The sequence below is a fragment of the Pyrus communis genome, chromosome 1, assembly GCF_041283825.1.
Source record: "Pyrus communis isolate YQ-2024b chromosome 1, ASM4128382v1, whole genome shotgun sequence".
Classification (NCBI taxonomy): Eukaryota; Viridiplantae; Streptophyta; class Magnoliopsida; order Rosales; family Rosaceae; genus Pyrus; species Pyrus communis.
Genome location: NC_142565.1, coordinates 19,936,947 through 20,008,491, shown reverse-complemented (window position 1 = coordinate 20,008,491; position 71,545 = coordinate 19,936,947). Strand labels below are relative to the sequence as shown.

At 36.6% G+C, this 71,545-nt stretch overlaps 4 protein-coding genes and 2 long non-coding RNA genes across 9 annotated transcripts; 1 reads left to right on the top strand and 5 right to left on the bottom strand.

The window, feature by feature from the left end:
- Positions 1-35,015: 35,015 nt before the first annotated feature.
- Positions 35,016-48,400, bottom strand: LOC137711966 (replication protein A 70 kDa DNA-binding subunit B). Its single transcript, XM_088699682.1, has 12 exons — positions 46,986-48,400; positions 43,577-43,632; positions 38,033-38,180; positions 37,365-37,638; positions 37,169-37,268; positions 36,947-37,071; positions 36,793-36,874; positions 36,576-36,708; positions 36,065-36,222; positions 35,492-35,944; positions 35,230-35,382; positions 35,016-35,150 (listed from the first exon to the last, which is right to left on the bottom strand). Exons 3-12 carry the CDS (start codon positions 38,174-38,176, stop codon positions 35,120-35,122), a joined length of 1,653 nt encoding a protein of 550 aa, XP_088555808.1. The 5' UTR covers positions 38,177-38,180; positions 43,577-43,632; positions 46,986-48,400; the 3' UTR covers positions 35,016-35,119.
- LOC148699330 (uncharacterized) lies at positions 35,056-35,523 on the top strand. The gene is made up of 2 exons (XR_015966347.1): positions 35,056-35,176; positions 35,294-35,523. It is a non-coding gene; the product is annotated as an uncharacterized LOC148699330 (long non-coding RNA).
- LOC137712415 (uncharacterized) lies at positions 38,176-43,193 on the bottom strand. Its single transcript, XM_088697155.1, has 7 exons — positions 42,854-43,193; positions 41,297-42,066; positions 41,128-41,186; positions 39,717-40,645; positions 39,341-39,424; positions 38,320-39,201; positions 38,176-38,180 (listed from the first exon to the last, which is right to left on the bottom strand). Exons 1-7 carry the CDS (start codon positions 43,191-43,193, stop codon positions 38,176-38,178), a joined length of 3,069 nt encoding a protein of 1,022 aa, XP_088553281.1.
- A 367-nt stretch (positions 48,401-48,767) lies between the features above and the next one.
- LOC148699329 (uncharacterized) lies at positions 48,768-51,634 on the bottom strand. Of its 3 annotated transcripts, none has more exons than XR_015966336.1 (7): positions 51,483-51,634; positions 50,753-50,900; positions 50,588-50,656; positions 50,054-50,122; positions 49,853-49,925; positions 49,671-49,767; positions 48,768-49,513 (listed from the first exon to the last, which is right to left on the bottom strand). It is a non-coding gene; the product is annotated as an uncharacterized LOC148699329 (long non-coding RNA). The 3 variants fall into 3 exon arrangements; XR_015966337.1 differs by having other exon boundaries at positions 50,054-50,111; XR_015966335.1 differs by having other exon boundaries at positions 50,054-50,119; positions 51,483-51,633.
- A 5,063-nt stretch (positions 51,635-56,697) lies between these two features.
- On the bottom strand, positions 56,698-59,357 carry LOC137721424 (uncharacterized). The gene is made up of 3 exons (XM_068460515.2): positions 58,964-59,357; positions 57,160-57,298; positions 56,698-57,058 (listed from the first exon to the last, which is right to left on the bottom strand). The coding sequence occupies exons 1-3, from the start codon at positions 59,327-59,329 to the stop codon at positions 56,874-56,876; spliced, it is 690 nt and encodes a 229-aa protein (XP_068316616.1). The 5' UTR covers positions 59,330-59,357; the 3' UTR covers positions 56,698-56,873.
- A 2,208-nt stretch (positions 59,358-61,565) lies between these two features.
- Positions 61,566-66,661, bottom strand: LOC137721132 (ras-related protein RABC1). 2 transcript variants are annotated; one of them, XM_068460245.2, is made up of 6 exons: positions 66,294-66,661; positions 66,135-66,203; positions 65,136-65,201; positions 62,851-62,972; positions 62,181-62,309; positions 61,566-61,938 (listed from the first exon to the last, which is right to left on the bottom strand). In XM_068460245.2, the coding sequence occupies exons 1-6, from the start codon at positions 66,436-66,438 to the stop codon at positions 61,828-61,830; spliced, it is 642 nt and encodes a 213-aa protein (XP_068316346.2). In that variant the 5' UTR covers positions 66,439-66,661; the 3' UTR covers positions 61,566-61,827. The 2 variants fall into 2 exon arrangements, with proteins under 2 accessions (XP_068316346.2, XP_088555784.1); XM_088699658.1 differs by having other exon boundaries at positions 61,566-61,629; positions 66,294-66,626.
- Positions 66,662-71,545: the final 4,884 nt, after the last annotated feature.

Sequence of the window (71,545 nt, the reverse complement as noted above, 5' to 3'; positions counted from 1 at the left end):
ACCAATTGTTGGAACCAAATTTGTGAGTGGATATGCTCAAATCTGTGTACCTGTAAATGAACAAACAATTGTAGGTAAGCCAAAGGCCAAGAGTGTGCTAGTTAAAGGCTCTCTAATGCTTCAGTTAGTAAGCAATATTAAGACTCAAACAGTAGGCAATGGAATAAGTGTGCAGAATTGCATTACCAGAGATGAACCTTAGAATGATTTATTTATACAGTTGAGGAAGGGACCTTATAGGTTACGATAGTAGAATCCTTATTAAACCAAGGGAATCCTAGAGGATATCTAGGAAGTAGATATTAAAAAATCTTAGGAGTGTGATTACTTACGTCGCACACTAAACCTTAGATTGTAAGGACTCCAAGATTATAGGTAACCCGCTGATTCCTTAATGGATTAGGTTTCCGTATCTTGCAGAACAAGCATGGTCATGATAGGAGCATATTTATGCGACTTAGTTAGCTTATTTTCTTGCATTTAGTAAGTTAGTTTCTATTTATTATAGTGATTTAAGATACTTTCGTGTCTTTGTAGGTTTCAATGGAAAAAGTGGAAAGAAAGTGCATTTTGGTGCATTGTAGAGCAATTTTGGGCTGGAATGGATAGCTTGCATATGGAGCAAGGTGGATGGACAAATTTGAAGTTCAAGAGGGGCTAAGAATGTGCTTAATATCTAGAGAAGCAAACTTGGAAGCTTGGAAGATAAGGAATCAACTAAGAAGAAGGAAACATTATCCAAATTACCTTATCTTATCCAAACCTTATCCAACCTTATCTTATCTTATCCTAACCTAATCTTATTCCACCTTAATTCCAGTTGCAAAGAGGACTTAATTTCATATTAATACACCTAAATATCAGGTTCTAAAAGCCTTATCATCTGCCCTAAATCTATGCTGCAACCCCTTTCTAGAAATCCTAATTTTTGCCTCACCTAACCCTAACCATTTCCCCCTAGGATTGTGTTATCCTTTTCCTTCTCAACTTGTGTCATGCCCTATCCTTGTCCTCCAAGGTTTTGTGTCGTGAAACCCTAGCATATAAATACATATTCCTACCGCATAATTCAAACAACACACATGAGAGAAATTCAAAGAAATACAAAGATTGTGCCGCAGGTTTCTAAGAGTTTTAAGAGACTTGTGCTGTGCAAGGAAGGAAGGAGAGGAGGAGTGCCGTGCCTGCCACCATCCAAGGGAGTGCCACTGCCTACTTTGGAGTGTTAGAGCGTTTCTAGGTTCTTTCTATCCTTAGTTTTAGTTCGATGTTTATTTTAATTTGGTTTTCAATTATGATGAACATGAGGAACTAATTTCTTTTTAGTTAGAGGCGAATTCAAAGCCATAAACATATATGTGATATGAATTGATTTCCTCCAGTTATTGTTTCGTAAAACATGAATGCGATTTACTTATCTGTTTGATTGATAACTTATTCTTGTGTGTTGATTAAGGATGCATACTTAGTTTGCATGCATGAATTTAATGCTAAAATATAAGAGAATTTCACCTAATCATTATGAACTTATATTTATAAGTAGTAGAAGTCACTAATCATGATTGTGTTAAGCAGATCCATGGCAGGAGTATCATGCAGTTCATAGTTACGAATGCCTTGTCAATGCTTATAATTTTCATAGAACTTAATGATCTTTGATATGTATCTCTATCATGCAGTTCATATAAGGAACTTGATAGGAATAATTTGATTGTGTAGCTGAGTCCAATTCAATGAATTTAGGAAAATTTGAAAGTTAATTTGTGCTTCTCACGATTAATTTGGGGTATTGTCATTCATGGTTTAAAGGAATAATAACTGGAAATCGATTTGTATGCATATGTTTCATGTGTGGAGAAGGACCCTCTAGCTAGCCTTTCACCCATTCATTCACCTAAATTCGTACCACCCTTTTACTTTGTTTCTGCAAGTTTGTTTGTTTTAAGTTTAAAATTTGTCCAAATACCCCCTTAGATCTTATTTGTGTTAATTTAGTTTAAATTCGTCAGAATCTATCACCATTTAGTATTTTGAGTCTTTTTAGTTTAATTTTCGTCCAAATCACTTTCTAATACCTGTTTTGAGTCAATTTGACCTAGTTTGTGTGTTTTGAGTCATTTTAGTTTGTTTTAAGTCATTAGAGTCTAGTTTTCTGTTCTTGAGTCTAGTTGAGTGTTTTAGAGTTTAAATTTTTTGTAGATTAGCATCCTTTCTAATCCCTGGCCTAGAACTGATGAGAGCATATTTATGCGACTTAGTTAGCTTGTTTTCTTGCATTTACATAGCTAATTTCTACTTGTTAGAGTGTTTTAAGCTATTTTCATGTGTTTTTAGGTTCAATTGACAAAGTTGGCAAGAAAGTGCAATTTGGAGCATTTTAAAGCAGTTTTGGGCTTGGAATGGATTGCAGATGCATGGAGCAAGATGTATGGACGAATTTGAAGATCAAGAGAGGCTAGGAATGTGATTAACATCTGGAAGAATTAAATCAAAGACTTGGAAGATAAGGAATCAGCTACAAAAAAGGAATATTATCCAAATCACCTTATCTTATCCAAACCTTATCTTATCTTATCCTATCCTAATCTTTTCCTACCTTAATTCTAGCTTCAAAGAGGACTCATTTTCACATTAAATCACCTAAATATCATGTTCTAGAAGCCCTATTTTCGTGCCCTAAGTTTATGCTACATGTAACCCTTCTATAAGTTCAAGAATCTACCACAAGGACCATTCCTTGTCCTCCTTGGAATCTGATTGAAAGTGTCCTTGTTCTTTGGTGATTTGGAGTCCTAATTCCTCATTTCCAGCCCAAATTCGTGCCTTCTCTTCACCCTATAAATACATGATGCCACAACACTCATAAACCACCACCCTCTACCACAATTTCACACCACACCATCCACCACACCTCAAGAGCCTAAATTCACAAAAATCCCCCTTGTGTGCCGCAAGGAAGGAAGGAGGAGCCACCTGGAGTGTTTCTAGGTGTATTCTATCTTTGTTTTTAATGTTTAAGTTTAATTATCTTTGTTTTGCGAACATGAGGAGCTAAACTTGTTTTAGCTAGAGGAGACTTTGAAACCATGATTATATTTGCAATATGAATTGATTACTTTCAGTTGTGATTTCATAAATCGTGAATACAATTTACTTAACTGTTTGATTAAGAACTTATTCTTGTCTGTTGATTAAGAAGGCCCGCTTAGTTTGCATGCATGAATTTGATGCTAAAATATAAGGGAGTTTCACCTAATCGTTATGAACTTATATTTATAAGTAGTGGAGATTGCTAGTCACAATCGTGTTAAGTAAATTCCTGGCAAGAGTATCATGCTGTTCATAGTTACGAATGCCTTGTCAATGCTTATGTTTTTCACAAAGCTTAATGATCTTTAATTGTATCTCTATTATGCTGTTCATGTAGGGAGCTATTGAAGAATAATTTGGTTGCCGATGCGTATTCCATCCAATTCAATGACTTAAGGAAAATTTGAGGGTTAATTAGTGTTGTTCACGGTTAATCTAGGGTGTTGAGGTTCATGGTTTATTGGAAAAGCAATTGGAAATCAATTTGTATGCAAGTGTGTCATGTGTGGAGAAGGACCCTCTAGCCAGCTTATCACCCATATTTTTCCCTAATTTCGTCAAAAGTTATTTAAGTCTTTAAATCTGTTTATTTTTACCTTAATTTCGTCCAAAATCCAATCCCCCTTTACTTGGTTGTGTCTTTTAGTTAGAATTTGTCCAAACTTGTGTTTTTAAGTGTTTTGAGTCAAGTTAAAAGTAATTTTCGTCCAAATCACCCTTTAGAGTCTATTTCGAGTCAATTTAACTTAGTTTGTGTGTTTTGAGTCTTTTTAGTTTGTTTTGAGTCATATAAGTCTAGTTAAGTGTTTTTAAGTTTTGTTTTGTGTTTTTAAGTCAGTTTAGAGTAGATTAGCATCCTTTCTAATCCCCGGCCTAAAACGATCCCTAGTTTCATATACTAGAATCATAGGGTTTTAATTTGAGTGTTAAAATATTTCATATCAAGAACGATCCCTACTTACACATACCACAATTATAGGGTTTAATTTGTGTGCTATCTTTTATCACATCAGGTCAATCTCAGCAAAGTCGCTGGATTTCACCCACTGATTTTGGAATAAGATCATAGTGGCATCCCTGCTCCATTTAGTCACCTCCGCAATGGAGGTTGTTGAGTATATGTCTAGACTTCTAATGTATTTGTATTCCTATCTAACTTACTCTAACCCTGGAAAAGCATGGTCCCACATATAGGAAAACTGGTTGATTTCATAGTGCATCAAGTTTTTGTATCTTGCAGAACAAGCATACCATCTCAACAAAGGACTTTGCCCACTGCTTCAGAACAGGATGATGGTAGTATCGCTGATCAGTCTATGCAACTTCGTTACGAAAATTGTTGAGTCCATGATAAGACTTTTGAGGTAGTCATATTCCGACCACCTTACGTCAACTCTAGAAAATCATGCTCCTACAATTACTTTATTATCTGATATGCGTCAAGGAAGGATCTTTAAGGAGTCACCTTGGGGGTCTACTGATAACTCATATATATCATATATTTATACCATCCATTCCTAGTCTCTTTGTGATATTTTTTTAGTTAAATTGGTTGCGTTTTACTCTCTTTTGTTTTAATGTGCAGTTAATTGTATTTTAGAGCCATTTGAGGATAAGGCAAAATGGTGCTGAAAGTGGAGAATTGAATAAGGATCTGATGTAGAGAGAGATTCAAAGTGTACAATTGCATATGGTGATGAATATGGCCCTTTAAGAGACCAATAACAACAAAAAAGTTTTAAATAAATGGTCCATTACTGGGATGTCTTGGCATTCTATAACAACCTTTTTAATCTTATAAAACTGAGAGTTTCAGCTACTTTTATAGAAAACCTCCCCTTGGGGACGCCCATAGCTCTCTCTCCTCTTTCTTTGGCTTTTCTTCTAGAAACAAAATCATTTCTCCATTCACGATCCGTAGCCACCAAAGAAACCACGCAGCCGTGCTGTTCTTCTATGAACTTTAATTTCACTCATGTTGTTCTTGATATTTATATATTCTATAATCAAGTTGTGTAATTAAGTTCATAGCTAGGGATTTCGATGTAACCTTGCAAACCTACTCTATGTTATTAAGTTAAAGTATTCAAATTACCAATCTGTGTTCTTGTTTCATTCACTGATTTTATAGTATAATTTGTTTGTTAATCTTAATGTTTGACCACCATTAGGGCTGCTTATGAATTATTTGATCAAGGTTATAGTACACATCCTGCTTAATCTTGGTGGACATGTGAATGATTGAAGAAACTGCTATGCAAATATCCTGCCATGTGATTTCTTTGGTTCTTTGAAGTTTTCTTGTTATTAATGGATTCTTAATTAGTAATCTAAGTTGAACATCACAACTAGGTTTCAAATTAGGAGTACTTGATCACAACCACATATCAAATGGATGATCATAAATAAGTAAAACGAAGCCCAGTTGCAGATTGGAGAGTTGAATACGTTTTGACTTAATTTTCATTGAATTGGCTTATAATGGTGAAATCAATATTCCTAGTTCCATTCCCATCATTTTTGAATCAATCTGTCATTCATCTTTATCTTGTCTTGCATTTTAAGTTACTTTAGCTTTCAGAACAAAAATCTAAATTCAATTTTCATTTGCATTTTCTTTAGGGTTCACATAAAGCTAGTAATTGTAGACGTCTAATTAGTCCCTATGGTTTGACACCCTTACTTGTGCCCTGATACTATCCTTATATTTGCACTTGAAAGGAACACGACATTTACAAGGGTTGGTTTTTAAAGGCTTAGCACTGCAACCCTTCTTGAATATCGACCTGGTCACACTTTTATCGAGCCCATTTTGTAAAACTCTAATTCAAATGCAAAGGAAATGCCTATTATGCATAGAAGTGATATGATTGTTTGGGCTTTTACCCAAATATTTTTTTTTTTTTTTTGCACTCTTTTGGATAATGTATGAAAAGGAGTTTAAAACATAACCGCATTTTAAATAAAATTTATTTCGAAAATAATTAGAAAGTATGATCTTGACTCTTAGAATTTAGTGGTAATTATGAGCGACTTAACGGATTCTTCAATCTCAACCTATGAGAAAAGTGAAATATTTTCTAATGGATTTTTGAAATAAATGGTATAAGATGTGTAAACAATAATACCAAAAACTACTTCACCTTTGTAGAAAATGGCTACCAAAAATGTTGTTGCTGATTTGACCAAAGGTGAAAAGTCGGTTAGAACCAGCTATGATATTTGGCATAAGAAGATCCAATATCTTCTCAATGAACAAGAGCACCTAAAGCCCTTAGATGTTGTGATGGTTGAACTTGACATTGAGAGAGATGGAACCACTACAGCTTAGCATAAAGCTAGAGTAAGGTCTTATGAATCTTGGTTTAAGAAAGATTAAAGTGCTCATTTTACTATGTTTTACTATGTTAAGCAGAATGCATGATGATCTAATTGGTGAGGATGAAGCATACTTGACTGCAAAGAAGATGTGAAACTAGTTGAAATTTTCTTTTGGTGGCACCTCAACCACTACGTTGCAAAGTTTAGTTTTGAAGTTTGAGGTGTATAGGATGTGGTTTCCAAGCACTCTATATCTGAATATCTGAGAAAGATGTCCAGCATGATACGAGATTTGAAAGCTGTTGGAAGTGTCATCACCAATGAGCAGCAATTTCAAGCTGTGATTAGGTTCATCTAGACTCATACGGTGCCCTCCAACAGACAATGACACAGAATGATCAAATTAAGAACTTTCATTGTATATTACGTCATGTTGAACTAGAAGGTGAGCGCCAAGATACTACCCAAGCTACGAACTTTTTGACTCAAGGTGAGTCTAAAAAGAGGGAACCGGTTCAAGGGGAAAAGCAAAACCAAGATTAAGAGAGAGAAAATGAAGCTTGCTCCTCAATCTGATAAGAGGAAGGCATGCAGAGGTACACATGGCAAGAAAGATGTATGCAAGTCAACTTGCTTTAACTGTAAGAAGAAGAGACACTTTGCTCATAATTGTACTAAGCCAAATAAAATTGTCAACCCTTACCCTCAGTCATTGTTTATTATGTTCGTATATACATGTTGCTCACAAGTATAATGACTAGACTGTAGGCACGGGAACAACCAGACATGTGATGAGAGAGAAAGTAGGGTTCGAAAATTATCAATGTTTTCCAACTAAGTCACATTGGGTGTACGTGGGTAAAGGAAGTCATACAGAAGCTGTAGGAGTTGGTTTTTATTGACTTCAATTCACATTGGGTTTGAATTATTTTGGCATAATACCTTGCACACACTTGGGATGCAATTTAATTTACCTTTTAAATTAAGGATATTGTTTTAACTTAAGCTGACATGCCCTACCCTGATATTCCTGAACACCAGGGTAGGCACGTGTTGGCTGACACCAAAAGGTGACTGATAGGAGCCTATTTATGCGACTTTGTTAGCTTGTTTCTTTGCATTTAGTAAGTTAGTTTCTATTTATTATAGTGATTTAAGCTATTTTTGTGTGTTTGTAGGTTTAAATGGAAAAAGAGGCAAGAAAGTGCATTTTGGTGCATTTTAGAGCAGTTTTGGGTTTGCAATGGATAGCACATGCATGGAGCAAGGTGGATGGACAAATTTGAAGATCAAGAAAGGCTAGGAATGTGCTTAATATCTGGAGAAACAAATTTGGAAGCATTGAAGATAAGAAATCAGCTACAAAGAAAGAACATTATCCAAACAACCTTATCTTATCCAAACCTTATCCAACCTTATCTTATCTTATCCTAACCTAATCTTATTCCACCTTAATTCCAGCTACAAAGAGGACTTAATCTCAGATTAATACACATAAAAACCTAGTTCTAGAAGGCCTATCTCTTTTCCTAAAAAGGTGCTGCAACATCCCTTCCAAAAACTCTAGAATCTGCCACAGGTTGCATCCTTGTTGGAGTGGGTTGTGTAATCCTTTTTCTACATGAATTTGTATCATATCAATCCCTCTCCAATCATGACATTGCTGCCGCATCCCTGCCCTATAAATACCCCATCATTCACAATAATTCACACCACCCTCTACCATCAAATCACCACACCATCCACCACACCTCAAGAGCTTAAATTCAGAAAATCCCCATTGTGCCGCAGCAACGAAGGAAGGAGGAGCCACTTGGAGTCGTGCTTGCCATTCAAGACGTTGGATTGTTGGAGCGTTTCAAGGTGTATTCTATTCTTTGTTTTCAATGTTTAAATTTAATTATCTTTGTTTTGTGAACATGAGAAACTAAATTTGTTTTGGCTAAAGGAGACTTTGAAACCATGATTATATTTGCAATATGAATTGATTACTTCCAATTGTGATTTCATAAATTATGAATGCAATTTACTTAATTGTTTGATTACGAACTTATTCTTGTGTGTTGATTAAGAGGGCCTGCTTAGTTTGCATGCATGAATTTGATGCTAGAATATAAGGGAATTTCACATAATCGTTGTGAACTTATATTCATAAGTAGTGGAGGTTGCTAGTCATAATCATGTTAAGTAGATTCCTGGCAGGAGTATCATGCTATTCATAGTTACGAATGCCTTGTCAATACTTATGATTTTCACAAAGCTTAATGATCTTTGATTGTATCTCTATTATGTTGTTCATGTAGGGAACTATTGAAGAATAATTTGGTTGCCGATGCGTATTCCATCCAATTCAAGGACTTAAGGAAAATCTGAGGGTTAATTAGTGTTGTTCACAGTTAATCTGGGGTGTTGAGGTTTATGCTTTGTTGGAAAAGCAACTGGAATTCGATTTGTATGCAAGTGTGTCATGTGTGGAGAAGGACCCTCTAGCTAGCTTATCACCCATCCATTCACCCCAATTTCGTGCAACTTAGTTTAGAGTCTTTAATTTACTTGTTTTTACTTTAAATTCATCCAAAATCCAATCCCCATTTACTTTGTTGTGTCAAATTAGTTAGAATATGTCCAAACTTGTGTTTATAAGTGTTTTGAGTCAAGTTAAAAGTAATTTTCGCCCAAATCATCCTTTAGTATCTAGTTTAAGTCTATTTGATTATTTAGTGTTGTTTTGAATCTTTTTAGTTTGTTTTGAGTCATAAGAGTCTAGTTTTCTGTTATTGAGTCTAGTTTAGTGGTTTAGAGTTTAAATTGAGTAGATTAGCATCCCTTTTAATCCCCGGCCTAAGACGATCCCTACTTTCATATACTACAATCATAGGGTTTTAATTTGAGCGTTAGAATATTTCACATCAAATTTTGGCGTCGTTGCCTGGGATTAGTAAAATTGCTTATCCCTCTGTTTGTTTGTTTATTTTTCTTTTGATCTTTGATTTAGTTTTATTTGTTTGATTTCAGGTACTAGAGAAGAAAGACATGGCAATTGTTAATCTTCAAGCTCAAATGGCGAATCTTACTTCTCAGTTGTCACAGTATGCCTAAGGGTCCACAATGCAAAGTGTCCCCACATTTGGTGCTTCTTATAAGCAAGAATATCAAGCAAATCAACGTCCACAAAGAGGTTGGGAGAATGTCAATACCTGGGGTTATCAAGATCATTATCAATCAGGGAACAATTTGTTTTCCAATATGTACAATTCAGATTGGAGTGATCATTCAAACTCTATGTGGTGGGAATCTCAACAAGTTCAACACGAAGGATATTGGCAGCCATATGAGGAGTTCTATTCAAGACTTGCGCAGCCACTACAACCTCATATACAATATGCCCAACAAAACTCAGGTTCGTCAATAGATTGTGCTCAAATTCTTGATGAATTAATTTCTTTGGTGCAGGGCTCACAAAATCAAGCCAAGGAGGCTTAACATGGAGGAATTCGACAACCACCCCCGGGATATATCAAAGGCCATTCCCACAAACTTAACCTCAATCACAAACTGCCCAACCAAACTCAGGTTCGCTATTTGATAATGATCAAGTTATTCAATTACTAACTTCTGTATCGCAGGAATTATAAAATCAAAATAATAGAATAGCGAACCAAGACAAGGAGATGAGTGACATGAAGAAGCAAATAAGGCAGATCTCAGAGTTCCTTGGGCAGTTTAGAGAACAAGGCAAACTTCCTAGTTCAACTGTTGTGAATCCAAAGTGAGGCATTGATGAACCCAAGACGTCCAAACCAAGCCAAAACATGGATGAACAACTGCTGCTCGAAGAAGAAGAGGATAACAAGGCCACGACAAGGGAAGAACCACCTTTGCCGTAGCCTATCCTAACCCCAACACCCTTGCAGCAGGCCCATATGCCCTCTATGCCATCCATTACAACCAAGGTAAGCCTAAATTCAATTCGTCTTGACTCCGTTCCACCAAATGTCCCTATTCCTTGCAGGATCATGCAATCTAAGGAAGAAGAGGGTAAGAAAGGCATCTTTGAAACCTTTCCAAAGAATCAAGAGCAAGAAGTGGCTGGGGAGTGTCTAGAATTCATCAAAGAATATATACTTGAGACAACAATTCACAAAGAAGTTGGATTTTATAACACGGGACAAGTCATAACTCTCAAAACACCAAATCTGGTTGAATTTTCTAGTCCTACAACTTTCAAAAGGGTGTTTATTCTTGAGTTCATGTCAAAGCACACAAGTAAGCCACCTCCCCGAATTTCAGTTTTGTTTTATACCAATATGTTGTTAATGATTCAGGCACCCACTCTAGAATTTAAACCATTACCGGATCATTTCAAGTATCACCTCCCATTCAAAGATCAATTCCATTCCATGGAACCTAGGGGAGCTTAAAAGGAGGTATCCTCTGGCTAGAAGACGTTAAAGCAACCGCTTCTTGGGAGGCAACCCATGTATTCAAATAAAGAAGACCTAGGAATCTCCGGCTCCTACAACCAGATTTGCTTTCTTTTACCCTACTCTTTATTGTTTTTACTTTGCCATAATTGTCATGTTTGTTGGTAGTGTGTTTGATTGTTTGTTTGTGAGTTTATGTTTAAAACATTGAGGACAATGTTTGGTTTAAGTGTGGCGAGGTAAACAAATGATTTTGCATTGAATTTCGTTAGATTTTATCACCTATCACATCTAAAGTTGTTACTCACTGTTTTTAAGTATTTCTAGTGTGTTTTTAGGTGTTTCAATGTGTCCTATAACAGAAAATCCAAAAATTTGAAAAAAAAAAATCGAAAAAGAGTGTTTGAAAAACCCAAAAGGAGTTGTTTTTAGAATCGTTTTTGTTTTTGTGTGTTGTGTCTTAGGATACCTTCCAACACAATGATGAGGATTTGGTTTTTAATTGCATGACTGTTAAAGAAAGTTACAAACATGGATGGAAGTTTGATTTACTCTTTGGTTTATGCTTAGTTGTAGTGGTCGTTTACGAATTCACATGTAATCACAAAAAAAGGAAAAAAATCAGTTTTTGTAATATGCTTGAAGGAAGGAACTCAAACTAATGCTACAACCCTGAGATACTTAAGCCTAAACTTTTTTCGGAGATTTATTAATCGGTGAATTATTGTTTTCTAAAGTCATTGCATGATCTCATTGTTTCTTTGCTTGGTTGCTACTTAGAATTCGTTTCATCACTATAGTTCCAAATACTAGAACTCATGCCCATTTCATTCAAAGCATAAAAATTGAGTGCATAACATATAACAAGATGAAGTTATTTAGTTAAAACCATAGCCAAAAAGCCTTACCCTTTGCATATGTATTGTAGGTTTAACCCCTTTGAGCCTTATTTAGCCTATTTTCTTTGTTAACAACATTATCCTTACCTAGCCTAGAATAGGATTATCCATACCCTTGTTCTTAAAGTATAGTGGAGCATGACTTAGAGGGAACCCCTTTTGATCTACAATTTGCAGAAAAACAAGTATGGGGGAAGGATTTTCGATGGAAATTTATGAGGATCTACGTTTAGTGTGCCAAAGAAAAAAGAAAAGGGCACGAAAAAAAAAAGAAAAAAAAGTGAAAAAGAAAGAAAAAAGAAGAAAAAGTTGAAGAAAAGAAAGAAAAAGAGTTGAAAATAAGTGAGAATGAACTCACAAGTATTGGTTGTTGAAGAAAGGGTCCAAAAGTTTGATTTTGGCCCTAAGTGATGTGTGAATCTTCCTTTCATGTTTAAAGTTGGTTTCTGCATTCAAAAGTGAATTCTAAGTGTTTATTTCATTACTTTACTTACTATTGCTTTAAGAACTTTTGTTTATCCTTACCTTTCTTTGTTAGCCAATACCTTAGCCCCGTTACAACCCTTAGACTTCGATCTTTATTGTTATGTGTTTCAATATGTGGATTTTAAAATTGGTATGAGCATATGGTATTCCTAGTTCTCATGTCTAAGTAGTGGCATTCCGTTCATGAGATCATATACATGTTAATAATTCCAGAAATCGCCTTCTTTGATTATCCATATGTTGGTGTTAGTCTACATGTTTACCTCAATCTTCTCACATATACTTACTGTAGGGAGTGTAGTCAGAAAATCTGTGTGAAAATAGAGAGTATGTCTGGTAAGGAATTGAGGGATTCTCTAACGCATGTTACTACATTCAAAATGTTGTTTTAATTGATTAAATGCGAGCTAGTGAGTGGTGACTACGGTTAAGTATATACTCAAGGGTAAGGATGGCTAAAATCTATGTGAGTAGTGATTTTTAACATTTCATGTTTGTAGGTTTAAATGGCAAAAGAGGCAAGAAAGTGCATTTTGGTGCATTTTAGAGCAATTTTGGGCTTGGAATGGATAGCACATGCATGGATCACGGTGGATGGACTAATTTGAAGGCCTATCTCTTAATACACTGCAAAGAGAACTTAATTTCAGATTAATACACATAAAAACGTAGTTCTAGAAGGCCTATCTCTTCTCCTAAAAAGGTGCCGCAACATCCCTTCCAGAAACTCTAGAATCTGTCGCAGGTTGCATCCTTGTTGGAGTGGGTTGTGTAATCCTTTTTCTACATGAATTTGTATCATATCAATCCCTCTCCAATCATGATATTGGTGCCACATCCCTGCCCTATAAATACCCCATCATTCACCATAATTCACACCACCCTCTACCATCAGATCACCACACAATCCACCACACTTCAAGAGCTTAAATTCAGAAAATCCCCATTGTGCCGTAGCAACGAAGGAAGGAGGAGCCACCTGGAACCGTGCTCGCCATTGAAGACGTTGGATTGTTGGAGCGTTTCTAGGTATATTCTATTCTTTGTTTTCAATGTTTAAATTTAATTATCTTTGTTTAGTGAACATGAGGAACTAAATTCGTTTTGGCTAGAGGAGACTTTGAAACCATGATTATATTTGCAATATGAATTGATTACTTCCAGTTATGATTTCATAAATTGTGAATGCAATTTACTTAACTGTTTGATTAAGAACTTATTCTTGTGTGTTGATTAAGAGGGCCCGCTTAGTTTGCATGCATGAATTTGATGCTAGAATATAAGGGCGTTTCACATAATCGTTATGAACTTATATTCATAAGTATTGGAGGTTGCTAGCCACAATCGTGTTCAGTAGATTCATGGTAGGAGTATCATGTTGTTCATAGTTACGAATGCCTTGTCATTGCTTATGATTTTCACAAGGCTTAATGATCTCTGATTGTATCTCTATTATGATGTTCATGTGGGGAACTATTGAAGAACAATTTGGTTGCCGATGCATATTCCATCCAATTCAATGACTTAAGGAAAATCTGAGGGTTAATTAGTTCTATTCACGGTTAATCTAGGGTGTTGAGGTTCATGCTTTGTTGGAAAAGCAAATGGAAATCGATTTGTATGCAAGTGTGTAATGTGTGGAGAAGGACCTTGTAGCTAGCTTATCACCCATCCATTCACCCCAATTTTGTGCAACTTAGTTTAGAGTCTTTAATTTACTTGTTTTTACTTTAAATTCGTCCAAAATCCAATCCCCCTTTACTTTGTTGTGTCAAATTAGTTAGAATCTGTCCAAATTTGTGTTTTTAAGTGTTTTGAGTCAAGTTAAAAGTAATTTTCGCCCAAATCATCCTTTAGTGTCTAGTTTGAGTGTATTTGATTATTTTGTGCTGTTTTGAGTCTTTTTAGTTTGTTTTAAGTCATCAGAGTGTAGTTTTTTGTTATTGAGTCTAGTTTAGTGATTTAGAGTTTAAATTGAGTAGATTAGCATCCCTTCTAATCCTCGGCCTAAAAAAATCTCTACTTTCATATACTACAATCATAGGGTTTTAATTTGAGTGTTAGAATATTTCACATCAGTGGTGAAGCTATATTAGAATGCATGAGAACAAGAAATATAAATAAAAGTTATGAATTAAAATACAATGATTATGCAAATAAGGAATGTGTTCAGAGTATACAATCTAACTAGAACACTAAAGGAAAGAATATAAAATTGAAAGAATAGAGAAATAGGTCCTACATTGAGAGGACTCGAAGATGCCGATGTGGAAGTGCCTTTAAGCTGAGATTGTACGCCTCAATTCTAATTCCTGAGGGGCGCAAAATAAACATGAGTGGACCAAGTTAATATATACATAATACTGAAACAGTTAATCAACATACTAACCCCCAAAGTTTGTGAAAACTCAATAGTAATACGTATTCCAAAAACCCTAGCATGCTATAAAACTTCTTATGAAACATATATCGTAAAATATGCTAAATAGTGGTATCATGTAATAGTATCTCACCGCCAAAGCCTCCAACCTACGCCTGGTTGAAGCCAATATATGTATCATCGCCCGTAGGCAGAACAGTGACCACTAATTATGCACAAAAAACATTGAATATATATATTCTTTCCAACATAAGTATATATATCTCAAAGACATCTTCATAGCATATAGTCATCCATCACATATACTATAAAGAAGTGTAAAAACATGTTCCTAAGCAGTATATACTCATCCATCATATATACTACAAAGAACATAAGTTCGACAAAATATGGTATTCCAGAATATTCTCCGTAAGCATGATAAACATCAAGTGTAAATCTAATTTACTTATAAAACGTTTCATAAAACGTAACCATTAAATCATGCTTTTCATGTATGCATTTCTACTATTAAAACATGCATATTAGAAGGGGTCCACTCACAGATACGTCGCCGCCAAAGAGCCACGCAAACTAGTAAAGACGGAAACACGACAAATAATTGCCCCTAAGCACATAAAAGGTCCAATTAATAGAACTCTATTCAAACGATTGAATTTGGGAAAATAGACGTCAAAAATGGATTCAAGACGTTAAATTACCCTAACAAGGGTCCCGGGTAAATTTCAAAAATGTCAACAAAAGTCAACACAAGAATATTCCTTGGAACATTCCAACCAGGTCAAACAGGCCGAGTCAAATAGATCCTGGTCTAGGGTTTGGGTTAGACTGAGTTGGGTTCCTAGGCTGGGCATAGGGTTTCTATTTTTGGGATGCATGCTTATGGCTTGGCCTGAGTTCAAAAAGGCCTAAGGCCTGAGTCAAAACGGCCCAAGGGCTTGGGTTTGAAGGGTCTTGGACTTGGGTTCAAAGTGGGTTGGGCTCACCAATTGGGCTAGATTTAGGGTCACAGGACCCAAAGGAAGAATAAGACCAAAGGTTAAGGTTTTTAGCTGAGAAAACTCCTAAGCTCCGACGAAGCTTAAAACTTAACCAAAACATGCAAACCAACATACCAAAATGAAGCCCGTGAAGCAAGGAAGAGATCTATACCAATTTCGAGGCAAGTGGTGGCCGAAGTAGGTTAGAAAACGCCTGCAAAGGCTAAGTTCTTGCTAGAAAATATGGGGGAAGCTTCCCGAGTTGTTTGTTTAGTACAAACCTTCACCAAAGCTCTTAAAATGATTGCTAACTAGGTTTTGATCAATCTAAGGAAGATTAGATAGAGTCCTGAAGCTTACCAAGTGATAAGAGCATATTTATGCTACTTAGTTATGTTGTTTCCTTGCATTTAGTTAGCTAATTACTACTTATTATAGTGTTTTAAACTATTTTCGTGTGTCTGTAGGTCCTAATGGCAAGGTAGGCAAGAAAGTGCATTTTGGAGCCATTTGGAGCAGTTTTGGGCATGGATTGGATAGTTTAACTATGGAGCAAGGTGGATGGACGAAATTGAAGTCAAGAGAGGCTAGGAATATGCTACAAATCTGGAGAAACAAGTTCAAATACAAAGAAGATAAGGAAAGAGCAAGAAATAAGGAACATTATCCAACCTTATCTTATCCTATCCTAACCAACCTTATCCTTTCCTAAATCTAGCATTATCCTATCTTATCTTATCCAAATCAGTTTGTGCCTTAATTCTAGCTATTTAGAAGGGATTAGTTATACATTTAAATACATAACTCAGATTCTACAGTCCTTATCCCTTGTGTGCCGCATATATGTCATTCCTTGGTGGATTGGGAGTTGTAATCCCTCTCCTACATCCTTGCCGCATGTGTGGTGATTTAGAGTCAGAAATATGTTTTAAAACATCCTTTCTAGAAGCCTATACCTGATCCTAATTGAATGTCGTGGGCTCTTAAACCTTTTCCCTCTTGGTTTTTGCTAAACCCTAGTCCTTTTCCCATTGGATTGTGCAATCCTTGTCCTTCATAAATGATAGGAGCATATTCATGCGACTTAATTAGCTTATTCTCGTGCATTTATGTTGTGTTTCCTTAGTTATTTTAGTGTTTAAAGTCATTTTTGTGTATTTTCAGATTATAAGGCCAAAGTGTGCAAGAAGATGCAAATTGGAGCCTTTTGGAGCAAAAGAGGAATGAATGAGTTGAAGACTTGAAGAAATGATGAATTCTTACTCCAACGATGAATTCCTACCAAAACGGGGATTCCTACTTAAACAAGGATTCCTACTTGAAGTAGGAAAGTTAACCCTAAGTTTCCCATTTTGGTAACCTTTCCTAATCTTAAACGTCCGTATTTTCTAGCCACTTTGAAGGCCTTGTAGGCACTTTAGGACACAAAACGAAGGCCCTAGGGCCCTTAAAACCCTTTGCCGTGCCCAATCCCTTTCTTTCCTTCCCTTGCCGTGCAAGGGGGGGTATTTAGGTCCAATGTCATTCACTTAAACCCTAGTTCCCTCTCCTAACCTAACCCTAGCCGCACCTTGCAGCCATCCCTTTTTAATTTCTGATTTTATTTCCTAATTCTAGAAGCTTTTAACTTAATTTTAATTAACCAAAATAAATTAGGGTTGGAATTTCAGAAAACCCTAGGTATTACACACTTAGCCGTACCCTAGGGCTGCTCTCTTGATTCACTTTCCATATTTTTTCAGCCACACACCTATAAGCCACACCAACCCTTCCATTTTTCTTCTAAAATCCATAACTCCCATCCAAAAAACCCTAAGCCTTCTAATTCTAATCTCAGCTGTACCCTTTAATTGACCCTAGAGCCTATTCTCTCAATTATTCTATTCAGCCATTCACTCAAAAACCCTAAGCTCTAAGCCGCAACCATTCTCTCCCATTCTCTCCCTTCAATCCGCAGCCACCATCACCCAAATTCTTCTCTGCCGTGCCTTCCCCCTCCATTCCAGCCACTCCCCACCATTGCCGCAGCACTACCAACCCTTCCAGCCACCTTCCACACCTCCATACACCTTCCTACCACCTTGCCGCACCACCACACTTCCCTAAACCCATTCCCACACCAGAAAATCATCCAAAAATCACCCACACCATCTCTGCCGCAGCAAGGAGAAGAAGAAAGAGGAGTTTAGACACGCAGAAATTCAAGTGGATTTGTTGGGCGTTCTAGGTGTAATCAATCTTTTAATCTTTATGTTTAAATTCAATTTTAGTTCTCTTTCTGTGAACATGAGGGGCTAAATCCCTAGTTAGCTAGGGGGTGATTCGAAACCATGTTTATGCTTGCAATATGAATTGATTACTTTTGGTTGGAATTTCATGAATTGTGGATTCAATTTGTTTAACTACTTGATTGATAACTTATTTGTGTATGTTTATTGAGAGTGCACGCTTAATTTTCATGCATGAATATGACGCTAGAATATAAGTGAATTTCACCTAATAGTTATGAACTTATATTCACAAGTAGTGGAGGTTGCTTATAAACAATCGCGTTAAATGAATTCTTGGCACTAGTTTCATGCTCATCATAGTAACGAATGCCTCGTCAACACTTATAGTTTTCATGATGCTTAATGATCTTTGATTGTATCTTTATTGTGCTTTTCACGTAAAGGACTTTTGGAGAATGTTTTGAATTGCGTATGCGCTGTCCCATCCAATTTGTTAACTTAAGGAGAACTTGAAGGTTAATTTAAGCGGACCTAATTAACCCGGGGTGTTGAGTTTCATAATTTATCGAAAGACCAACTGAAAATCATCTTGTATGCAAGTGTGACATGTGTGGAGAAGAACCTTCTAGCTCGCATTCCATCCATATTTTCATTCAATTCATCTTTACAATCTGCCCTTAATTACAATCTGTGCATTTTATTTAATTTCGTCAAAAACTAAATCCCCCTTTACTTTAGTGTCCAATTTAGTTAGAAAGTGTCTTATTTTGTATTTCTAAGTGTTTTGATTCAATTTATTACCCAAATTCGTCCAAATTAGTCAAAGTGCTCAAAACTGCCCAGAAAGTGTTTTAAGGCAGTTTTGAGTGTTTTGGTGCTGTTTTGAGTCTTTTGGTTTGTTTTAGTGTTTTTATTGTTTAGTTTTGCATTCTTTGAGTCTAGTTTAGTGTTTTACGTTTTTGAGTCAGTTTCCAAGTGATTTAGCAATCCCTCCTAATCCCCGGTTTAGAACGATCCCTACTTGCATCTTTACTACAATTGTCAAAAGAGGGTTTTAATTTGTGTGCTTATTTAGTTCCCATCAAATTTTTGGCGCCGTTGCCGGGGATTGGCAACTTTGCTAATCCCTTGGATTGTTTACTTTCTGTTTATTTAGTTATTTTGTTAAAGATTCTGACCTTGTGTTCTTTTTCTTGTTTTAGGTACTAGTGTATGACTCGGAGTTCTCAACCGATTCGTGAGCATATCTTGGACTTTGACAGTGATTTTGAGAGGACTTTAAGATGGAAGAGGACGCAATATGAACCAAATCCACAAAGCCCGGAACCTGACCTCGAGGAACAAGTCCTAGAAGAGGAGGAGGAACCCACGACAAGGATCTTTAAAGAACCACAAGTCATGGCCGTGGATACTCGGACACTCAAGGAGCTTTCGGCCTCGGGATTGGATAATGTCGCACCCTTGTGTATCCAATATCCCCCACCTGCCCAAGGGAAACCGATGAGTTCGAGTTGAAGTCAAGCTTGCTTCACCATATTCCGAAATACCATGGGTTGTCCATGGAGGATCCGAACAAGCATCTGAAGGAATTCGAGGTGGTGTGTTCAAGCATGACTCCCGTCAACGTCGATGGAAGTATTCTGAAGATGAAGACTTTTCCATTCTCTTTAACAGACAAAGCCAAAGATTGGTTGTACGAGTTAGCTCCCGGAACCGTCACATCATGGGAGAGCATGAAGAGGGCATATCTAGAGAAGTTTTTCCCAACTTCTCGAATCATCCTTTTACGAAAAAGGATAAGTGGAATCCAACAAGAAGAAGGTGAGTCCTTTCCTACGTATTATGAACGTTTTAACTCATTTGTTGCTTCTTGTCCACAACATCAGATGAAGGAGGAGTTGCTTCTACAATACTTCTACGAAGGGCTCCTACCTATCGAACGTCAAATGCTCGATGCCTCGGCGGGTGGAGCATTGGTGGACAAGACACCCATGGCGGCCAAGGTCTTGATTGCTAACCGAGCGTTGAACGCTCAACAATACGAAGGAGTAGGCCAAAGAGGACCCCCACGGCAGCAAGTACATGAGGTAAGTTCCACACCCGACATTCATTCACAATTAGCTAATCTTACTTCCATTGTGTCTCAGATGGCCGAAGGAATGAGGGTGCAAGGACCAATTGTGTGCGGAGTGTGTTCTATCCAAGGACATGCTTCTGAGAAGTGCCCACAACTCATTGAAAATGGTGGATGGGAAAGCGCAAATGCAATTGGGTTTCAAGGCCAAAACCAACCGAGGAACGATCCATATTCCAACACCTATAATCCAGGTTGGAGAGACCACCCGAATTTCAAGTGGATGGAGCCCCAACAACCACCACAACAAGGAGGCTTTAGGCAACAACCCCCGGGCTTCTGCAACAAGCCATACGCACCCACACAAGCACCTCCACAATCTGCCCCAAATGCTTCAGGTACGTCCCTAGACAATGATACACTTCTTAAGTTACTAACTAACTTGTCTCAGGGGCAAGAAAATCAAGCCAAAGCCATGCAAAACCAAGACAAGAAGGTGGAGCAATTGGAGAAACAAATTGGGCAGATTGCAGATTTTGTAGGGAAGTTTCGTGAGCAAGGCCAACTTTCTAGTTCTACCATTCCAAACCCCAAGGGAGGCTTCGAAAGTGCAAAGGCCATACTCTTGAGAAGTGGAAAAGAAGTCGGGGCAGGTCCTACACCATCACCATTAGGTCTTAACGAGGACGAAAAACTGAGAATTGAAGAAGAAGAAATAGGCCAACCCACGGCAAAGGTGGAAACACCTTTGCCGCAAGCTTGTATTGATCCAAAAGTGTCCAATTCGGCCAAAAAGGGTAAGAATGTGTCAAATTCGGTTCCTACTAATGTTTTTCCTTTGAATGTGCCTTTTCCTAGTAGGTTCATGCAAACGAAGAAAGAAGAAGCCGAGAAGGACATCCTTGAGACATTTCGGAAAGTTCAAGTGAATATACCCCTTTTGGATGCAATTAAGCAAGTCCCGAGGTACGCCAAGTTTCTCAAGGAGCTTTGCACCACAAGGAAGAGGATGTCGACCAAAGAAGTGGTAAAGGTAGGTGAAAATGTCTCCGCCATCTTGCAACGCAAACTACCCCCCAAATGCAAAGATCCGGGTAGTTTTACCATTCCTTGTGTGATAGGTAATACTCGTTTTGAATCTGCCATGTTAGACTTAGGTGCCCCTATAAATGTCATGCCATATTCAATTTATGCATCTATGAACCTAGGAGCATTGAAAAATGATGGTGTAATCATACAATTGGCCGATAGATCTAATGCCTATCCAAAGGGAGTTTTGGAAGATGTGTTAGTGCAGGTAAATCATTTAATCTTTCCGGTGGACTTCTATGTGCTCAAGATGGATGAATCTGACCATGCCCCTTCGTTGCCAATCCTCCTTGGATGGCCATTCATGAAGACGGCTCGGACAAAGATTGACGTGTTTAATGGAACGTTGTCCATGGAATTTGATGGGGAAGTTGTTCATTTTAGTCTTTCTGATTCTATTAAGTATCCTAGTAAGGATCATTCATGTTTCTCCATTGATATAATTGACTCTTTGGCCCAGGGATATCTTGAAGATTTGAACGCCGATGCACTTGGAAATGTCATTACACGAAGCATGGAACTCAAAACCAAAGGAGGAGAACCTTTGCTCACCCACGGCACACATGACCTATTCCATGCCGTGCCTCCTAGTGAGGAATGCCTTGAGTTGGTTGCTGCCCTTGAGTCATTGCCTAGGCACGAGGGTAAGTTTTCTAACTTTGAGTCAATTCCCATTTCGACTAATAAGTTGCTTCCATCCATAGTTCAGGCACCTCTCCTTGATCTCAAACCATTACCAAGCCATTTGAAGTACATTTTCTTGGGGGAAGGGGAGACCTTACCGACCATTATTTCTTCATCACTCACGGCACAAGAAGAAGAGAAACTAGTGCGTGTCTTGAAGGAGTTCAAATCTGCCCTAGGTTGGACTTTGGCCGATATCAAAGGTATTAGTCCCGTTACATGTATGCATCACATATTTCTTGAGGAGGGGGCCAAACCAACTAGAGAGGCTCAACGCCGTCTCAACCCTCCGATGATGGAAGTAGTGAAGAAGGAGATAATCAAACTCCTTGATTGTGGAGTGATTTACCCCATCTCCGATAGCCGTTGGGTTTCACCTATCCAATGTGTTCCCAAGAAATCTGGAGTGACGGTGGTAGAGAATGCGGAGAATAAGCTTGTGCCCACTCGAATCCAAACCGGTTGGCGTGTATGCACTGATTATAGGAAGATAAACGCCACCACGAGGAAGGACCACTTTCCATTGCCATTCCTAGATCAAATGCTTGAGAGGTTAGCGGGTCATTCATTTTATTGTTTTCTTGATGGATATTCTGGTTATAATCAAATTGTTATTGCCCCGAATGATCAAGAAAATACCACTTTTACATGCCCCTTTGGTACATTTGCTTATCGTCGTATGTCATTTGGTTTATGTAATGCACCTGCCACATTTCAAAGATGCATGATGAGCATATTTTCATATTATGTTGAGAAAATTATTGAGGTTTTTATGGATGATTTCAGCGTTTTTGGTAATTCATTTGATGGTTGTTTGAATAATCTTAGTTTGATTTTAAAACGATGCATTGAAACTAACCTTGTGTTAAATTGGGAGAAATGCCACTTTATGGTTAAACAAGGTATTGTTTTAGGTCATATCATATCTGAAAAAGGAATTGAAGTAGATAAGTCTAAAATAGATCTTATATGCTACTTACCCTCTCCTACTTCGGTGAGAGAGGTTCGTTCTTTTCTTGGTCATGCAGGATTCTAGCGAAGATTTATCAAGGACTTTTCCAAGATTGCACAACCATTATGCTGTCTCCTTCAAAAGGAAGTCTCTTTCGAGTACAATGATGCGTGCTCCACGGCATTCAAGCACTTAAAGGAGGCTCTCACTTCGGCTCCCATTATCACACCTCCGGATTGGAGCCTTCCATTCGAGTTCATGTGCGATGCTTCGGACTATGCAATTGGTCATGTGTTGGGGCAGCGAAAGAACAAACAACCTTATGTTATTTATTATGCATCTAGGACACTAAATGATGCTCAATTAAATTACTCAACCACTGAAAAAGAATTACTTGCTGTGGTATTTGCATTAGATAAGTTCCGATCCTACTTACTTGGTACTAAAGTTATTATTTTTACTGATCATGCAGCTCTCAAGTATTTGCTCACGAAAAAGGAGGCCAAGCCTAGACTAATTCGATGGATGTTGCTTCTACAAGAGTTTGACATTGAGATTCGGGATAAGAAGGGCGTGGAGAACGTGGTGGCTGACCACCTAAGTCGAATGGTGCATGAGGAAGCATTGCCAATTTCTGAAACCTTCCCCGATGAACAATTAATGTCTATCCAGGTAAGTGAGCCTTGGTATGCAGATTTGGTGAACTTTTTGGTGTCTAAACATATCGCTAGCACACTTAATAGGAATCAACGTGATAAGCTTAAAAAGGATGCTAGGTTTTATGTTTGGGATGACCCATAAAGTCTTAGAATGTGGGTTTTATTAGCCAACCATTTTTAGGGATGCTAGGACATTTTGCCTTACATGTGATCGTTGTCAACGAATGGGTAATATAAGTGTTAAGGATCAAATGCCACAAAACCCTATACTTTCTGTTGAAATATTTGATGTGTGGGGAATTGATTTTATGGGTCCTTTTTCTTCATCACATGGTTTTCTCTATATCTTGTTGGCGGTGGATTATGTTTCCAAATGGGTGGAAGCAAAAGCCACCCGTACTAACGATTCCAAAGTGGTTGCAGATTTTGTGAAGTCTAACATTTTTGCTAGGTTCAAAATGCCTCGAGTCCTTCTAAGTGATGGAGGTTCACATTTTTGTAATCGCACAATCGAGGCACTGCTCAAGAAGTACAACGTTACACATAGGGTTTCGACCCCCTATCATCCTCAAACAAGCGGGCAAGCCGAGGTGTCGAATCGGGAGGTAAAACAGATTCTTGAGAAGACGGTTGGGCCAACAAGAAAAGATTGGAGCTTGAGGTTAGAGGATGCATTGTGGGCTTATAGGACCGCCTACAAAACACCCATAGGAATGTCCCCCTTTCGGCTTGTTTATGGCAAACCATGTCACTTACCTGTGGAGTTGGAGCACAAGGCTCATTGGGCCGTGAGGAAGTTCAACATGGATGTAGATGAGGCGGGAATTCATCGTAAGCTTCAATTGAATGAACTTGAGGAGATACGGAATGAAGCTTACGAGAATGCCCGCATTTACAAGGAAAAGACAAAGGCCTTTCATGACAAGATGATTCGCACCAAGTCCTTCTCTGTTGGACAGAAAGTGTTGTTATTTAATTCTCGTCTTCGTTTATTTTCGGGTAAGTTACGTTCACGTTGGATTGGACCCTTTGTTATTACTAATGTTTTTCCTCATGGTGCAGTCCAAGTTCGTAGTTTCAAAACAGGTCAAGAGTTCAAGGTGAATGGGCATCGATTGAAGCCTTACTACGAGAGCTTTGTAGAACATGTTGTGGAGGAGACCACCCACTATGCTATGGGTTCCCATGAAGGATGATCAATGTGGCATCGTCCGGCTGCAAGACGTAAAAGAAAGCGCTTCGTGGGAGGCAACCCATGCAATCACCAAGGAGAAGATGGAATCTATACTCCATACCCAGATTTGCGTCCCTAACCTCTTCTCTTTGTTATTTACATTCTGCCATGTTTAGTGTGTTTAGTTGCTGTTTTTATGTTTACTTTTGTTTGGTGTGGTTTTAAGCTTAAAACATTGAGGACAATGTTTGATTCAAGTGTTGGGGGGGGGGGTAACTAATGTTGTTGATGCAAATTCGTGGGATTTTATCACCCATAACTTCCAATGTTGTTCCTTGCTGTTTTTAAGTGTTTTCAAGCCATTTCAGAGTGTTTTAGTGTGTGTTGACTTAAAAATTTGAAAAATTGTTTTGAAAAACCCAAAAAAGAGTTGTTTTTGTGTGTTTGTTTGTGTCGTAAGTTACCTTCCAACACAATGATGAGGATTTGGTTTTTAATTGCATGATGGTTAAAGAAAGTTACAAACATGGATGGACGTTGGAGATACTCTTTGGTTTATGCTTGTTTGTAGTTATAGTTTACGAATTCAAATGTAATCACAAAGAAAAAATTAGTTTTTGTAACATGCTTGAAGGAATGAACTCAAACTAATGTTACATCCCTGTGAGACTTGAGCCTAAACGTTATTTGGAGAGTTAAAATCTGTGCATTATTGTTTTCTAAAGTCGTTGCATGATCTCATTAATCTTTGCTTGGTTACTACTTAGAAGGCGTTTCATCACTTAGTTCCAAATGCTAGAACTCATGCCCATTTCATTCAAAGCATGTTATTGAATTGCATACCACATATTCAAGATGAAGTTGTGTAGTGACCACCATCAAAGCCAAATAAGCCGTGTGCCCTTCACTCATTTTGTGTTTAAGTTAACCCCATTGAGCCGTGTTAGCCATGTTCTTTGTTAACCCATATCATCCTCACCTAGCCTAGATTAGGACCATCCATACCCTTGTTCTTGAAGCATAGTAAGCATGACTGAAAATGAATTCCTTTTGATTAATATGTTGTAGAAAATAAGTGTGGGGGAAGGAGTATTTATGTGAGTTTATGTGCCATAGGCACGGCAAGAAAAGAAAAGAAAAAAAAAAGTTGAAAAGAAGTGAAAAGAGTTCCAAAGTATTGTTTGTTGAAGTAAGGGCCCAAAACAATGAATTAGGCCCTAAGAGTTGTTTGAATCTCCCCTATTTGTCTAAAAGGTAGTTTTCTGCATTCTAAAGGGAATTCTAAGTGTCTAATTCATTACTTTGCTCACTATTGCTTTAAGAATGTTTGTTTCCTTTACCTTTCATTGTTAGCCAATACCCCAAGCCCCGTTACAACCCTTGACTTCTATCTTGAGTGTTTTGCATTTCAATTTGTGGAGTTTGAATTTGGTATGAGCATATGGTGTCACTGGTTCTCGCATCTAAGTAGTAGCATCCCATTCATGAGATCATATCTAAACATGTTTAATTACTCCAGAAATTGCGTTCTTTGTTATAACATATGTGAGTACTAGTCTTTCATGTTTACATCAATCTTCTCACATATAACTAGTGTAGGGTGTGTAGTCAGAAAATCTGAGTGAAAATCGAGTGCATAACTAGTGAGGAATTGAGGGAATTCTCTAAGGCATGTTACTACATTCGAAATGTGTTTTAATTGATTAAATGCGAACTAGTGAATGGTGACTATGATTAAGTATGTGCTCGAGGGGAAGGAAGACTAAAAGCTATGTGAGTAATGATCTTTGACATGTCATGTTTCATTGGAAATCCCTGAGGCAAACGTTGGAAGGTTTAGGTTTTGTTTTGTTTGTTTTGCTTCGTCTTGTTATTTTAGTTGTTTTGTTTTGCTCGAGGACTAGCAAAAGTTAAGTGTGGGGGAATTTGATAGGAGCATATTCATGCGACTTAATTAGCTTGTTCTCGTGCATTTATGTTGTGTTTCCTTAGTTATTTTAGTGTTTAAAGTCATTTTTGTGTATTTTCAGATTATAAGGCCAAAGTGTGCAAGAAGATGCAAATTGGAGCCTTTTGGAGCAAAAGAGGAATGAATGAGTTGAAGACTTGAAGAAACGATGAATTCTTACTCCAACGATGAATTCCTACCAAAACGGGGATTCCTACTTAAACAAGGATTCCTACTTGAAGTAGGAAAGTTAACCCTAAGTTTCCCGTTTTGGTAACCTTTCCTAATCTTAAACGTCCGTATTTTCTAGCCACTTTGAAGGCCTTGTAGGCACTTTAGGACACAAAACGAAGGCCCTAGGGCCCTTAAAACCCTTTGCCGTGCCCAATCCCTTTCTTTCCTTCCCTTGCCGTGCAAGGGGGGGTATTTAGGTCCAATGTCATTCACTTAAACCCTAGTTCCCTCTCCTAACCTAACCCTAGCCGCACCTTGCAGCCATCCCTTTTTAATTTCTGATTTTATTTCCTAATTCTAGAAGCTTTTAACTTAATTTTAATTAACCAAAATAAATTAGGGTTGGAATTTCAGAAAACCCTAGGTATTACACACTTAGCCGCACCCTAGGGCTGCTCTCTTGATTCACTTTCCATATTTTTTCAGCCACACACCTATAAGCCGCACCAACCCTTCCATTTTTCTTCTAAAATCCGTAACTCCCATCCAGAAAACCCTAAGCCTTCTAATTCTAATCTCAGTCGTACCCTTTAATTGACCCTAGAGCCTATTCTCTCAATTATTCTATTTAGCCATTCACTCAAAAACCCTAAGCTCTAAGTCACAACCATTCTCTCCCATTCTCTCCCTTCAATCCGCAACCACCATCACCCAAATTCTTCTCTGTCGTGCCTTCCCCCTCCATTCTAGCCACTCCCCACCATTGCCGCAGCACTACCAACCCTTCTAGCCACCTCCCACACCTCCATACACCTTCCTACCACCTTGCCGCACCACCACACTTCCCTAAACCCATTCCCAAACCAGAAAATCATCCAAAAACCACCCACACCATCTCTGCCGCAGCAAGGAGAAGAAGAAAGAGGAGTTTAGACGCGCAGAAATTCAAGTGGATTTGTTGGGCGTTCTAGGTGTAATCAATCTTTTAATCTTTATGTTTAAATTCAATTTTAGTTCTCTTTCTGTGAACATGAGAGGCTAAATCCCTAGTTAGCTAGGGGGTGATTCGAAACCATGTTTATGCTTGCAATATGAATTGATTACTTTTGGTTGGAATTTCATGAATTGTGGATTCAATTTGTTTAACTGCTTGATTAATAACTTATTTGTGTATGTTTATTGAGAGTGCACGCTTAATTTTCATGCATGAATATGACGCTAGAATATAAGTGAATTTCACCTAATAGTTATGAACTTATATTCACAAGTAGTGGAGGTTGCTTATAAACAATCGCGTTAAATGAATTCTTGGCACTAGTTTCATGCTCATCATAGTAACGAATGCCTCGTCAACACTTATAGTTTTCATGATGCTTAATGATCTTTGATTGTATCTTTATTGTGTTTTTCACGTAAAGGACTTTTGGAGAATGTTTTGAATTGCGTATGCGCTGTCCCATCCAATTTATTAACTTAAGGAGAACTTGAAGGTTAATTTAAGCGGACCTAATTAACCCGGGGTGTTGAGTTTCATAATTTATCGAAAGACCAACTGAAAATCATCTTGTATGCAAGTGTGACATGTGTGGAGAAGAACCTTCTAGCTAGCATTCCATCCATATTTTCATTCAATTCATCTTTACAATCTGCCCTTAATTACAATCTGTGCATTTTATTTAATTTCGTCAAAAACTAAATCCCCCTTTACTTTAGTGTCCAATTTAGTTAGAAAGTGTCTTAGTTTGTGTTTCTAAGTGTTTTGATTCAATTTATTACCCAAATTCGTCCAAATTAGTCAAAGTGCTCAAAACTGCCCAGAAAGTGTTTTTAAGGCAGTTTTGAGTGTTTTGGTGCTGTTTTGAGTCTTTTGGTTTGTTTTAGTGTTTTTATTGTTTAGTTTTGCATTCTTTGAGTCTAGTTTAGTGTTTTAACCTTTGTTTTACGTTTTTGAGTTAGTTTCCAAGTGATTTAGCAATCCCTCCTAATCCCCGGTTTAGAACGATCCCTATTTGCATCTTTACTACAATTGTCAAAAGAGGGTTTTAATTTGTGTGCTTATTTAGTTCGCATCAACAAATTGTGCAAGACCTAGCCTATAAATACAAGCCTTTGCTGCAGGTTTTAATCATCCATTCACTCATTCATTCATTTATACATTCAGCCATCAAATACCATAATTCACACCACATCATCCTAGTGCCGCAAGAAAGAAAGGAAAGAGAAGAGGACTTGTGCAATCTGCCATCCAAGGGAGTGCCATGCATGCCATTGGAGTGTGGATCGTTTCTGGGTTCTTTCTATCCTTAGTTTTAGTTTGATGTTTATTTTAATTTGGTTTTCAATTATGATGAACATGTGGAACTAATTTCTTTTTAGTTAGAGTGAATTCAAATCCATGATTATATGTTTTATATGAATTGAGTACATCCATTTATTGTTTCTTGAGTCTTGAATGTGATTTGCTTATCTAAGTTATCAAAACTTGTTTATGTGTGTTCGTTGAGGGTCGACACTTAATTTGCATGCATGAATTTGATGCTAGAGTATAAGGGAGTTTCACGTAATAGTTATTCACTTATATTCATAAGTAGTGGAGGTTGCTAGTCACGATCGTGTTAAGTGAATCCTTGGTATGAGTCTCATGCATTTCATAGTGATGAATGTCTTGTCAATGCTTATGATTTTCACAAAACTTAATGACTTTTGATATGTATCTTTATTATATGTTTCATATAGAGAACTTGAGAAAGATAATTTGATTGTAATGCGTATTCATTTAATTCAATGAAGTAAGGAAAATCTGTTGGTTGGTTAAAAATAAGTGAGAATGAACTCACAAGTGTTGGTTGTTGAAGGAAGGGTCCAAAAGTTTGAATATGGCCTTAAGTGTTGTGTGAATCTTCCTTTCGTGTTTAAAGTTGGTTGTCCGATGCATCTAACTTGGGGCGTTGTCATTCATAGTCTAAAGGAATAATAACTGGAAATTGGTTTGTATGCATATATCATGTGTGGAGAAGGACCCTCTAACTAGCTTTTCACCTATTTAATTCATCCAAATTCGTTTTTACAAAGTGTTTTATGCAAAGTTTCTGTTTTAAGTTTTAAATTCGTCAAAAACAATCCCCCTTTCATTTAGTCTTGTTATTTGAGTCAAAATTTATTTTCTTTTAGTCTTTGGAGTCAAGTTAAGTGTTATTTTCGTCAAAATCACTTGTTAGGTCTAAAATTGAGTCTTTTTTATTGTTTGTTGTTGTTTTGAGTGTTTTAAGTTAGTTTTGAGTCTATAGTCTAGTTTAGTGTTTTTGAGTCTTATTTGTGTTGATTAGCATCCCTAGTTAATCCCCGGCCTAGAACGATCCCTACTTACATATATACTACAATTATCAACAATAGGGTTTAATTTGTGTGTCAAGTTAATTTTCACATCACCAAGGTTGAGGTTCACCGGAGAAGGAAGTTGTTATTCCCCAAGCTTACGGGTTCGAAGGCTGGTATCCGTTCATTCCTCTACTGAGATAGCAACTTAGTGCATCCATGTAAGTGTGTATGGATGTGTATGTGTGTGTTTCAGGGAGGGAAGCATCGAGAGAGAGAAAAGAGAAACAAGGGGAGAGAGAAAACTGTGAGAGAGAGAAGGTTCTGAAAGTGAGAGACACAAAACGGGTGAGGGAGAATGAGCAATTGGGTCGGGGGACAGAAACCAAAGGTGGGCCCCTCCTGGGCACACCTATTAAGACCCAAAAACAATATTTTAAACAAATAAAACCCAATTAAAGTGAAAATACGAAAATATCCTTCCATTCCTTAAATTTACGGAATGGGTTGTTACATAAGCCCATCTAGACAAGTGATCTATATGGATCAAGTTGAAATTGGATATGATCCAATAAAGAATGACTTTTTTTGCTTGGATTTAATTGATTCTTGTTCTCTATTTCTTTAGTAACTGTTGTAGAACATGTTAATTCTGAAACATGGCATATGTGAAGTCTAGTTTTATTATTTGGCTACCCTTGTCAAATGTTGTAAATTGTACCACACATGCTCTAGTTAGATTTAGGATTAAATTCCTACTCTGGGATCATGCTGCTAGAAATATCACTTTAGGAGCTTAACTTCTCTCATCAAATGGTTTGTTCATTCATATGCATTTCATGCTATTATTTCTAGTTCATTTTGTCTAGTGGTTCTGTTTAAACAAAACTTCTTGCTGCTTTCACACGAGCTAGGCACACACTTTAAGAGAACCTATATGAGTTTTCTGACAGCTTTTTGTCCGAGAGTGTTTTTCAACCTTAGATCTTTCCAGATTGATTTTGCACATAACATGTGGTTTTTCTGGTACCTTTTCTATCTGAACATCAAACCCCCTTTAAAAGATCAATCTAGGGTTCATTTGTTTTTGGGGTTTGAGATTGGAAAATTTTTAAAAGCTTTATTTTTCATCTCCATCTCAGATCTCCTAGGAGCATCAAACATATTTTATGGGTAATGTTCTTCATCGAATATTTCTAAATCTATCATTGAAATTGTTTGCTTAAATTCATTTTATGTGCTCATTTATTTAGCATTGAGCTACCTTTTGTGTTCTTCATTGAAACCTTAGCCACAAAACCATGTTCATAAATCAAACACCCAATTATTGCATATTAGGCTAGCATTGTCTTCATGGTTTTGTTTTAATTTTGTGGTCACATTTTTCAAGTTTCAAATCTTTAAACTGGCCTCTTTTTGGATTCGCGTCAGTTTCATCTTTCAAGTGTTTGACTGGTGAAATTAACTAGACATCGAATCCAGATTTGCATCAACTTCATCCTAACAACATTTGCATAAGTTAATTTGATTTCAATGCCGCAAGGTGAAGAGCTCAGGATGAGCTTCCATTTCGTGAAGATCGAAGGAATCCATCTCGTGAAAGGTAAGGTTGCACAAAGGTAAAGCTGCTCCATAGATAGATATCTAGGAATTGAGCTTGTGTGGTCTTTGTATGAACCTTGATTTCACTAGTGGATTGGACTCGGTGGAGAGTCCACATTTTTTTAAGCTAGAGGTGGGTTTTTTCTAGCCAAAAACTTCATGCGTTCTTTGTCTCTTAAGCTTGTCTACATATCTTATTTACTTGCACATGTTTTATGCATCCTATTAATTGTTATTTGATATGTGTTAGAGACTAAGTTCACAATGCATATTATGAGAAATGAACTGATTTGTTGTTGACTAAGATAACTCGTAGTAAACTAAGTTTGATTCATAGATTTGCATTTGATTAACTAACGAATCTGTACTTAGTTGATTGGTGGGCTTGACTAGTCAAACCAGCATACTTTAATTCATAATTGCTTTGTTATTGTTGGTCGGATAATGAACCAATATGTAAATGTGTTCAAGCTTAGGAATTATTGTTGTGAAACTAATTTGGGCATACTCTGATTAGTTGAACGTATTGGTCAGTTAGGTTTTGTTCTTACAACTGCACTTTATGTCCCAGACTAACTTGTGACTAGTTGACTAGCTCATTTGACTAGTTTATTGTTCAAAGTTAATTTTTATTTGAAGGATATTCTGCCTAGTACCCAATTTCAGCATACAAGACTAAGATAGAATGACTAGGTTAGTTAAAAATGCCTCATGGGCTCACTTACTATTATCAATTTACTTGTATGTGAGCCTTGTTTGGCTGGAAAAATAGTTAGAAAGCCTTCTGAAAATGTTATTGAAGCTACTCAACCATTAGAGTTGATCCACTCTGACATTTGTGGACTAATGAGTGTGAATGCCCGTCATGGTACCTCTTACTTTCTATCTTTGATCGACATTACACGCATTATGGTTATGTGTATTTGATGACTCATTGGGATGAAGCTTTGGATTGCTTCAAACGTAGCTGAGGTTGAGAATCAAAAAGGGAAGACTGTAAAACTCTCTGGACTGATCGTGGATGAGAGTATTCTTCTGATCAATTCAAGGTTTTTGTTGAAAGTAAAGGGATACGCAAACAACTTTTTGTTCCCTACACACCATAACAAAATGATGTGGCTAAAAGGAGAAATAGAACTTTATTAGATATGGTGAGGTTTATGACGGCACAAGAAAATCTCCCCTTATCTTTCTGGTATGATGCATTGTTAACTACAATATATACTTAACAGTGTGCCTTCAAACGATTTTCTTGCCCCATATGAACTTTGGAATGGTGAAAAACCCAATCTGGTTAATTTGCATGCATGGGATTGTGCCGGTTTGTTCACTATTCATCATATAAGTTTGGATAGTTAGGTTCTATAGCAAATAAACATACCTTTATAAATATTGTGAAAACTCAAAAGGTTATGTGATGTACGGTGAACACCCAGATGGAGGGATAACCAAGATCAAATCACTAAATGTAGAATTCATAGAGAATGACTTCCCAAAGCTTGGCGATACTATCAAAAACCTTGGTCTCCATAAGTTGGAGAAAGATGAAGAACTCATGACATCTTTAAACGAATGAGGGAAATTAATTTTCAATTTGTTGATCATTGAAGAAGATGTGTGAGGACTTCATTTGAGTAGGTGTACACAACCTAGTTAAAGTGTACGCATAGACGCTCAAGAGAATACGCCCATCTATGGAAGCGTACCTTCTAGAACTCAAGGTCGTACAGTTTGAAGGAGCTACAAATGCCACATTCCCAAGTGTCATTTTGAGGTTGATGGGGAAGCCTACATTTCCATAGCTTTAGAGGAAGATGAACCTTCTTACAAAGAAGCGTTGTCTTCAACTAACAAAGGTTTGGTTCCTTCAATAGATTGCGGCCCCAACATAACCAATTTCACTAAAAAGGCCCAGATGCTTACCTAAGTACATATTTATGCATCAGGAGGTAGAATCCTTCTCGGATTCGTAGATGATTGACAAGAAAGCCTCGCTGGATTCTAGGGACCAAGACAGGGACGAATTGAAGGTTAAAACCTTGGAATTTCTCGCTCAAATTTAATATGCATGGTACATAAATTGTACCTAAGATTTAATGGAGACTAAATCGAGTCCAAGGCACCTCAATTTTGTCAAGTTTTAGCTCAGATTTGATGAGACGTCTCCGGATTTATTCATCTGAAACCGAGGGTTGAAGAACAAAGATATGAACGCATCCTAGAATTCACGATTTTGACTTGATTTAACACCTATAGGTTCGAAGGGTTACCTAAACTCAGACATTACCACTTAAGGTGGATTCACACTCGAACTCGACGGAACAAGCCAGAGTTCGCTACGTGGTATCAGGTTATCAAGCATAGAAACATGCATAGGTTATTAACATTTGATTTCTAACCTAATTTCACATAAAGAAGCAGTATTCCTCACCTAGGATTGCAGATAGTCAAGCCCGCGTACGATCAACGGCAAGGTTGCCAAATTTTGGTTTGAGTTCGTCGGAGAACTTACTGAGTATAGAGGCTCAATTTTCCCCTTTCGCATGCATAATTCAAACATGCAATTATGGTACTATGATTGCCAAGTTTCATAGAGTAAGAATTTGTAATTGCGGGGTAGTGAGTATGGTTTCACAGTGGTGTTTGAAACTAGAAAGAGAAATGGAGATGGTTGCAAAGGAAATGAGTTAGATAGAGGAGTGCTTTAGCAAATGGTGGAAAAGATTGGACCGAGAGTGGAGTTAGCTCACTTGGTCACATTGAAATTACCGATTTGCCCCTTAACATTCGAAAATCACAATTAAAGTTCCACATCTTTGAATTCCATTCTGCTTTTGCCTATGTACCCATAAGTACGAAAACTAATTTAATAAAATAGGAAAAAAATGAGAAATTGAAATTTAGTTCAGAGGTCCATAATTACTCAATGCACCCAACTTGGGGCATTTTGGTTTTTTCGCATCCTTTAGAAATAAAATATGATATTTTAAGGTACGGGTTGTAACATATGTGGTGAAGTTTGCCTCTATTTGCCTCATTTTAGCTATTACTAGGATGAATGCCCGCGCTTTGCTACGGGTTTTTAGATGATGAATAATATTCATAGAAAATTGATTGAAAATGCTTTAGTAATATAATTGCATTCATAAATGTAGCAAGTTAGAGAACGTATGTTTAACATGAGTAACGTTTACAAAACCACATATTTATACAATTAGCTCCAAATGAAAGAAAAAGCAAGATAAGCGTGAATTGATCTATAGAAAAAGTAATTTCATTTACATTGCTTATGTATTAAGTCAATATTGAGAGTCAGTATGCAATCAAAATTACTTGAATGAAAGTTTACGTTGACAATAGTTGCAAGGACGAAATATAGTGTCTTTGCATTAGAGACTGAAGTACCATGCACTTTACACATATTTTGTTTGTTCATACAACATGACAAAATACATGTTCTGCAGGGGTTTGTATCATTCCAACAGTTGCAAAACATAATAAACATGTTTTTATGGTATGTACATTAGTTGACTTTAGTAGTCGAATTCGCAAAAAGTATATGTCCATGTTAGTGGGATGAGCAAAAAATATATATGTTTGATCCTTTGCAGTAGTCCATCACGATGTCTTCCATAGTTCATTTCTTTGGCGAATGAACATCTCCAATACTGAGCAGCAAAATAGAACAAAAAAAGTAAGTAATTGTCCAAGTTGGCATAGATTATTGTAAACAATATGTCATTATACCTGTCTTTGATTTTCTTTGCCTGTGATCTACTTCTTAAAGCACTGATCGGACTTTTGTCTGTAGGTTCAACTTTTGGGACAACCAAGTTAGAGAATTCTGCTGAGATTCTGGTTGAATTAGTAGACAGTGGTTGGCTCTCCTCATCATGTTTGCTGTGAATACATGTCAAATTTAAAAAATATGGAAATGAGCATTATAAAGTGCATACATGATGTTTTTGTTTAATGAAATACCAACATTACTTGAAAAGGAAAAATTAACCTGTGAGCTTTTGAAGGTTCATTTTCAACAAATAGTGTTCTTTTTACACCTTTGTTTGTTGCAGCTGATTGGATTTGTTGAGTTTGGGATTCAAGGGTAGTAAAAGGGAGAGGGGTTGTTGCATCAATAACTTGTTTTCCAATGTTCTTAGCAGGTGTACGTGGTACAATTGAACTAAGTTTTGGTTCAACTGATGTTTGTTCCTCAATTATTCTATGAACAACAAAGTCGGTGTTGCCAAACTCATTGTTTTGATTTCCAAAACGGAGCAGGAATTTTTTTGTGCTGTGAACCAATTTTTGGAGCTGTGGTGGCAAGACAGAAGAGTCATCATAGCCTTCTTCTATGACCAAAGAGTGGCAAGAAATACCTAAAAGTTTTTCAGCAGTCCTTCCAATCACTAAAAAGTTGAGTTGATTTGTGGCATCATCCACAATAAAATTCATCTTAAACCTAAATAAGAGATGAAGATGTCATGAGATGTGTTTTGCAGTTTAAAAAATTTGTAATAAAAACAAAATTTTGATTGCAAAGAGATGTAAACAACATAGAAAGAAGAAATTAGGAAATTACCATGGTTCAGGCATTTTTTTGAGCAGCCCATGCTCAAAGCATTGAAAGGTTCCATTTGTATTTCTCACACTTTTGTGGCAATACGGGCACGACTTGTACCACCATCCATTTGTCAGATCGTAATCGACAATTGTTGCTTGACACATGAAACTTGTATTCTGGTATGATATAAAATTTTCAAATACAAATGACATTTTGAGAACAAAATCACAAACATGACATTTGCACCCTATAAAATGCATTTACACACAAAATATAAAGTAGAATACAGATTTTGGTCATGAAATGACATTTGGAAAATGTATATTGAATCACAAAATATAAATTGTTTAATTTTTTGTGTTGAAGCTTATAAATGAAGAAACAAACAAACAACATGACACTTTGTATACACAACACAGTATAGACTAAGAAACAATGTGATTTCCAAATTACAACAACCAATCAATTGCAAAGTAGTTGCATAATACAATTGACAAAATATGAGATAATTTAGTGATGGTGGATTGACCTTGTTTAATGTCGGATCAAGAAGAAGCAATTCTGCAATTGTCTTTTGTTCTGAATCAACGATAGTAGTACTTTTCCCATACTTTTCAGCAGAAGTTGGTAGAGTTTCAATGGGTGTTTTGAGGTATTCAAACCTGAGTTTCAAATTTTTAGGTCCAAGAATATAGATTATAAAATTAAAAACGAAAATAAATATTAAATAAGATTTGTGCACTCACTTTTGTTCATATTCTGAAAGTAGTGGGATATCAGGATTGAAAATACAAACCGTTGAGCCTGTGGTTCCCAGAACAGGTTTTCCTATAAATACAAAGAAAACAATTATAAATACAAAAGAAAAACGATAACATTTAGATTTTGTTAAGATATAACCTTTATATTTCTTCACTTTGAGTGAAGTCAAAACAATGAAGACAGGAGGTGAAAGTGATTTTAATGCATCTTCTTGAAAGTTTGTTGCAGTTTCTGCCCACAGGGTAACTGTAACTTGTTCACCTCTACAATTGCAAAACGGAGTCAAAACTATTTATGTAATTTTTATATGGGTATATATGTATAAACATGTAATTATAGTTTAAGAGAAGTATGGTTTACCTAGTATTTTGAAGTTGGAGGTCTCGCTTTTTTTCAAGTCTAATATTTTGCACAGTGATGTTTTCAATTGGTTGTAAAGCCATTAGACAACCAAAAACATCTACATACGATACAGTTATAAGAACCAGCTTATTAAGTTAAAAACTAAGAACAATGATTTTAGAATAGCGACAATCGTCAAAATTAGACGATTTACCTGTGAGGTGTACATCTTTATCAACTCTTTGGTCAAGGTTATCAAATTCAATCAAATTAAACCAATGCATTGGTATCACTTGATTTGGTTTCTCAACAGGGACTATGCTAGTGTTTTTGTTTAACTCAAGCATAGCATCGTGAGGGACAATTTTGCTTGACGTTCTGTTGCGGATAACACGAAATTTATCTATTTCATACACGATCCCAACTTTTAGATGCTCCAAAAAGAATTGGATGTCCCAGGGTTTCATGGTTGCCTGAATTGCATGTCCCTTTTGGATGGGAAAAACAAAATTAGATCGATTAGTTTTTAAATGAGCAAAAAATGCATTAAATCACATATCAAATAATGTATAAAGCATGTTTTGTATGGCTATAGCATAGAGTAACATATGCATAAAAGCAAATCATACAAAGTAACAAAGTTACTATTTTATAGATTTGAAAATTTAAAGATTGACATTTATACAAAAATATGCATAAAATGATGTAGATTTTAAATATTTTCTCATATGCATTAAAGATTGAAATTGTAATACAAAACCAAATGGAATGTGAATAAATGAGAAGGAAAAATTGAATTAATACTAATTGTATGATAAATGCATTTCGACATATATAAATTTGTACCTATTTAATAATGAAAAAAAAGTGTAAAGATTTAACCTCTTTGTCAACAAAGACACAGTCCAAACTTGCAGGTTGACGATCAGCTCCAATATTTTTTGTCACCCAAATTCTGCATATCCTAACTTGTAGTTTGCTTATTGGGTTGTATGGTAACAAAAGACGAATTGGCATATGCTCCATCAATCTATACAAAGTAAATTTAAAAGCAAATAAAAACTTTAAAATCATACAACACACAGATGAAACAAAGAATACATTAGAATTCAAAAAAATAGGTAAAAAGAGAAAAAGAAAAATGAATGGATAAACACAAACCAACACACCTTCATGTAAACGATTCAAAACATCTTTATAAACAATGTTCTTTGTGTATCTGTAAGGCATATCACAATCATGAGCAATCACAATTTTAAGACCATTTTTTGAGGTGACCCTAGATAATGCAACGTAGAGCTGTCCATGAGAAAAAACTGTTTGAGATAGAAATAGCCCAACAATCTTCAAAGATTGTCCTTGACTCTTATTAATTGTCATTGCATAGCAAATTCTGAGAGGAAATTGTCTTCTTCGCAAAGTAAACGGATATTTATTTTGTGATGACTCAGTAATGATTCTTGGAATGTAAACTCTTTCACCAATGTTGCTACCCGTTATGATCTTTGCTTCCACAATTCTATCAGTTAATTGCATCACCACCAATCTTGTGCCATTACACAATCCAGAACTTTGATTTAAATTCCTAAGCAACATTATTGGCATACCGACTTTTAATGCTAACTTGTGGTGTGGCAAACCAGGTAAGTCAAGTTGGTTCAAAAATTCTAATGGGTATAGTATATAAAGATTTTCAACATTTTCTGTTGAAGAAGACACAGAATCAAAACTAAGATATGTGCGATTTTCACCAGGCACCATAGTTAACATAAAATCATTTATTTCAGTCACTGTGTCGTTTCGTGGTGTAACAATAGCTCTTTCTTTCAAATATGACACATCATGAAAATTTCTTTGAAAATCTGTGTACACTGCTGAAACCATGTTTTCAATGGGATTGTCTTCAAAATCAATGAGAAAGTCTTTTGATATTTCAACCCAAGAATTTTCTTCATCAGTTGACAATATAGAATTAGTGACACTACCGTTTCCAATTTGTAATATCCAATTAGCAAAATCAGCCAACTCTTGTTTTTCCTTTTCATTCAAACCTGTTTTTGAAAGTCTCATGTTTTCTTTGAGAAAAAAAAATGGTTAAAGAAGGCCTAAGATAAGAGCTTGTCAACGAAGCTTCAACAATGTCAGCCTTAGTTCCATTTGGGACAATAGGTAAAATTTGTCTAAAATCACCTCCAAAGAGAATTGGCTTTCCTCCAAATGGCAAATCGTCAAAACCTGGTTTTGAACCTTTGAGAACATCACGAAGAGATCTATCTAAAGTTTCAAAACATTGTTTATGATTCATTGGTGCTTCATCCCAAACAATAAGAGCTGCATCACTAATTAATTGTGCTAGATGAGTTCCTTTTTTTATTTCACAAAGTGAACAATCTGTAATGCTAATAGGGATTTTAAATCGCAGTTCTTCCTCCAGGAAGCAAAAGGGAGGCAATTCCAGATGAAGCTACTGCCAAAACAATATGGTTTTCTGATCTAATCTTAGCTATTATAGTAGTCCACAAAAAAGTTTTACCAGTCCCACCATGTCCATGAACAAAAAACATACCAGGCTTATTATGATCAACTACCTTTATGACACTATCATAAACTATTTTTTGTTCTCTATTCAATTGTGCAACCAACTGTGAATGTTGCTCTTTCAATGATTCAGTGTCGTAGTTTAACTCCTCTCTTAAACTTCTATTCTTAAGTCTATCTATGACATCTTTGCTTGGAATTGGGAGATGATGCTTAGATAGAGACCTATTTGAAGCAACAAACAACTTTTCTAACTCATACAAAAGAGAATTTTTAAGTTCATCCTCATACTTAGACATATCTTGCAAGCCAAAAGCATTAATCATCTTTATCGAGATGTCATCACACATCATTTTCCAATGTGCCTCAAACAAAGTTGCTGGATCAGCAACATCACAAAACAAAACTAATGTAACAAACAATTGTCGCAATTGATGCGATGATGCGGTAACCATCACTTCTAACATTGCATTGTTCCACTCCTTGTCATCTCCTAATAGGCCAAGCGAGTTGCACGCAGCCTGAAATGTGGGTTGAAGAACACCTCTAATTGTTCTTAAATCATCAAAACAAAAGCCACCTTTTTGATAATTAAGCAATAATCTCAAATAGTATAATTCACCGGCAGCAGGGTGAACATATGCAACTCTACCTAGAGATTTACCATTTTTCCTTCGAGTCCACTCTTTATTCTCACTATTCCAAACATATTTCGAAGGAAATTCAACATAAGACAACTGGCGTGCATTAGGATCTTGAGTATTCATTTCAAACCATTTTGTTAACATTGTGTTTTGAAGATCAGGTTGGTTAACAACATAGTTTAAACTATCATTGTCTTTAAAGACAACATTTTGGTCAGAGGGTAGATGCACACATAATCTTTGAACAGCTGGTTCTCTAAAATGAATATGAAATTGTAACAATCTCCAAACTGCTTCATAAGGACATAAATATCTGCAATTTAGATAAGCTAGAATCTCATTAAACTCTTGATCTTCAAAAACAGCTCTAGCTCTATCAACACCCTTGGTTATATACTTGAAAAGATATTTAATAAGCATTGATTGGCAACACGATTCAATATTTATATGAGCTTGATACTTTAATAATAATTCACGATTATAAGGGACAACAAATGCATTATTAAGCTTGACTCCATTTTTAACAACAAAACAATTCTCCATTTCCCTACGTTTGTATGTGACAAAACCATCAGATTCAAAAGTAGTTTCATTTGCAAAACGTTTTGGGAATTTCTTGAAACATTTTTTTTCTTTCATGCAAGGAGATTTTTCATTTGCAAGACCGCATGAACCATGAATCATATACTGTGCAACAACATCATACCCATCTTTGTCAAATACTTCGCTAGGAATTTCAGCCGAAATGATTGAATCCACATCAGAAGGAGAATGACATTTATACTCTTTACTGACCCAAACCAAGATGTGACAATGCGGGAGACCTCTTTTTTGGAATTCAACTGTGTAAATAACTGTTTGAAGAAAAATAAGACAAAAACATGAAAATGAAGCGCCTAAGATTTATGCTCATAAGAGAAAACAAACAAATAATCTTGAGAATTGGGAAAAGTGAATAACTAACCAGATTCAATTTTGCCAAAAGGTTTTCCTGATTTATATACTTAATCATATGATCAAGTTTTGCTTTGAAAATTCTGGATATGATGTCTGGTCTGTCTTCAGCCTTACAACCAGGTCTTTCACGTAGATCTTCAATAATTTCTGGCCACTTAGCATTGCATGTGAAGGTGATGAATAAGTCAGGATTTCCTAAGTGACGACATATAGCCATGGCATCTTGATAATTATTTATCATATACCTAGCACTGCCAGTAAATGAAGTTGGCAAGATAATCCTCTTACCAATGTCTGAACCACTTGCATTTCCGTTTTTTAACGCCTCATGAATTCCTTTAAGACGCTCAGTTCTCAAAGAACTTTGATTTGTCCTAATGAAATCAAGTCTATCTTCTTCAAGTGTGGCATATGCATCTACTAAATATTGTTGAAACAATCTGCCACCCTTCAACAGGGTGCTATCCTGTCCTGGTCTATCTTGAATTTGGTAACCTAGAAATGCTCTCATAGACACCCCACCAGTCTTGGATTTTTTCCCCTTAAAAGCAGGATTCCAAGGAAGACCTTTGGTGTATCCATCTTCACCATACGGGAAAAGAATAGGATATTGAAGAGCCATATATTTAGGATGCAACTTTGTTATCCTTTGTAGACCAGTGGCCTTGTGTTCAATAATAATATCTCTTTCGGTGTGAAATTGACCGATATCCCCAACAATTAACCCTCCTATGCCGTCGCATGTTGGTTGATTATATTGCGCATCATGGTTGTTCACTGTGCCGTACAAACGCAAGCGCAAAGAACTTGCTGACTGTTGATTAATTCTATCCCTTGCAAGTCTAAATAATTGAACCAACTAATTACACTCATCTAACATTTTAATGAGCCCACCAACAATTTGTTCGTCAAGTTTTGAAGATGCTTCAAAATGAGGAAAACAACTCATACGATTGTTGACTTCATTTTGAGTGTCATAAATGTAGAGTTGGGCAAATTTAGGGCTCTCGCCTTCAAGAGGCAACAAAGAACCCATTAAATGATGCACCTGACCATTAATCTTAAAAACATAAGGACCTTGACCCTTGTTTATTGATGCATCAACTTTAGCCCCCATTGAAGTGAATGCCATCATTGAATTATACAATCTAACATTTTTTTTTGAAATGTGAATTTTCTTGAGAATTTGTTGGATTTAGTAGATGGTCCAAATAAGCAGGGGCAGGCTTAACAGGTGGGAATTTTACTTTTTGACTCATACAGCATGCAGTGAATTATGGCCTTCTAGTAGAAGAAGCGTTTGTTTTTAATCGCTCTGTAGACCAAAATAAAGCGCCACAATATTGACATTGAAAATTTCTAGGGCCAAAATCAATATAATCTGGAACACCACCTATGAAAAGAAAGAGCGACAAAATCATCCCCAAAGCAGCGAGCAAAAGTTAAGTTTTTAAATAAGCCAAAAAAAAATGCAAAGATGAATATATTGTAAGAGCACATACGTTTTCTTTTTTTTTTTGATAAGCGGCTTGACCAATCACATGTGAGCTTCTAACAGAATGACCAGCTTCAGTATCAGTGACCAATATACCATGCAAAGTGGCATCATTCGCAAGAAAAATAGGGACGGTGATTTCATGTGAAATGCTAGCAACAGACGAAGATGAGTTGAATTCATCGCTAATAGATGCATTTTGTTTCAAAACAGATGTATATGGTTGAACAGGATTGGTTGTATTGTCATGTGATAGTAAAGAGTTTGAAACATTGTTATATTCTTGATCGTAAGAAGTTGGGACATCTTGCAAAACCACATCATCTGGATAAACATCACCATTAAAGATGCGCAAATTGGCATGCTGAATTTCAGCAACCTTCCCAGGTATTCTGAGTTTCCTAGGCATAACACTACGCAAATACAAAAAAAAAAACATACGAATGACTACACCTTACTCACTAATTAAATCGCCACACGTAAAAAAGGGTGCATTAAAAACACAAATGCACCCAAAATATAATCACATAAGTAAAAGCCTACTTAAATTTGACTAACACCAGATATAAAGAGCACTTAATTTTAGTAATCTTGTCAAAGATTGTAAAGGTTTTAGGCACAAAATAGCAAAATCGAAGAAACCACATATAAATTATGTTAAGACCCTAAACATTTCTCCACATCTACCAAAATTAACAATTTTTTAATTCTCTAAAACGAAAACAAAGAAAGTAAATAAGATCAAAGTTTAATTTGAAAACCAATTTATATGTAAAAAGCGAGAAAGCTAACCAGTTTGTAGTTGCAAAAGGAATCACTGGCAAGTGTGAGGAATTAATTGCAAAAACCTGGATAATAGAAAGATAAACAACCAAACAAAACTATAAATGTAAGGACATACACGACACAATGAAATAAACAAAAAGAAAAACAACTCTAGGTAAACAATAGATCAACCAGCGAATAAACATAAACAATATAAAAATAAAGGTAAATTAAAGTTGAAGCAAAACATGAATTATTTCTGAATATTGTGATTATCTTTGTTATATAGTAAATGGAATATGAACATCAATTATATGAAGTCGCAAAATTAGGGGAAAATTGCATTAAGGTAGAAATGATTTTTTTTTTTTTTGTTTAAAGGCAGCAATGAAATAATGAGAACTAAAAAAGTGTGTAAAAGAGTAGTAATAGCACTTAATTATTAAACTGATAAGGGAGTTCATTGTTTACATCATTACACTAATACGTCAACCATCCTTACATATACACAATTCAAAAAATTATTTCATTGTTTACATCGTTATACTTATCAGACAACAAAAAAGGTTCACACAACCTTTTTCTAAATTGAAAATCTAGCTGATCCTTACATATTTTTTAAAATCCAGAAAACCACTGCAGTGGAGATGAACCAAAGAAGGAGCATCCCAATCTTCTTCGGACGTTTAAACTTGCAAATCCAATTGTACAACCCAAAACAGCTTTTTTGAACATTTTCTTTTGGTGGATTACTACGATTTGTAGGTGAATACATAGTGTGGACGACCAACTTGTTTCGATTGACACCTTTTCCATAAACACGTAAACCCATTCTTGTTTTTTCTATTTTTTGTGCTCTTGATGTGCTGGGTCCTGGAGCAGTCTCTGAATAAAACAATTTTGTCCCTCGAAGCTGTTCTTCTTTTCGAGCTTTTACCAATCTTCTTAAATCTTTTACCAAAACCCCTCCTAGAATTTGTTGTTCTTTTCGATCGATCTCTTTCACCATTTTTTTTTTCTCTGAATCAAAAATTAAATATAATGTCAATAAATGTTTTGAAAAGATAAAATTTTGTAGGCTTGAGAAACATTGTTTAAATTCTAAAAAATCTGAAACAACAAAGAAAATACATTAATTATTTTTTTATAAGTAAAGAATACATGAATAGAAATATTTATAAATCTGTTTGAATAACCAATTTGTGTTTGTTATAAGATTATTTATACTCATTTTATTAAGTATGTAAATTACGAAATTTTTTTTTCTGAATAATTTGTAGTTCGTTGAGAGAGACCAGTTATCAATAGCAATTATTGAAGCACTTAAAGAAGGATGAGTCCCTTTCGTTCTCTCATTCATCCCTCCGGTTGTCATGTATGTCAAATTAGGCATCAGGAATAAGGCCAGTTTTTTTAGGTTTTACGATGGTCAAAGCCAAAGTTGAAGAAAAGCAACGTATGCAAAGGCAAAAATATTTATGCAATGACATTTGTTTTTATTACCATGCATGTGAGCTATTATGCACATGAGAAAAAATTCGATTAATAATAGAGTCCATATATAGCATAATTAGAAAAAGAGTTTATGGACTATTGTCCTCCGCCTAGAAGAATTGAGAAATAAAGATACTTCAAAGGGAGGCGAGATGCATACATATTCCTATCACCCAAAATGATAAAACAATTTAATAAAAAAACGACACTAATAATTGTATAAGCCATGCTTACATGGACAACCAAATAAATTAATCGGGGCAAACGCCTTGCTCAAATGTAAGGCACTGACGTCAAATAATTATAATGCACGGTCATATACGGCATTAACATCAAATAATTTTAACGATCGCATGCAATGGGAAATTAACATAGAATCCATTTCATACCGTGCAATAGTCAAGCAAAGTTATGTCAAATTAATTTAATCCTGAGCAGTTGGTAATAATCAATAACAAATCCCAAAGTTAACTGCGCATGCCCACAGTCGAATATCAGTTTTTCTTTACGTATCAGAAAATTCGTTTAAGTCGGTTTAGAATTCGGTTTGGTTCGGTTTAGTTCAACTTGCGAACTTCTAAAACCGAACCAAATGAATAAAATTTGGTTCAATTTATTTCGGTATTTGTTTGTTTTTTTTTTTTTTTTTTTTCTGAACTCATTCCCTAAACTCAATGAGTTAACCTACTGTAACTCTAAGCGAACTCTACGTTCTACGGAAGTCTTTGGGTTTTTAACATTTTGAATATTTATTAGCAAAATATAAAAATGCAAAACGGGTGGATCCATGATCCAAATAGCATGTCTTGCATGCATGAACCGCAGCAGGCAGCAGATGTGTGTGTGTGTGTGTGTGTGTAATGAAATTGATTAGAAAAAATTTGCATTAATGTAAATTTAATTAATTAAAGATAAAAAGGTGGCCAAATAAGTAGTAACAACACTTAATTCTTAAAAGGATAAAAAGTTAATTATTTACATCATTGGATTTATGACCCAACAAAAATGGCCTACATGACCCTTTTTTAAAATTAAAATCCCACCCATCCGTACATATTTAAAAACCAAAAGACCACTACGGTGGCGATGAGCCAAAGGAACAACATCCCAACCTTCTTCCAACGGTTAAAGTTGCAGATCCAATCGAATATCCCAAGAAAGTTTGACAGAACTTCTTAATTCTGCTCATTACTCCGATTTGAAAAAATTCACTTTAGCTTGTAATGTAAATGCGTTAAAATTTTGCAAAAGCAATTTTAAGGAGTTTACAGCCAAGCCTAAAAGAAAATTGAAGAAACCGAGGAGTGACAGCCATTACTGAACATGTATTTGACGTTGTTGAATTTAAGTTTTTTGTTGGTGCTGGTTTCTCTACCTATGTGGACAGAATGGGGTCTGCACCTTATTGCGAGAAACTCCGTGTCATTATCGAATAGGCACGATAATTCGTTGGAGTTTTGAATTGTCATTTTTTAGTCGTTTGCAACTTGTAGCAGCTAATGTGTTCTGGTGTTATATACAAATACTAAGCAACTCTATATATAAATACTAAGCAGCGGGTAACACATATTTACGGCTCAAGTTTGGTATGGAAACAATTTTTGACATCTAAACTGCCTAATAACATATGTGACCTCTTTTTTTTAATTGTCAAACCAAAGTGGAAGATGCAAAACATACACTGCAACATAATACCCTTCTCAAAACAGTCACACATATACATATCTAAAACCAATCGGTAAAAGATAGACAGACAGGGGAAATGAAACACAGATTAATCTACAAAGACTCGTAATTAATCACTTTGTTGTCCAAAAACAAAGACGGAATGAAAAACATTTTGTAGAACAATACAAAAATATTCAATACAACAACACAACAAATGAACGTACAAACAGTAATTGTTTCACAACATTAAAAAGTTAGGGTTAGCAAATGAAACCTGAAATCCCAAGTCAGCAGGACGTTTCCTGCAATCCATAAAAATAAGAGAATAATGAGTTTTCTCGTCTTGAAACAATTGAAATAAAAAAATTGCATTAAAATTAGGCAGCAGAGAAGTCGATGCACAACCTCATACGCACACACAGAGACACAGATGCATACAATTTAAGAGCATTGGAATTGAAATGGTAGGCCAGACAGAATAATAAACAAAATTTAAACTACAAAACGGAAAAAAATGGACCTTTGAACAGTTAACAGAAAAACACAGGAACTTGAGAAACAAAACTGAGAGCAAATGAATAAATAGAGGGGCAGAAAATCCCCAAATCGATTAAAAAAAAGACAAAAGCATGCTACCTAACCAACCAAACAGTGCAGAAAGATTTGTAAATTAATTCTGGCCTCTCAATCACAACATGCAAGCAGATATAAATGCAAGTAATAATAAAATATAAATATTTGAGTACGAAATTAAAATGACAAACCGAACCTGCAAGCAGATATATATGCAAGAAATAATAAAATATTAAGATTTGAGCACAAATTCAAAAGGACAAAGTGACTATGCAAGCAGATATAAATGTAAGAAATAATAAAATATTAAGATTTGAGTACAAAATCAAAAGGGCAAGGTGACTCATCTGATCATGCAAGCAGATATAAATGCAAGAAATAATAAAATATTATTTGAGTCCAAAATCAAAAGCAAGAAGTGACTCATCTGAAGGTACAACAGAGCATAGGCTTCCCCTTTCCTCTTCGTTCTCTTTCCATCGTCATCTCTCTCTCTCTCTCTCTCTTCGGCTCTCTGTCACAGTCCATCCCCCCGAAACCCTCCTTGAAGTACAACAAATGAAACTGCAGACAACAGCCATACCTCTCCCTACTATCTTCCCCTCGGCATCTCTCTCTCTCTGTCTGTCTCTCTTTCTTTCTCTCTCTGTCTGTCTCTCTGTCTCTCCGTTTTTTCCGCTCTCTGTGAGAGCTTAATTTCTCCGCTCTCTGTCACAGTCCATCCCCCCGAAACCCTCCTTGAAGGACAGCAAATGAAACTGCAGACAACAGCCATACCTCTCCCTGCTGTCTTCCCCTCGGCATCTCTCTCTCTCTCTGCCTCTCTCTCTCTCTCTTTCTCTCTCTGTCTGTCTCTCTGTGAACTGCATGAATAAGATACATTTTACCTAAATGAAGAGAGTGATAGATGAGTGAAACAGTTGATACGTACTTATTACATCAATTACTATGACTAAATGACGCGTCAATTCCATCATTATGCAATAAAAAAACATAGGGCTAACGAATATGATCAATCATTCTAACATTCTTCCTAGCTTATCCAATCTAAATGACAGAAATGGCTAATTTCGTTGACCAATTAACCGGATTAGCTAACACTTCCTGAAGAGAGATTCTTCATTCTTCCTAGCAAAATGCCCGCGCGTTGCTGCGGGACTTGAATGCATCAGCCTTAACTACATGAATAAGACACATTTAACCTGAAAAAAATTCAACAAAATCATGAACAAACAAAAGGGATAGAGGAGTGAATGGTGTAGGTAAGATAAGTAGCTTGACTTTTGTATACATTCAACCGATCTAATTACAAAAGATGTGGTTGCAAAAAATGCTCTGATTCCCTAAGCAACATGCATTTTACACATATATTACCCTTGAAGTTAAGATGGCAAAATATATGTCCTGCAGGCCAGTCACCTGTTTTAGCAGTTAAACAAAAAAAAACATAAAAAGTGTTTCGTTCCTGTTTCAGTAGCTAAGCAACTAAGTAGAAGAATGTCTGTTCGAGTTGATGCAATGGGAGTTCTCCTTATACGTTAACGCTAAGCAAAATTTAACTGGGTTAGTTTGTTGATATGCAACCCAAAATTAACACTAATAAAAAAAAAGCACTTGAATCAAATCCATAAGCAAAAACAGATGTTAAACATGAGAAAAATTACATGGAAAAGAAAACAATGTTAAATATCCTAGGTGCTCCATTTATAATTATTCTCTATTTCTATATATTTAAACTACCAATTATCAGCACAAATATTTCATTTCCTTGCAACTACCACAACTACATATAAAACATACTTGATAGAGCATGTAATTGCTTTAACGTCTTTATCAAAAAATTCGTTGGTTAGGAAATGCAGAGTGTTGCAATGGAAACATGAAGATCGAATACAGGAGTGTGAATTCAGTGTGCCATATGCTATATCAATGTTAACATTTCATTTTTACTTAAAATAGCCCCAAAGATTATATAATAATATAGAACTCACCAAACCACCAAACCACTTACCCTAACAAAAAAATGCTGAGAATAAACATGTGTCAATATGTAGCTAAAGGGAGACATAAACTGCAAATCAACAGTGACTAAAAACAAAATCTCATAGACCAACCATACATAAACATGCAGCAAAAAGAAAAAAAAATGTCGGAAAAACTGACCTTTAATTGTGATTCTAACGAAAACAGCGAGGTTGATTGAACCTACAGATCATGCGCAACCCTCTCCTAAAACCAAAGAAAACGCAAGATAAGCTAAAAATAAATAACTTCATTCAATAAATTCACAAAATTAACTCCAAATCACTAAATTAGCCTCTTGAATTCGGCTAGAGATCTCATCAGGAAGCCCATCATTTTTTTAGAATATCATTAGCATTCTCACCTGTCATTTTCAATGTGAATTTCACACTTGCTTTCGACTCTAGCATTGTCAACCACTTTTGTTCCAAATCTTGTATTCCAGTAACGGGTCCCAACATCTTGCAATTTAATAAAGGAGCATTGTAAGATTGTAGAGATGCATAGAACAGATAAAGCTAATGACAGAGAGCTAAGCTAATTCACCTCTTCCAAAAGTCCATGTCTCCACCCAAGCCTAAACATCCCAACATTGCCCCGATAAGCGTGTTGTCCTGACCTGCAAGATTTATAAAGAAGAAGCAGAGAAATTGATGCATAACCACAGATTAAAAATTGCAGACAGAATAAAAGGAACAAATTGAAAACACTAAAAAGAAACAGCCAACTGACATCAGAAACCTTTACCTGTGCTTCCCTTTTACATGCTGCTATAGTGTTTATTTTTCCTTTTCGATTTAGAAATCTGCAATTCTGCTATAGAAAATGAGAGAATTGAATTACATATATTTTAGAAAGGCATTCCACCCCCTCCTGCCAATATCCTTTTAGAATGACATTCCTACCCATTTGCAAAACAAATTACAAACAAATCATAAGAGTATCTTCATTCAGAAAACCTGACTTTTAAACATGTCAATGTCCAAAATTCTCCCATTTTCAACATGCATTTTTCAAGAAGAGACATACACTGGCACACATACAATGAAAATCATATGAAAAAAAAGAGCCAAGAAATCACATAAAAGTATCAATCTTTGAAATTTTATTTTCCTTTCCCCCATCACAGCCAAAAAATAAAGGGTAAGTCTACAAATATCAATTTTCATGCCACAAATTTGTGATACATTACAATCTAAAATCACACACATACATCATGCATACACATACCTCAGAGGAAAGGAAGCAAATATTTTCAACAAACGCGATGTAATTCCTTACCTGAGAAAGGTTTGGCCCGGTGATGTGTACTATCCAAACTTTGCACATCCAGAAAGTGAAAAATATGACCTACCAAGGAAATCAGAGCATGCATGTGTTAGGTTTATCATTTGTCTGTCAAACTGTGCAGTAGAGACCAAAATCAAAGATATTGGTGTGTTTTACCTTTGAATTTTCCAGTTTCCAGACTGATTTGCAGTGGCGGACTGCATACGAAGTTGCAGGCCTCCTTGATTTTCTTTTGCTTAGCAGGAGAAAATGAGGCTCTGTGTTTATTGGGGAGATGATCGAAGCCTATGGAAAACTTATACAACTACAAAATGGAAAATTTAAGAATAACAAACAGTATTAGGCATAAAAACAGACTAAAATGTAGAATCAATCCAGAAACTGGTAATGCCTTATTCAAGGGTTAAAAGGGGAGTTAAACTGATTGAAATACAAATAGACACTACTCGTGACATGATTAGGGCTAACGAATATGATCAATCATTCTAACATTCTTCCTAGGTTATCTAATCTAGATGACGAAAATGGCTAATTTTGTTGACCAATTAACCGGATTAGCTAACACTTCCTAAAGAGATATTCTTCATGCTTCACATCTCTTAACTGGACCTGTAATAGAATTCTAGCATAGTATCCCAAATGGTATTGAATTGGATGACGAAAATGTCGAACTTCTAAATAGCTCATCGTATACTTGTGATTTGTGAATGAAGGTTTTGGATTGTTTTGTATTCATGAATAACGATCATATGCTTGATAATTATCATGCTGAGAAATTACCAATCACATATTTAAAATCTAGGCACAAAAGTTTTAGAAAGATAAATAAAAAATCCATATAACTAAATAGGCTTTGAATATGCTATCAGGGCACATGATTATATACCTAAAAATGGCAACGAACCAGCTTCTTCCTCCCACGACCCAACTTTCTGAAATTTCAAAAGAAAATAAATCCATTAGCAATTGAGAGAAATTTGACATATATACAAATCAAAAAGCAGAGGAGCAGAAGGTTCAAATCCTAATTTCAGAAGCATGTTACCTAGGAACATAACATACTAAGCAGCAAACTCTAAGCAAAGTTAACTTGTTTAGGGTAATAACAGATTATTCATTAAAAGAAATCCTTTTTCGTAGACATGTAACTATAATATTAACAATGATCACAAATACGAATGAAATGTTTACTTTGTTTGAATTAATCCAAAAGACACGATTTTATCATGTCAGACATGCTAATGAAAACCGCTTTTAAAGAAGTTAAAATGAAATGCAATCAACTATAAATCCGTGATCAATGTGAACTGAAAAATGAGTAAACCTAGTGACATGCAGGACAGAGACCTAATACTGTTAAATACACTACAGAAAGTCCGAAAAAAATCTTGTTGCAGGCACAAATCAGTTAAAGAGTTCAAAGATAAGCGAGCTTGCTTAGAAGAGAATTATCTTTACACCCCGAGTACAAAACAAAAGCAAACCAGAATTGTTTTGCTTCTTCAAGCAGTACATAGAAATGCATTTAAGTTAGACCAAATCCAGATTAAAGCAAGTGTTCCAGCAAAAGGATTCTAAAAGATCACCTCAAACCTGATTTCATCATAAACATTATTAATATGACTATAGAATGGAGAAATAATAATACATATTATTGCATTGCCAATGGCTGACGTATTTGATATTAACAGATCTTGGTATCTTTGAACAGATTTGCAGCTTGCTTGTAAGAGTTTTTGTCCAATGACAATACTTTCTGTAATGAGAACCATATAAATCCACAAAAACTAAAATCAAGAAACGACAACATAAACAAAAAAATAAATTCAAAGAGTAAATAGAAGTACAGTTTATAAACTAAACTTTACAAACAAAATGACATTTACAATAAGAAAGAACAAAACAATAAACTCGATCACAATCGAAAGGGGGCAAAGAGTGGCAACCTTGCACAATTCCATATAAGAATACAAACTAAAGGTCATATATCAAACAACTTTGAAATTGAAACATAATATAAAAGTATTTCTTGTACATGCAACCAACAGGCCTCTAGAAAATTAAAGATAAATTGAAAATCAACTGTTCGTATCGAGATGTTCGATCAAATTGAAGAAAATTCACAGCAAAATGGAAATGAAAATATCAACTCACTGAAAGCCCACAAAAAACCCAAAAAAACAAAAAAAAGAAAAGAAGAAGAAAACTGACCTTAAAACAAAGAACAATACACAGAACAGAGAGATGCATCCCCAAAATGAGAGAAAATGACAGAAAACGAAATAAATAAAGGAACCCCCACAACTTGACCTAACAGTGCAACAAAATCCGGAAATAATTCACAGCAAAAGGGCTGAAATGATGACAATCTATGCTAACAGTAATGAATCCAATAAAAAATGGAACTTAGCTTTCGAAATCCAGCCACTCATCCGACATGCAAAAGGGAGAATAGAGAGAGAGAGAGAGATCGAAGTACCGTTAGTTAAAGAGTGGACGGCGTCGGTTCTCAGAGCACAATAATCCCTGAAGATCTCTTCCGTCGTTGGCGGACTCGAGCCCATCTCCCTGCTCCTCTCCTTCATCTCACCGAAGCTCTCGAGTTACAGAAATGGAGGGCAGTTTGTGTGGTTTTGGTTTTAGGAAGCAGGAGCCGATGCTATTCCAGAGATGGTGTTGTGGCTGCTAGGGTTTGAGTAGGAGCGAGTGAGGAAGAGTGAGAGATGGGAGGAGAGCGCACGCTTCTAACCCAGCAATCCGTGCCAAACCAAACAGACAAAATTACCCTCCCAACCCAGCCCCATCTGCCTGGTATTGTTGTAAATAGCATGAAATCGAGTGGTTCCGTGCTAAACCATACGGACAAAATCACCCTCTGAACTTTTGAGAATTACCCTCCCAATCCAGCCTAATTTGGCTGGCATTTTTGTAAATAGAGTGAAATCGAGTGGCATTTTCTTGACTGTAGCCCAATAAACAGTCAATTGCTCCTTAGTTTTAGAATAGATAATTGCTCAACTAGATTTGAAACTTTACCAAATGAATGTTAAGACAACATTTCTTAATAGAGAACTAGACGAGGAGATCTACATGAATCAAACTCTAGGCTTCGAGGTTAAGTGACAAGAGCATAAAGTTTGCTACCTAAAACATTTTATAATATGGCCTCAAGCAAGCGTTTAGACTGTGGAACATTAGATTCCATAATTCAATCACTTCATTTGGTTTTGAGATGATCGTGGAAGACCACTATGTGTATCTGAAGAAATTTGAAAAAAATATTATACTTTCTCTGTATGTTGACGACATCCTCATAGCAAGAAATGGCAAGACCTCTATACAAATCACAAAAGTGTGGTTGTCATCCCATTTTGAGATGAGGGTATGGGAGAAGCACATTATATGCTTGGAGTTAAGATCTCCAAAGGTCATTCAAGGAAACTTCTAAGTTTGTCTCAAAAGACTTACATCAAGAAGGTACTTGAATGGTTTAAGATGAAAAACTCCAAACCCCACAAACACTCTTATTGAAAGAGTGCAATATCATCCTTAGAACAGTGTCCTAAGACCAATAAAAAGAAAGAACAAATGACAAAACATACCATATGCCTCTGTGGTAGGAAGTTTGATGTACACAATGCTTTGCATGCGTCCGGACAAGCTCACTGGCAAGCTATCAAGAGGACTATGAGAGACCTACAAGGAACAAAAGACTTAGCTCTATGTTATCAAGGAGGTGATTTCAAGACAAAAGGATAGAGTGAAGAGGACTAGGCAAGTGATAGAGATGAACGCAAGTCCACCCCAGGTTATGCTTTATTCTTGAAGGTGGAATTGTTTCCTCAAGTAGTAAGAAACAAACTTGTGTTGCTCTACCAATGACAGAGTCAGAATACATTACCTTTAGATCAGCTGTTCAAGTAGCTATTGGCTTAAGAGGTGTTTACGACACATGGGTATTACATCATATGCCCATGAAGTTGTATTTGTCTACTGTAATAATACCTCGGCCTTAGCATACACTAAAGATCCCAAGTATGATGCAAATTCTAAGCACATAGATGCACGATACAATTTCCCTAGGAACAAGGTTACCATGGATGAAGTAGTACTGTTGAAACATAGCTTGACTAGCAATATACTTGCTGGTCCCATGACTAAACGCTTAATTAGAAAATGTTTTTTGACTCGTGTAAAGAATATGGGTTTACGTAGGGTTTAATGTGTTTTTCTTTATATAACATTATTATTGATTGAATAAAGCATTGAAGTTTTCATTTCATATTTCCTTTTGGAATGATTGTTTACACATCTTTACTAGTGTTAACAAGCTAAAATCTTTTCTTTAAACGAATGATTTGCCTTGGCACTGTGGTAGCGAGCAGAATGAGAAATATGTGCCCTTAACGCATTTGAGTGCGAGACTTGTATGTTGCACGTACTGACATACACTAGATATATGTATGTATGTCACTTTAAAAATGTCTAAGCTGAGACCTAATAGAGGTCGAACATGAAATTTATTTTGAAATTCATGTTTAAGCTTGTAAAGCCGAAAGTGAGTATCTAGATGAGCGCCAACAAGGCAACTAGGATAGAATGCTCAAATTAGGCACTTGTGTAGTAAATAGACTAAAACCCGTATGGTGTATGCCCAATGGACATGCGACACACTCATTGAATTGAGGATACACCATAGCATACAAATTATATTGTATGTGCAATTAGTAATGGATAGTGAGAGTGATGAATTGATCATTGCTTCAATCACTGTGTGAACCATAAGGGATCTATATGATTCCACCCTTATGCCCTTTTTGGACTAAAGTCTATGTTAGAAAGAGGAGTTTTATGATCGCTACTTTAGCATGTTTATCTAAGGCAGTCAAGTTAGCTATTGTTCCAAGAGGCGTGTCTAGGCAATAGTTAAACCAAATTAGGCTAACGTGAGAATTTAGGAAGACAGTTTGAAGACAAAACCATGTCATGTGGTTCATTAGTTGTGCAGTGTCTTTTGATATTTTCTATTTAACATAAGACATGGATACATGATGCTTTTGAAACATGACATTGCTTTTTATTTCATAACGCAGGATAAAGAATGTCAGGTTTGGTGTATGACAAACAGTATGAGGTATAAAGTGATGGACTTCTGAGTGATGCACTCTTGTTAGTTTGGTGATAGCTTAATAACCGTTCTAGTGGATATGTACATTCTTTTCTCGCAAGGTCACACATTCCACCTCCTGTACGAGGAGATAAACTAGAATGGTCGTGAAGTATGTGGGTTGATTGAGATTCTGCCACACCGTAAGTGGGTGAGTGCGAGATGTAGGATTTATCTGATAAATAAATCCAATAGTGATCCACCCACCCAAATTAGGGTGATGGATTGATATAAAGCTCCTATTATCTTTTGTGAAAGTTAGAGAAAAATCAAGAGATATTTAGATTGGAGCATGCTTGGGATTTTTATGGGCGTTTTAGTCATTGTACCCTTTTCCTAACCACTATATAATAAGGCTTTGGGGAAGAGAGAAACACAAAAGAAAATACAAGCATTTTCAAAGTTCACAATATTCTAGTTAGGTCTCTAGGGTGGTCTCCATAAAAGGTGAAAATTTAAGGGGCAGCTCGACATATCGTAGCCAACTCAACGATCTTCGAGGTTCTAGACACACAAGGAGGTTCCGCACCTTTGTTCATGTTCGTATGATCATGTCGAGATCCAAACTTCCACACGAGAGGTATAAATGTCCCTCTACTTAATTTATAGTCTTCCAACACCCGTATACACTCTTGTTTACTTTTGGTCTTTCGAATAAAGAAAAGGAGGCTTCCAAGTCTTCACATACCCTTTCCGTTTTAGCATGACAAAATAACAATGCTTTACAATTGCACTTACAAACGTTTGCACTCTGTGCACTGACTAATACTGATGTTCAGCAATAATTGATACATAATGTAGCGTCAAAATTATATTAAAGTAGAAAATACAAAGAAAAAGGAACGAACTGTGTCTTCAATCACTAAGATACAGACGATGTTAGAAGCCCGCAGCCCTAGAGTTGGGACTGGTAGCCAAACGAAAACGAGAAGCCTTGTATAAGAAAGATTCATTCGTTTTCACTTGGTTTATAACCGGAAACCATATCGTAAGTTACAATGATAATATTTCTTAGCGTAAGTATTTACAATTTGTAGGTGACCAATAGATACCAAACATCGCCGTGACTGTTGAGTAGTTCGTAACAGAATTACATAAAACATAATTCTACTAGGAAAGTGTGATGAAGTGCTGCAATGAACTAACCAAACTTGGAGGCCAATGCTTCTTTTCTTTGACATATGAGAGGTCCGTATAGTGAGGATCAAGAAGCGTTGCAATTGTGAACTGATTTTCTGCTAGCAGTGGGGCGTGTTTGTCGACATACAAGGCTGCTGCTAGAGCTGCATGCACTTCTGTAGAAAAACCAAACAACAAAAATGAATTCGTTAGAAATTGAGAGAATTTTTTCGGGCTTAGCTTAGGCAAGGAACGTAATATCTACTCAAGTGGGTACCTGGATATCCCTTCAAAGATATGGAAACATCCTCCATCTCTGCAATTGCATCTTCTCTGTTGCCAACCTCATACAAAACCAAGGATCTGCCTACTCTTGCATAGTCTGAAAAGGCAAAGTCATTGTACTTCTCAATCACCTGAAATGAGATAAAGACAACGTTAACTGTGAAACTCGTTTCTTCTACCCGTCTGTCTCTCTGAGTAATGGCTAGGTGCAAAAATGTTCCTTGATTAGAGAACTGAAACAATGCACAAAAGCACCAAAGACGAGGCGACTTTTTAACAAGGAACCAAACCATCATGATTCATGATGACGACAATGACATAAGGTAGTTGGTTGCTGAAACACAAGATATGCACATTTCAAACTGTCGAGATGATTCAAAAAGGCAGAGCAATAATGATTATTATACACACAGAAAAACTATATAATTCTGAGAGTTAACTGACCAAACACTCCTAATTTCTCTAATTTGTAGGCAGCGGAAGATTATAAAATAGAACACAAAAACAGGTGAACTATTTAATCCATCCGTTGTGCAGCTTATCTAAAGCTGAAACTGCTGTCTTTCTTCTCCTTGTTTTGTTTTTTTCGGTGAGGTCCATCGTAGCTAAGCACATTCCATGGAACCCAAGGGAAGATCAATTTAAAATACGAGAAATATGTTTCTTACATGCTATGTAACAACAAAAACACCATGACATGGCAGGAGGTGTATCCTATCCAGGTCCAGCCACACACGCATTCAAGGAAATAATTGAACTAGTTTTTGAAAGCTTTGATTTATTTGGACATAAAAATCAATTAAGAAAACTTTGTCATACTATTGACCCACAAATTCCATAGAGATCACAAATAACAGCTGACCTCATACGTGCGAGGAATGCTAAAATTTTATTTTGCAAACCATAGAGAAGCTACATATGGCTTGACAAAGGACCATGCATCTTCATAGATATTGCTAGATAAAAACGCTTTCCTATAAGAGTAAGACCAGCCCCTCTCTCTCTAGTGCACTACTCTGTGGCATTTCCAATAACCACGTCCACACACACATGCATACACTCATACGCCAAAACAAGAGAAGAGAAGCATGCACGAGATCAAATCAATTCCTGTTGGAAGATTGTAAGATTGGAGGCTATTCGAAGAAGCAACTCTCGGCTGGAATGCTGGAAATCAATCACAGTTATACCTTTTTGGAGCTAGCTGTTATATCCATTGTATAACTCTTGGCTAGGGCTAGGTAATTTATTCAAGAGATTGTTTACTTTAGCCTACAATTAAGGGATCATGTTTCCTAGTTATTATAAAATAGTTAGTAGTCTTCCAAGGAGTAAATTAGGGAGTTGATTGGGGACTGATTGGAGGCTGTGTCATCCGTTCCCTTCTCTATATATGTTCCAACTTGTAAATGATTTACACATGAACTATACATCAAAAATTCAATAATTCCACATAGCTTAACAGGTGAGTCATGTCCGTACCGGAGTTTCAAGTCCACCATTGGCTTCATTCAATCAAGTTAACGGTTTATTTGGTTCCGAAATGATTAAACGAAATGAAATGATAGTACTGTATGATACGAGGCAGCTTGCTTTCGGATAAAAATATAATTGCCATTGTTAACTTTTGACAGAAAACTCAAAAACAGAAACTGGACAAGTACTCAATGCCCACGTTTCCTTGGGAAAGAAATAACCCCAAATCCAAATGTCCACCATTACCAATATATAAACACAAAACTCAGGAAACAGGCAACAGGCAAAACGTAGTAGTGGTAACGTGAATGAGTGAGTACCTGAGTAAAACAGACAAGGGCTTGGTCAAAGTCACCCAGAGCCTGTAGTTCCCTCCCTTTCTCCAACAACTCCAAGGCATCCGATATTCTTCGAGAAATTGCATCGCTTGCGTCTCTCTCAGCAGCGCTTATCGGGTTGAAGCTTGTGAGAGCAGAAGAAGTGGAACCAGAAGGAGTTGTTGAATTTACATTGGTACTGTTGGTGTCACTACAGCTAGCTTTACTTGGGAGCAGAAAAGTAGCCAGAGGAAGTGACAAGAGAACCAAGCGCCTGCTCAGCAATGGCGATTTTACGTTTGCTGGTTGAGTTGAGGAAGAAGAGGTCGGGAGAAGATGGGGAATGGGTGGTGCTTTACATGCCCTCATATTGTTTTGATTTAATTTTGTTGGCAAAGCCTCTCTGCCTCCTAACTTTATACTTTTTATTTTTTTTTATTTTTTTGGGAAGTGTTATTGGCATTCCAAAAATCTCATTTTACACTCCTGACAAGTGTATTTTTCTTTCTAAATATAGAAAATTTTGGAGGGTAGAATGAGAATTTTGGAGTGCCAATAACAATTCCTTTTTTTTTTTTTTGTAAATCCAATTTTATTAGACTATTTCCAACCCTTTGAGTTAAAACCTAAAAATTTAACATCAAAAATTTAAGTGTTAACCCAGAAACAGTTTTTCTGCTCCAACCATTCTAGGTTACATTCTTGACCCAAGATTATTAAAGAATGAATTTAGGCTAACTTTTTTTTTTTTTTTTTTTTTTTCTGAAGTAGGTTCTATTTTAAAAATAAAAAATAAAAATTATGTAGACTATCCATTCTAGGTTAAATTCTTGACCCAAGATTATTAAAGAATGAATTTAGGCTAACTTTTTTTTTTTTTTTTTTCTGAAGTAGGTTCTTTTTTAAAAATAAAAAATAAAAATTATGTAGACTATCCATTCTAGGTTAAATTCTTGACCCAAGATTATTAAAGAATGAATTTAGGCTAACTTTTTTTTTTTTTTTTTCTGAAGTAGGTTCTTTTTTAAAAATAAAAAATAAAAATTATGTAGACTATCCATTCTAGGTTAAATTCTTGACCCAAGATTATTAAAGAATGAATTTAGGCTAACTTTTTTTTTTTTTTTTTTTTTTTTCTGAAGTAGGTTCTTTTTTAAAAATAAAAAATAAAAATTATGTAGACTATCCTAATTTAATTTTATGAACATTTTAACCTAAAAGTATTTATGTCACATCCCCGCCCGGGGCGGATCACTTCCCGGGCCCGCTCCACCACCGTAGCACGATATTGTCCGCTTTGGACTTACCATTCCCTCACGGTTTTGTTTTTGGGAACTCACGAGCAACTTCCCAGTGGGTCACCCATCATGGGATTGCTCTAGCCCCCTTCTCGCTTAACTTCAGAGTTCCTATGGAACCTGAAGCCAGTGAGCTTCCAAAAGGCCTCGTGCTAGGTAGGGATAGGAATATACATTTAAGGATCACTCCCCTGAGCGATGTGGGATGTTACAATCCACCCCCCTTAGGGGCCCGACATCCTCGTCGGCATACCACGGCCAGGGTTAGGCTCTGATACCAAATTGTCACATCCCGGCCCGGGGCAGATCACTTCCCGGGCCCGCTCCACCACCGTAGCACGTTATTGTCTGCTTTGGGTTTATCATTCCCTCACGGTTTTATTTTTGGGAACTCACGAGTAACTTCCTATTGGGTCACCCATTATGGGAATGCTCTAGCCCCCTTCTCGCTTAACTTCGGAGTTCCTACGGAACCCGAAGCCAGTGAGCTCCCAAAAGGCCTCGTGCTAGGGAGGGATGAGAATATACATTTAAGGATCACTCCCCTGGGCGATGTGGGATGTTACAATTTAGATTCCGATAAATATTAAAAAATCACTAAACCGACACCATGAAACTCATGAAACACTATGAAATAATATTTTTTAATTAATTTAGCTGTTGGATTTAATTTTGGACAATTAAAACTTTTTTTTACCGTTAGATTTGACCATATTAGATCTCAACCATTAGAATCAAACAAATTTATAAATATAAAACTATTAATTAAATAAATTAAATGTGGACCGTTGGATAACGAATGGTCTGTTTGAATAGTGACCATCAGATTTGAAAATGAGCCGTTGGGCTCGTGTCACGAGGCGAGATGATGGCTGACACACGGGTGGGCCAGCAAAATGCTGAGGCTACTCAACACATGCGGGCCGTGCGAACTTCTAGGCTTGGGCAAGTCCACTTCTAATGCAAGTGCTCTCTTGCTTTTTTGAAGCCAGAAGCACGTCTAATTTGTTCTGACAAATATGGTCATAAGTGCTTTTGGTGATTTGTAAATACTTTTAGTTATTTCATTAACACTTCCAAACAAATCCTTAGATTTGAATATTCGGTGCAAGTACTTACATGACAACTACCAAATTAGCAACATCGATCTCTGCTCGTCTTTTTATAATTACAAACGATATCATTATTGAATATGCACCAGAAAAAATAAAAGGAAGAATTTAAACTCAAATGCAATGAGTTGAAAAAGAATGTCCTATTCCCCCAAAAAAAAAAAACATATATTTAAGTTGTACGCTACATCAAAGTGAGAAGCTAGGAATCTTTTCTTATATTACTTCATGCTGGTATTATATCAGTAATTCTTCAGGCCTGTGACAATATATTAATTTTAATTCTGTTTGTACACATAAATTAGTCCAAAAGAAACCAAAAAGATGAGGAAGAAATCAGATAAGCTATATTTTACAAGTGAATTGCAATTCATACAATGAGTAATTCCTTGAGTGACAGAGGGACCAATTTAGTGCTAATTAGAGATCTGAAATGCTTGAGACAGGTGTGTAAGCTTCAGCAACAACCGCTGGTCGATGCATCGGACTGTGGCCGTTTCTCCTTAAAGATGTTATTCTTCTTCACCCCTTTAGAACCCTCGGCTAAGAGACTAGGAGTATCCAGAATCTGCATTAGAATATCAGGCCATCAGTTCATTAAAATATCATTCGTTTTTGTTTAATAAGGTTATTAGAAATTCAACCAATAATTCTTTGTGCAAATTAAATATCAACGATTGCCTTTGCGAACAATTTTGCTTTCTTTCTTCTTTTATATTTTTTTTTCCAAAATATTTATTCTCAATTAATGAGTTTCATAGATTGATGCTGACACGATAAATGAGATTACGAGATTGAAGTTCTCCAAACCTTTAAAACAAGCTCTTCGAAGCACTGCTGCACATTAACTCGAGTTTTAGCACTGCACTCGATAAAGAGGCACCCAGATTCCCTAGCAAAATTTATTCCCTCTTTCTTTGTTACAACCCTGTCGCTTTCCTGGAAAACAAGGATTGAGAATTAGGTGCATAAACATAGGGACCTCACATGAACTTGACCTGTAATCTTGCCTGTGTTTAATCAACTCAAATGTTCACCAAACATACATGCCAAGTGCCTAATAAGTGAGGGAGCTGTAAAATAGAAAACTGGACATTTTGTGGTAATGCAACAGTCGCACAAGACAGAATAGATACGCAATTACAATTTAAAATCAAAATCAAATAAGAGAGGCGGAACAGCCTCTAAAACCCTCATTTAGTATGTAACAGTAGCGTGATACAGAACAGGTTGTAGTTAGTAAACCAGACGCTGAAGACATTATTTCCAACTATAACTATCCTGAAAATCTGATTTAAATTCTACCACTAACCTGTTTATCTTCTTAGAAAGAAGGATAATGTCTTGATCCTTTTCGCTTTCTTTAACTACAACCTGATATGCAAGGACGACCCCAAGCCAACAAGGCTTCCCCCCGCTTCCCCCAAAATGATTAAACAATACCTCTCATGAGAAATTCAAATTGGAACAGTGAATATACCTTGTCAACTTTGTTCCCAACAAGCATCTTGATGCAGTCTTGATTTGTTGAATAGAGTTCTATTTCTTTGGCCCATACATCACAAAGGTTTGTAAATGTTTCTCGCCTCATTACATCGTAAACTGTTGGGGTAACAAAAAACAAATTAATACTTGTAACTGTTACTATTATCCTTGAATCACCATAAATGACAAATGTGTTAGTACGATTAACTTCAAAGTGATAAGAACCATAACCTATCCTCTAAAAGTTTCACCAAAAGGTTCCACCAAAGTTCTGAATGTACTATCTTTCATCTAAATGAAATTAGAGCGATAACAGGCCAAACAAAATTCTTTCCACAAACTACATTTAAAATTACAGAATAGCCACTGCTTTCCTCTAATTACATTTAAAATTTGTTTGTTCCACTAACTAGATTTAAAATATGCTATCTTTCATCTCTTTTGTAGCCCAAGATTAAGACCACTGTGCCAAAATCGAACAAAACTTTTTAATTCTAGAAAGAAATATCCACTCGAGTGAAATAAAATACAAGCATAAGTAAGTTTAAGAGTTATTCTACAAGTCTCTATTAAGTCAAAGAGTCAACCTAAGCATCAATTCTGTAATTCTTAACAATTCAATGTCTTTAAGTTTTCTAAGAGAGTCCTGTTATGTTGTAGGGAGTGTTCAGTCATACATTACATTAATATCAGCTATTGCCATTTTCTGCTCTATAAAGAACCCAATAAGCCTCTTTGCCATGGCATGAGTGGAACATTTTCTGCTCGCACAAAAGCCAGGTTCTCACCAGGTGGACACATATTTTTAAGGGTAGATACATCTTACCACCTCAACTTTGGTCACGTAACAAACTCATACCCCATCTTTTAAACATTGCAATATCATACATCAACTTACGAATTCGTTGCAATGTCATACCACCATTGAAAGATCTGTAATTTGTCAGTTAACTGCAAAGGTGGCATGCACAGAGCCCGTAACCTTGCCCAACTAGACTAAAAAATTAATTAAATTTTTAAATTTTTAAAATCTCTCCCAATTCAATTCGCTCTTTCACCTAATCTGTTCCAATGGTGTCGTCTCATTTCTTCTCCAAGACCACCATTCCCTTCTCCTCCTCCATCTTGACCTCTCTCCCATGGCACCCCTCCCCCGCCTCCTCCTCCACCACATTCCGCTCTAATCCCCACCGCCGCACCTCACCATCCTCTCCAAAGGTGAGAGTGTCGTCGTTGTTGAGTCCTACAAGACCGACATGGACATTGAGACCTTACAGCATCCTCTCCACCATCATCGTCAGGGAAGGCGAGACCGTGGTGGGCACTTGCCCATTTGGCCGAATTAGGCTTGCTAATGTGGGGGATGGAGACATCGATGGACAAAGGTGGAGCCCATGCGCATGACTTGGTCGAGTTGCTTCGCGGCTAGAGGATCAATTTCAAGTGAATCCAGGATTGAGGGGCGGACTCGATCGAGTTCGCGAAGCTGATGCTGTCATCGGGGCTCGTCTGCAACAACATCGTTAACTGGTAAATAGGCCTAAAGGAAAATAGACCTCATCAGGCCTCGTCGAAAAATAGGCGTGTGGGGTGGCAATGGTGAGCCTAGCCTTGGACATGGTTGATTGACAATATAAGGTCATTGGCGGGTGAAGGTACGCGGTGGGGAGTGGGTTGCGGTTTTGGTTGTGAAGGAAGGAAGGAAGGGGGAGACGGATGGACTGGGGAAGAAGGGTGAGGGTAATGGGTTTGTTGGGGGTGGGTGCCACATTTTTTATAAAAAAAATTTAAATAATTTTATCTTTAATTTATTAACATTTGATTAATCTTTCATAGGGCGAGGGGTTGGGTCCCGCGTATGCCTCATCAGCAGTTAACAGACAAAATTCACCAATTTTCTACCAAGGGTCCAACATTGTAACGAATTCGTAAGTTGATGTATAACATAGTGATGTTTAAAAGATAAGGTATGAGTTTGTTATGTGACCCAAAGTTGAGGTGGTAAAATTTCACATTTAACAGTATTAAAACGAAATTGGAAATTCATTTACAAGCACTAATTTAATATATAAATCTTGTTAATGGCCTCTGTCTTCGAACATTCCATCAAATGCATCATAGGGAAGCTATACAGATCATGTTCCAAAGATTATTCTATTTAATGCATCACACATAAAAGTTCAAGAACAGAGGCAGCATCCTATACGCAACAATGCAATAAGTCATGATCTGCATTTTTCACTTGAAAGAATAATAAAAACAGATGTAGGTAACACTTACCCATAATGATCCCTTGCGCACCTCTGTAATATGAACTCGTCAAGGTTCTAAACCTCTCTTGACCAGCTGAGAAAATAAACATTTAGAACCTGTTAGAAATTGACATCCAAGCCCTACTCTTTCTAAACAAATTGATGAAGGATAGCTATGTAAAACCAATTTACAAGAAAACTGAATGCTAAGCAAAATAAGCAGTGAAGGATATCAAATATTATGGGGCTTATCCATGCATTAATAACAAGAGGATCATATAGAGCAAGTCTCAATGCCAAAAACAGAGCTTAACTGTAAAGGAAAATGAGGTAAGGGCTATGCGGGCTAGGCGGTGGCTAGCCGGCCTATGCAGTGGCTAGGCGATTCAGGGTACAGGGTTCCGTTATTTTTTAATATTTTTTTTTTTTCAAAACACATCTTATATCTCGCGTCGTTTCCTGTTTCCCTTCTCCCTATCTCTCCACATAGACGGGTGTGATGATGTCAATGCCATGATGGCTTAAATTTTAATTTTCCCAAATTCTCAATAAAGTACAGTTTTTTTAGAGTGTAAGTAGGCACCTATTTATATGTTATATAAGAAATTGAATTAAATCCGCCTAGTCCGCCTAGGCCCCACCTAGCCGCCTAGGTGCTACGCCCCAACCCACCGCCCGACTAGCACCTAGCGTCTTTCAAAACCTTGGTCAACACGGCAGAAAATGAATAGATACACATGTATCAAAGTTCTCTTCATTAAGTAAGGACAATGTGATCTAATAATATAACAACCCTATAAAACACTACATTTTCGATTAATTCAACCCTTTTCTTTTGATAAATGATCCGAATTTCGTTAAGTTTATCGTGCAATTTTGGGTAATGACGACATACAAAATTAATTAAACAAGGCCCCTAAATCATGTCACATAGGAACCCTAAATCATATCACATAAGAAGGTTCACTACAAATATATAAATCTCCATAAAATTAGGAAGCAAACCAGTGAGGGAATTGGGATTTACCTGTGTCCCAAATTGCAAGCTTGAGTTTTTTGCCTCTGAGAGTAACATATTTGACCTTAAAATCAACACCTGCACCCGCCAAAAGGAAACAATGAAGAATCTGCAAAGAAAAACGAAACGAATGAAGAAATTGCAAAGGAGGAAACTGGGAATGCAAACCAATGGTGGGCGAAAGGTCTTCAAAGGAGTCGGATGTGAAGCTGAGGAGCAGGCTGCTCTTGCCGACGCCTGAGTCGCCGATCATCAACAGCTTGAACAAGTAGTCGAACTCCGCCGCTTGATTTGAACCCACCGCTGATTCCATGCACCCTCCCTGTATTCAATCTTCTATTACACATCCAATGCAATGCCCAGATCTATCAATCAATCGATCAAGTAACCGAGGATGCAACCGGAATTCCGTACTTCCACCCAGTTTAATCCCAATTCGGAACTTTTCCTTCTCTCTTCTTCCTTCCTTCGCTCTCAATACTCAATGCACGCTATTTGGACATTTTGGCCTACCAAAAAAAAAAAAAATTTTAAAGGAACTATTATTATTATTACTACTCTTATATGCTGTGAAATTATTTATTTTTGTTTTTAAAATTGGAAAAGAGGTGAAGGGGTGAGAGAGAACATGCAAGTGAGGAGCGAGAGGTTGAATTTTTATTTTTTTAATTAGAAATGTTAAAATCACCTATAGATAATGCTTAACCAAAGAATGCTTAACCAAAAAACAAAATTTTGTTTTGTGAAATTACATTGTTGCCTTTAATATTTTTGTTGTGATAGAAGACTAAATAATATTTTCACTTTCTTTTAGTTAACAAAGATGGTTATATTAATATGTAGTTTATATTCGAATTTTTATCACAAATGATTCTTGAAATTGACCCACACCATTAAGATGATATTTGAAATTGAAAATCGATCAATGTAGTCCTTGAAAATAGGTGTCGCAAATCAATGTGGTCCATCTGTAACATCCCACATCACCCAGGGGAGTGGATCTTGTAAACCTTATATGTATATTCCCATCTTTACCTAGCACAAGGCCTTTTGGGAGCTCACTCGCTTCGGGTTTCGTAGGAACTCTGAAGTTAAGCGGGAAAAGGGCTTGAGCATTCCCAGGATCGGTGACCCTTTGGGAAGTTTTACTCATGTGAGTTCCCAGAAACAAAACCATAAAGGCGTGGTCGGGGCCTAAAGCGGACAATATCGTGCTACGGTGGAGTTGAGCCCAGGATGTGACAATTTGGTATCAGAGCCAATCCCTGGCCGGAAGTGTGTCCTCGTCGGGCCCCTAAGGTGGGTAGATTGTAACATCCCACATCGCCTAGGGAAGTGGATCATGTAAGCCTTATATGTATATTCCCATCTCTACCTAACACGGGGCCTTTTGGGAGCTCACTGGCTTTAGGTTTCGTAGAAACTCTGAAGTTAAGCGAGAAAGGGGCAAGAGCATTCCCAGGATGGGTGACCTATTGAGAAGTTCTGCTCACGTGAGTTCCCAGAAACAAAATTGTGAGGGCGTGGTTGGGGCCCAAAGCGAATAAGATCGTGCTACGGTGGAGTCGAGCCTGAGATGTGGCAGGGGTCTGGGCCGGGATGTGACACCATCTCTCACAACTGTGCCAAAAATTCTATTATGAGCTGATGTAGCACATAAATGGGTTCCACAAGTCTTTTTTTTTTTTTTTTTTTTTTTTTTTAATCAATCAATTTAGTGCTAGAAATAGGTGTCTCAAATCAATGTGGTCCTTCCGTCACAACTTTGTCAAAAAATGTGCTGATGTGACATGTAAATGGATCTCACAAGTCTAATTAAATTAAAAATAAGTTAGAAATAAGTTTAATAATGTAATCAAACATATAAATCTCTGGGCAAAACTTCAAACACTAAATTCATCTAAAACTACATTGAGAGAGATTCAAGCACGCAATCTTAGATACTAAGGCATATGTTGGAACCAAATTCACGCACCGACGCAGGTGGTGTAGACGCAAAAATCCAAGTAATCTGTAAAAGAGTAAACAACCGTGAGCAAGCTAGATAATGGGGTGGTGTACCAGTCAAAGGCTCTCCAAAACTTTTCAGATTCAACGATGAGATCTCTTGGTATCTTGCCTTTAAATAGCTCCTTCACGATTGTGATTTCTCAGACCAACTTCACTTTTAGCCTTCAACTCACGTCATGAACCTCTTTTTCTGTATCATTACCTACCTTCCAAACCCAGTTTTATTTTTAGTCTTCGATTATTAGGATTTCCAATCATGAAACTTACTTTAACCATATCTGTCTTTGCCAAGAAAAACTAGGCAAGACAAAGATGAACCATAATCTTATAATAGCCTCCCTTGCTTCTTAAAGCATCTTATATGACATTAATCCCCTGCTTTCCCACACGCGACATCTTCTGCACAGTCTTTGCATTTGGGTTCAACTTCAAGATGGTGTTGAGATTCTTGAGTTGGTTTTGCTTCATTGGGGCCCTTTGCAAGAGGCATGGAAATGATGATTTGGTTGTAGATGATGCGGATTTGAGCATTATCCGTCCAGGAGGCATGGAAATCAAACTGGAATGAGACCCTTCTTCTGATTCTAAGATGCTGGGAACGAGGTCTTCTTTTCATGCCTCAACCGCTTCCCTTCTCATCCAACCAAACCTTTCCTCCATCACCACCGCCCTAATTTCCTGCCACTCACTTTCCTCATTAATTCTCCACCAAGCCATCTCTGCCTCCAAGATCCTCGCCATGGCTGAGTACACTTCTAGCAACCCAAATCTGCCACCAAAATCCTCATCATGGTTGAGTCCTCACATGCACATTTTTTTTATCATGCTGACCTCAACATGAAGACAGATCTACTCAATCATAGGGTCGGTCAATTCTAGTCTGATTGCTTAATCCGATTATGCTAGGCCCACGAGTAGCCTGACTAATTTGGTTGTGTGGAGAGGATTTTTTGAGTTTTGAAGATTCAATTGCCATTTGTCTAGGCAAATGGGATAAGGGGCAAATGCTCTTAGGATTGTGATTACTTGTGTGGCATGCCAATCCTTAGATTGTAAGAATCTGATCAGGCTTCCATGTCTTGCGGAGCAAGCATAGTCGATTTTAGTGAGGCCAGGCCTTGCCTACCATTTTTAAGCCTAACTGGATGTGGTGACATCGTTAATCTGTTTAGGCAGCTTATTCCAATTAGAGTCGTTAAGTCCATGGATGGACTTTTGATGTAATTGTATTCTGATCCACCTTACTACTTGAATGTGCCTAATATGCAAAAGAGTAATGTTATTCATACCATATTTTTTATATGACATTTCTATACCACCTTAGGTGGCATCTAATGTGGACAACCACATCATTTGAAAATTTTGCAAAACCCAAGGAAAGGAAGCAGAAAGACTCCTCGTATATCACAATCATCATTTAATTAACTAGTTTTTCTTAATTATTAGTTTATTAAATAATGAACTAAATTTAAAAATATGATTAATTCAAATGATGTGGTTGTCCACATCAAATGACATCTAAAGTGGTACAAAAATATGGTATGAATAGCATTACTCTATGCAAAAAGTGTGAAATCATGATGTATACTTTTTCTAACATTCGATATTTGCCTCTTAGGTTCATCTATAAAAACAATTTTATTTTTTGTCTCATTAATGAAGTTTAATTATTTTGCATGAATTGTGTAACATCCCACATCGCCTAATGGAGTGGATCCTGTAAGTTTTATATGTATATTCTCATCTTTACCTAGCATGAGACCTTTTGGGAGCTCACTGGCTTCAGGTTCTGTAGGAACTCCGAAGTTAAGCGAGAGAGGGGCCAGAGCATTCCCAGGATGGGTGACCCACTGGGAAGTTCTTATGTGAGTTCCCAGAAACAAAACCTTGAGGGTGTGGTCGGGGTCCAAATCGGACAATATCGTGCTATGATGGAGTGAAGCCTAGGATGTGGTAGGGGCCTGGGCCGGAAGTGACAATTGAATTTTCCAAAAAACAGAAAAAATTAATAGAAGGACACATGTTAAGTACAAGATATTTCCATCCAGCAAAACTAAACTCTTGGTAGTTGAAATTAGGGGTGGAAAAAATTCCCAAAAATCCCGAACCAAATCGAAAAAATACCAATCCCAAACCAAAAATGTCCCAAACTGATTTTCTCAAAATTTTCGGTATGCTATCCTGAAAAATACTGAAATTTCGGTATAGGAATCGGGATTGTCTTCCTAATATTTTGGTATTCCCATACTGAACTGAAAATATATATTTTTAATTATTTTATATATATATATATATATATATATTTACACAGATAATAATATATATTATTCTTTTAATTATAGTTAGAGTTAATTTGAACCATTGGATTGTTTCAAATTAATCTATGTCGTCCATTCCTTGTTAGGCTTTCTCCCCGTCAAGGACTCGAGTGTCGTTTCGAACTTTCGATTTCATTTCTCACTCACTCAGTGTCTCAACTCAACACCTCAGCCACCGAGAGAGCTCTCTCCTCTTCCTTTCTGTCTCAAATCCAAATCTGGCCAGCTAGTCACCAGCCCACCACCACACGGATCATCCACCGCTGTATCTCTTCCACAGTGGACCCTTCCTTCATGACACAGAGCTATAGGCACCATCGGTCTCTTTCTTGTGATTCTTTCTATTGCGACTTTCTCTCGCGATTCTCTCTCTCAAGAGTCTCTGACTTTTTCACGCGATTCTCTCTCTTAGATTCAAACACAGGTAAATAAATATGGGAATTAATTTAGGGTTTGAAATTTAATTTAGGATTTGTGAAATTTAATTTACGAATTCTAGATTAGGGTTTGTAAGTTTAGGGTTTTTGAAATTTAATTTTTGAATTCTAGATTAGGGTTTGTAAATTTAAGGTTTGTTTGGTTTCACACATTCTATTTAATTGATCTTATGGTTCTTGAGTTTTTGCAAATTGGTGAAGGTCCGAAGGAACTGGGCTCTTTTGCTTTACTTCTACAGCTTCTGTGCTAGAGTTTTATTTACCAACAAGTAAATTGCTCAGATGAAGTAAAAACTTATGGATTAGAACTTATGTTCGATGTTTGTTCTTTTAACTTAGTCGTAATATATTTTGTTCATTGCTTAGGATAAAGCAATCAAGAAACTTTGACATAGGCATATGGATTAGAATTGTTTGTCTTCCACATTTGTGATGCCAACGGGCTAGACTGGAAAAGAGTGACCTGAACTTTCAGAATGTTGTACAAGATGTTCAAAGTTGTCAAATACTCTATGGTTTGTACTTATTGGTCCTTGTGAACCTTATGTATTTAAGCCTCTTGAGTTATAAGTCGTTGCTTGTCTATGAACATTTAAAATTTGAAGTCTATGGGTCGATTATGTTGGGGATGGAAGAAGACTACACTAATACAATG

Bases quoted from the DNA above. Each gene is read 5' to 3' on its own strand.
- LOC137711966 (XM_088699682.1), bottom strand. From the start codon at position 38,176: ATGGAGCATATGCCAATTCGTCTTTTGTTACCATACAACCCAATAAGC. The intron at 36,223-36,575 runs GTCAATCCACCA...ATATCATACCAG, and splicing joins TTGATCCGACATTAAACAAG to AATACAAGTTTCATGTGTCA. The intron at 35,383-35,491 runs GTTAATTTTTCC...ATGTATTCACAG, and splicing joins GAACCTTCAAAAGCTCACAG to CAAACATGATGAGGAGAGCC.
- LOC137712415 (XM_088697155.1), bottom strand. From the start codon at position 43,193: ATGCCTAGGAAACTCAGAATACCTGGGAAGGTTGCTGAAATTCAGCAT. The intron at 42,067-42,853 runs GTCATTCTGTTA...TGTACGGCACAG, and splicing joins GGTCACTGATACTGAAGCTG to TGAACAACCATGATGCGCAA. The intron at 40,646-41,127 runs GTCAGTAAAGAG...TCTAAATTGCAG, and splicing joins ATTGTCACATCTTGGTTTGG to ATATTTATGTCCTTATGAAG.
- LOC137721424 (XM_068460515.2), bottom strand. From the start codon at position 59,329: ATGAGGGCATGTAAAGCACCACCCATTCCCCATCTTCTCCCGACCTCT. The intron at 57,299-58,963 runs GTACTCACTCAT...ATCTCATTTCAG, and splicing joins CCCTTGTCTGTTTTACTCAG to GTGATTGAGAAGTACAATGA. The intron at 57,059-57,159 runs GTACCCACTTGA...GTTTTTCTACAG, and splicing joins ATCTTTGAAGGGATATCCAG to AAGTGCATGCAGCTCTAGCA.
- LOC137721132 (XM_068460245.2), bottom strand. From the start codon at position 66,438: ATGGAATCAGCGGTGGGTTCAAATCAAGCGGCGGAGTTCGACTACTTG. The intron at 62,973-65,135 runs GTAAGTGTTACC...TTACCCCAACAG, and splicing joins TGCGCAAGGGATCATTATGG to TTTACGATGTAATGAGGCGA. The intron at 62,310-62,850 runs GTATATTCACTG...CTTGTTTTCCAG, and splicing joins TTGGGAACAAAGTTGACAAG to GAAAGCGACAGGGTTGTAAC.